The sequence below is a fragment of the Ambystoma mexicanum genome, chromosome 8 (assembly GCF_040938575.1).
Source record: "Ambystoma mexicanum isolate Mex_15411 chromosome 8, UKY_AmexF1_1, whole genome shotgun sequence".
In the NCBI taxonomy this organism is placed as follows: domain Eukaryota; kingdom Metazoa; phylum Chordata; class Amphibia; order Caudata; family Ambystomatidae; genus Ambystoma; species Ambystoma mexicanum.
The window spans coordinates 1205848886-1205920974 of NC_090929.1; positions in this window are offsets into that span (position 1 = coordinate 1205848886).

Here is a 72089-nt window from a genome sequence, read left to right on the forward strand (position 1 = left end):
CCCCAGCACCCCCACCCCCAGCATTGCAGGGCACCTGCCAGCAGGCCCCCACTCATGCCCCACACATGTCCCCCAGCACCCCCACCCCCCAGCAGTGCAGTGTTCCTGCCAGCAGGCCCCCACTCATGTCCCCTTGCACCCCCACGCCCCATCAGTGCAGGGCACCTGCCAGCAGGCCCCCACTCATGTCCCCCAGCACCCCCACCCCCAGCAGTGCAGGGCACCTGCCAGTAGGCCCCCACTCATATCCCCCAGCACCCCCACCCCCATCAGTCAGGGGTACCTGCCAGCAGGCCCCCACTAATGTCCCCCAGCATCCCCATCCCCCAGCAGTGCAGGGCACCTGCCAGCAGGCCCCCACTCATATCCCCCAGCACCCCCTACCCCCAGGCACCCACTCATGTCCCCTTGCACCCCCACCCACCAGCAGTGCAGGGCACCTGCCAGCAGGCCACCACACATGTCCCACTCATGTCCCCCAGCACCCCCACCCCCCAACAGTCAGGGCACCTGCCAGCAGGCCCCCACTCATGTCCCACACATGTGCCCCAGCACCCCCACCCCCCAGCAGTGCAGGACACCTGACATCAGGCCCCCACTCATGTCCCACTCATGTCCCCTTGCACCCCCACACCCCAGCAGTGCAGGGCACCTGCCAGCAGGCCCCACTCATGTCCCACTCATGTCCCCCAGCACCCCCACCCCCCAGCAGTGCAGGGCACCTGCCAGCAGGCCCCCACTCATGTCCCACTCATGTCCCCCAGCACCCCCACCCCCCAGCAGTGCAGGGCACCTGCCAGCAGGCCCCCACTCATGTCCCCCAGCACCCCCACCCCCCGGCAGTGAGGGGCACCTGCCAGAAGGCCCCCACTCATGTCCCCCAGCACCCCCACCCCCCAGCAGTGCAGGGCACCTGCCAGCAGGCCCCCACTCATGTCCCCCAGCACCCCCACCCCCTATCAGCCAGGGGTGCAATGCTCTGACCACCCCTGCTGGAACTGAAGACTCCCGACTGGGATACCATCGCTCCACAGCCCAGCCCCAGGACCCAGTTGCCCACCCACACCTGCCTCTGGGGTTGCCATGTCGGGAACACCACCATCTGAGACCACTGGCAACCCCCAGACAGAGAGGCAGAGGGCCACCAGCTTCACTGTCACCGAAGTTGGTGTCCTGGTGGAGCAAGTCCTGGGGCAGAATGATGCCCTCTTCGGAGGTTCGCGCGCCAACAAGGAAGGACGGACCAGGATCTGGATGGACATTGTGACTGCCATCAAAGCGAGGGGGTGGCAGTCTGCAAATTCCAACATGTCAAGAAGCGCTGGGAGGACTTCAGGTCCAGGACCCTCAACAAGGCCCGGCGCCTCTTGAAGGCAGCGGATGCTAAGGGGCGCCGGGGCCACCTGTTGGAACACCAGATGAGGGTCCTGGAATGCATATGCCCAGCGCTCCACGTCCAGGTCCTTGAGAGGCAGACCCGTCTGGAGTTGAGCGGTAAGTGTACATGCATACTGATTGGAAGCTGTGCGTGTGGAGGTGAGCCAGTAGTGTGCAGGTTGCACATGTGGTTTTGTAGGGCCATGTATGGATGTGTATGTATAGGGCCATGAGGCTAACACATGTGAGTCCTCTCATGTGTGAGACACATGGATGGTGTACGTGTGGGTAAGCATGCAGGCCAAATGCATATGTGTGAGCACATATGTTTGAATGACTGTGTATGTAAGTTGGCATGGTAGTGGTGTCACACATGGATGTTGGTTCCAGCTTCAGGTATCTGCACTGTGTACATGTGCATGTGTGTGTATTTGACAAGGGTGCAACAGTGATGCAACATGGATGCATGTGAAACTGATATGTAGAAGGCTGATTGCCAGATGTGACATGGATGCCGATCTCATCACTGTGACAGTTGGTGGAGGTGTACACCTGCATGTAAGTGTGGTGGCGTGTGTGCATGTCTAGTGCACTCCCTTTGTTTCATGTGATGTCTGGCTCATCTTTGGCTGCTCATGCTGTTGTATGTGTATGGATGGTGCTGGCCGTTGTGATATGGCTGTGGAATAGCTCATGTGTGTGATTTCAAATGACATGTGTGTTGGGGATTGTGATGCCATGTCTGAAGTTTGACACTGCCACTCATGTGGAACTGTCATGTGTGTATCAGTCCATTGTACAGTGCCCTGATGCCTGTCTCCTATCTCTCTCTGTCTGCAGCATCAACTGATGAAGAGGGCGGAGAGGGTGCTGTGGAGCCCAGCGGCAGGGATCGCACCGCCAGCCGGAGACGCAAGGCACGGCGTCCTTCCCAGGTTGTGATCTCGTCGGGGAGTGAGGAGTCTGGTGCTGCGTCCCAGGCTGCAGCTGCCGAGGGTAGGTCCAAGAGGCGGAGGTCGGAGTTGGACTCCTCAGCAGCAGATGGGGCAGCTGAGACCCCACAGGGTCCGACAGAGGAAGATGGCATGGAGTCATCCAGGTTGGTGGGGGGTTTGGTGGAGGAGGAGGCCATGCAAGGGACAGAGACGGGGTCTGGAGGTGGGGTTTCCACTGGTGCTAGTGGTGCAGTGCAGGGGCAGGGACAGGAGGCAGCACAGGCCGCCACGGAGGTGCCTGTGTGTAATCTTGTCCCCGATCCTGTCACTGCATCATCCCCCACCAGCAGGGATGCCTATGTCCAGACCCGTTCTCAGGGAGGGGATCGTCTTACACCACCTGGCCTTCCTCTCCCTACCGATGTGGCTATCCGGCACCGGGTTGAGCCTGTCCTGGGTGGGGTGGCGTTGCGTCAACGTGCCATGCGAGCTGACCTGCAGTCTTTTCATGAGGAGACTGCACGTCTTCTCGCATGGCTCATTGACCACGTTGACCCACTGGGACAGCTCACCAGGGCCGGATTCCTCTGTTTTCTGGACCTTGTTCCGACCCCTCCTCAACTGAACCCCCTATGTGCCAGTCGTCCTCTGTGCCATCTTCCCACCCTTGTGTCACCTGGGTGCCTTGTGGAGCTGCCTCTGACCCTGCGGCCAGGCTGGTGGATGGCACATCCCTGCCACAGTCGGGAGTCAGACGTCCAGCAGGGGTGGTCACCTCAACAGCTGCACCCCAGCCGGAGGAGGATGTGCAGGCAGCAGGAGCCAGGGCACAGGCAGAGGCACAGCAGCAGCAGCAACAAGGTGGGAGCCATGATGGCTCGAGGCCTTCAACATCGGAGGGGCAGGCATCAGCCAGAGGGCAGGAGGACCCAGGACGGGAAGTGTCTTCGGTGTGGCAGCGGTTGAGCCATGCTATAGATGTGGAGCGGCAGTGGGCGGAAGAGGCACGGCTCACGATGGTCAGGGCGGAGAACTCCATTCGTAGGGCCCTGAGGCGGGCCGAGTGCCTCGAGGCCATTCGCAGGGACATGGAGGTCCAGATGTCATCGCCCCTGCGAACCCTCGGGCCATGGAAGAGGACCGCCTCCGGGACATCGAGCAGGAGTTCGATGATGCCCTGGCCCGGGAAATCAGAAAGTGAGCCGTTAGACTAGCCCGCTGCCATTGTAAATAGTTATATAGTATTAGGTTTCCTTTTGTTTCTTTTTCATTTGGGGCGCTTGGACAATGCCCCACCTTTTTGTATATAGTTGTTCATTATGTAGGGTTTTTGTAGGTTTCCTTTTAATGGTTGGGCTCATGGACCCTGGATTTGTACTTTGTATATAGTTCCACAATGGATTTCACCTCATTTGCCTTTTTTTTTAACCATGGATCAATGGATTGTTCTTTTTTTTCACTTTGGATTTGATTTGACGGACAGACTCTTTGGACCCATTTGCTTTCGGATTGATTTTTATTCTGGTTTTACACATCTTCTTTTTCATATTTTGGACATGCAGCTTTTTATTTATTATTTACATTATTGTGTGATTTCATTTCATTCCCTTGCTTTTGTGTATAATACATTTTTATTTGATACTTCACTGTGTGGTATGCTTTCCTTGGTTTCCTGCATGTAACGATGCATGTTTTCTTATTCACTTGCACCCATTGTGTGTGTGTGATGGACATGTATTGATGCGCATACTTGCCATTTGGGATGTGTCATGTGATGGGGATTTCAATGTGGGGTGTATGTAATACTTGGTTGTGTGTTTCAACTGGGGTGGCCTGGGGTGGGATTTGGGTGGCCATTAGGCCCATGATTGTGGATTATGATGACATTTTGGGGGGTGGGGGTGCAGGGGGACATGAGTGGGACATGAGTGGGGGCATGCTGGCAGGTGCCCCGCACTGCTGGGGGTGGCAGTGCAGGGGGACATGAGTGGGACATGAGTGGGGGCATGCTGGCAGGTGCCCCGCACTGCTGGGGGTGGCAGTGCAGGGGGACATGTGTGGGACATGAGTGGGGGCCTGCTGGCAGGTGCCCTGCACTGCTGGGGTGTGGGGGTGCAGGGGGACATGAGTGGGACATGAGTGGGGGCCTGCTGGCAGGTGCACCGCACTGCTGGGGGTGTGGGTGCAGGGGGACATGAGTGGGACATGAGTGGGGGCCTGCTGGCAGGTGCCCCGCACTGCTGGGGAGTGGGGGTGCAGGGGGACATGAGTGGGGGCCTGCTGGCACGTTCCCGCACTGCTGAGGGATGGGTGTGCAAGGGGACATGAGTTGGTGATCAGTGGTGCAAGCGGACAGGTGGCTTGGCTGGGGTGCATGCCCATGGTGGATGGGCTGCCTGCGGGACATGACCAGGGGTGCGGGGTAGTCCTCTGTGGTGTGGTCTGCCTGCAGGGGCCGTGGAGGATGTAGAGGGAACACCTGGGAGGACCCACACTGCCAATTCACGTGTAGGACTCCCCGCGTCCCCCCGAAATTCACGTACCCCGCTCTGACAGCAAAATCGCGTGTGAAACTTCCCCAGTAATACACGTACACCACTCGCACAGGGCCTATCGCGTGTGAAACTTCACACAAACCCTAGTAATACACGTACCCCACTCGCACAGGGCCTATTGCATGTAAAACTTGCCGCGAACCCCAGTAATACACGTACCCCACTCGCACAGGGCCTATCGCGTGTGAAACTTTACGCGAACCCCAGTAATACATGTGCCCCACTCGCACAGGGCCTATCGCGTGTGAAACTTCACGCAAACCCCAGAAATATTGGACCTGTACGAGCGAGCGGGGTACGTGTAGTTCTGGGGTACAGCGTGAAGTTTTACATGCGAAAGGACCCTGTTGAGTGGAGTACATGTATTCCTGGGGGTCGCGGGAAGTTTCACCCACGATTTCAGCAGGGTACGTGTATTACAGGGTTCGCGTGAAGTTTCACACGTGAAAGGGCCCTGTTCGAGCTGAGTATGTGTATTTCAGGGGTGCGCAGCAAGTTTTACACGCGAAAGGGCAACGCCCGTGCACGATACGTCACAGACGCGCTTACGCGCTAAGGGCCTTTGGTCCAATGATATTGCGTACGTTTGCTGACGCGCTTACGCGCTAAGGGCCTTTCCTCGAATGACACGCTGACGTGCAAAATTTTCACGTGCCAAATCACTTCGGCCCTGCACTGCTGGGGGTTGGGGGTGCTGGGAGACATGAGTTGGTGACCATATTGCAACGTGACATGTGGCTTGTTTGGGGGGCATGCCCATGGTGGATGGGCTGCCTGTGGGGCATGACCAGGGGTGCGGGGTAGACCCCTGTGGTGTGGGATGCCTACAGGGGCCGTGGAGGGGGTAGAGGGACACCTGGGAGGACCCACACTGCCAATTCACATGTAGGACTCCCCGCGCACCCCTGAAATACGCGTTCCCCTCGCGTGTGAAACTTCATGCGCAGCCCGGTAATACACGTACCCTACTCCAATCGCATGTGAAACTTCCCGTGCACCCCTGAAATACACGTACCCAGGCCAATGGCGTGTGAAAGTTCCCGCGCACCCCTGAAATACACGTACCCAGGCCAATCGCGTGTGAAACTTCCTGCGCACCCCTGAAATACACGTACCCAGCCCAATCGCGTGTGAAACTTCCCGCGCACCCCTGAAATACACTACCAAGCACAATCGCGTGTGACACTTCCCGCGCACCCCCGAAATACACGTACCCAGGGCAATCGTGTGTGAAACTTCCCGCGCAGCCCTGAAATACACGTACCAAGCCCAATTGCATTTGAAACTTCCCGCGCACCCCTGAAATACACGTACCCAGGCCCAATCACGTGCAAAACTTCCTGCGCACCCCCGAAATACACGTACCCAGGCCAATCGCATGTGAAACTTCCCGCGCACCCCTGAAATACACGTACACAGGCCAATCGCGTGTGAAACTTCCCACGCACCCCTGAAATACACGTACCCATGCCAATCGCGTGTGAAACTTCCCACGCACCCGTGAAATACACGTACCCAGCCCAATCGCGTGTGAAACTTCCTGTGCACCCCTGAAATACACTACCAAGCCCAATCGCGTGTGAAACTTCCTGCGCACCCCCAAAATACACGTACCCAGGCCAATCGTGTGTGAAACTTCCCGTGCACCCCTGAAATACATGTACCAAGCCCAATCGCGTGTGAAACTTCCCGCGCACCCCTGAAATACACGTACCCAGGACCAATCGCGTGTGAAACTTCCCGCGCACCCCCGAAATACACGTACCCAGGCCAATCGCATGTGAAACTTCCTGCGCACCTCTGAAATACACATACACAGGCCTATTGCGTGTGAAACTTCCCGCGCACCCCTGAAATACACGTACCCAGGCCAATCGCGTGTGAAACTTCCCACGCACCCCCGTAATACACGTACCGAGGCCAATCGCGTGTGAAACTTCCCGCGCACCCCTGAAATACACGTACACCGCCCAATCGCGTGTGAAACTTACCGCGCACCCCTGAAATACACGTACCCAGGCCAATCGCGTGTGAAACGTCCCGCGCACCCCTGAAATACACGTACCCAGCCCAATCACGTGTGAAACTTCCCGCGCACCCATGAAATACACTACCAAGCCCAATCGCGTGTGAAACTTCCTGCGCACCCCCGAGATACACGTACCCAGGCCAATCGTGTGCGAAACTTCCCGTGCACCATTGAAATACACGTACCAAGCCCAATCGCGTGTGAAACTTCCCGCGCACCCCTGAAATACACATACCCAGGCCCAATCGCGTGTGAAACTTCCTGCGCACCCCCGAAATACACGTACCCAGGCCAATCGCATGTGAAACTTCCTGCGCACCCCTGAAATACACGTACACAGGCCTATTGCGTGTGAAACTTCCCGCGCACCCCTGAAATACACGTACCCAGGCCAATCGCGTGTGAAACTTCCCGCAAACCCCAGTAAGACACGTACCCCACTCGCACAGGCCCTTTCGCGTGTGAAACTTCAAGCGCACCCCAGTAATACACGTTCCCCGCTTGGCGTTTGCTTTTTGGCAGCCCTGTAAACTGGTCCAGGGTTAGCGCAGCCCTTTGCGCTGAATTGGGAATTTTGATGGCTTTTCCTTGCGCGAGGGCGTTCTTGGGGCGTAACTGGCGCTGCTGCAGGGTCGCTGCGCCACTCTGCACCACGGCTGGTTTTGGAGGCTAAAATCTATGAATACGCTATGCGCGGAAATCGATTTTAGCGCACGCGGCTGGCGCAGACATTCACACGTGCACACTGAACGCCAGCCGCGTGCGCCACTTTTCTGCGAAATTCTCTGAATTACCCTGATTGTCTACTCCTAAAACTGAAGTTACATCCAAAGAGTCATATTATGTGGCATCTGCAGCAGAGGACAAGGATGAGCTTATCATTTGATCACATCGTTCACAAACTATGCATTCACAGGTATGCTAAAGTATAGCAACAGATAATGACAATGTCAATACGGCTTTGTTAGACATGTTTCCCCCAAAGATACTATGTTTGATAATATAGATGTGCATAATAGTCGTTTTTATTTGTTAAATAAGATCATACTACGCAGAGGTGTTGCTGCGGGGTTAAGGGAGCTATAGCCCCCGGTCTTTTGGTTGTAGCCCCAGATAGAATCTCAGGGGCTACAACCAAAAGGCTAGCTAGCCCCGAGTCCCAACAGGCCCGACATTAACATAGCCCCGGATCTTTTCCAGACCTAGCAACACCCCTAATTACTACGTACTTTGCAGATGCCCCTGATAAATGTTACAATACCTAAGGGGCTGGTAGCTGCAAGGATGTGGGGGCTTACACTGGGCTATGGCATCTTGAAGAAGAAACAAGTGCTAACATGAATAATGTACCACTAAATGCAAATCAAGAAGCAGTGATCAATTCTATAGACCTACTATATTCGTATAATGAGGATGCCAATTTAACACCTAATATTACCCAACTCAGCTGCGGGCACTGGCTAATGGACATCTTTAGTGAAATGGTGCGATTCCGTTCATAATGAAACGATGCTGCATTCCAGGCTTTTAGAAGCCTACATGTCTGGTCAATTATCTCGGCCAAAGGCGCTGGAAAGCAGGAAACAAAGTGTATTTGTGTCGCAACAAAATGTGGAGGTAATATCTGTTGTGATGGATGACCCAGAGACACAAAAGGAGCAGGTGCTCCTCACAATAGCAATAATGATCGGCTCATCGATACCCATAGCAATGGGAACACAGATAAATATCGCATAGTACAGATAACTGCTTCTAAAGGGCGAACCAGTAATATGACAAGGAAAAAATAAATAACAACGCTGGAAAGAGTGGTTCTAGCGGTGTCTGTCTTTCACATAAACGAAAACATAATAGAGCCCTAATATAGATAATAATATAGATAATATAATTGATTGTACTCACTGTCAGTAGCTTTAGTAACAAGTAAAGATGGGACATTTGATATTTCCTCTGAGTCCACACTGAAATGAAAAAGGAAAAAAACATGCACATATACAGAACAGTGATACCCAACAGCAAGACATTAGTATTTATATGTGTACTACTGAGTGTAACGAAAGGGGAGAGGCTAGCATTGTAGTGACATAGCTTACTGCAATCACAGTGATAAGGAGCTATTGGTCGATCTAGCCACTGACTATATGGGGAACCAAGAGATACCTGATGCACCTCAAGTATTAGACTGATCTGGCAGAGTTAAGAAGAAAAGAAAGAGAATAGTATACAGGTCACACGAGGTTAATCCTAATCTAATATGTGCACAAGTGCCACATAATAGGAGGAGTAACCTTTATATGTAGAATGCATAAAATTCATACAAAAATACATTAAATAATGTAATATATCAGCATAATACTGTAATACTAGCATAAAGGTACTTAATACAGAGTTGATATGTCACTCCCAGGTGTCATTTTTAGGGGAGAGAGTCTAGATATAAGCATACACAGAAAGGTGTTGAGACCACCGCCCCAAAATGGTTCTTATTTGGCCCACCCAACATACTGACCAATTCTAATATTATCATCTGTTATTAGTGATTGGAGTGGTATTGGTAATAACTGTGCAGTCATTGACCATTCCCTGCTTATTACACAAAGTCGCGACACTGGTTATGCCAATTGCAGCAAGCATGTGGAAGCTTTGAACAACTCAAATACTGTGGTTAATCCGCATAGTGTTAAGACTTAGCTGTGTTTATTGTCTCCACTCTCTCCCACTCCTAAAACTCGTATTCTAAAACATTGACGATGCAGAGTTTATTCTGTGCTCCTACAGAACTCATTATGAACAGTTCATTTGTGATACATTTACTACACCACACACCACATTTAAGTGCTATAAGGTCTGAGGATATTTTTATAGTTGAGCAAAGGGAAAAAGTAGATTACAGTGCCTCATTAGTACATTTTACCTCTGATACTATTGTTGTGAGGGTATAGGCCCAGCGTTGTCAAGGGAGGCGCACGTACCAGCTACGTAAGTGATGTGGCGACGTCCACAGTGATGTCATAGGTGGCATTGGGAATAGTGATGTCACTGCACTTGGGCGCAGGTGTTATAGATATAGTTGCTATAGTTGCTAAACATAGGTGCTGGCGCAGCGCAGGAAGGCACGTGAGGGGAGCTTGGAAATTTGTGTGCAGCTTGTTTGGAAAAGGGGTAACTGGTGTAGTGTGGGCATAGGGATAGGAGTGTAAGGGTATTTTATGGGGTATCGTGGAGGAGGGATCTGGTGCTGGGTGAGCAACATGCAAACAATAGAGAAGCCATTTTGTGTAGGCCCATGTTGTAAACAGCTCATAATAACATGTGGCAGGCTTAGGTAATAGCAGTGATCAATTCCTGAACGTGCAGAAGAAAAAGTGCACAGTAATGTTACAAGACTGACATTTCCCAGGAGAATGCAGTTTCATCGGAATATTTTAGAAGATACTTTCGAGGCCACTGAGATAGGCTCCTGGATCTCCAAGGAGAATTGTCAGAGAACTTGAAATCAAATACAGTTCATTAAAATCGAGCCACGGTGTGGTACCGTTTTTTTAGAGCACATTTGGTAGTAAGGCATGAGAAGGGTACTGGGGGGCCAGAGTAATGGGGCAGAGGTTGTGGGGCCCGTGACAGGGAGCCAATCAGCAGAGAAAGATTTTGGTTTCTTTAGGGTGCAATATTGTATAGTGTCCTTCTGATGTCCGCGGGGCACATCATTGGTCGAAGTCAGTGACAATGTCTCAGCCCTAACCATCTCAAGATGCCATGTCCAATCAGTACACAGCAGGTTATCCAGTTGTATATTGAACAATGCCAACCAATGACAAATGGGTGTTTTTGACTGATCAGCACAATCAAGGAATTGTGGGGTGGTGTGGGAAGGGATGTAATAGCACGAGGGGGGGCAATGTTGCTTATTATAGGGTATAGCTTATAGCTATAATAATTTATAGCTTATTATCGGGTCTGACATAGTTCCACCAATCAGCTCATGTGACCTGTCCCAGAAATGTAAATAAAATGATGTATGGTAATTTGGCATTTTATGTATAAAAGCTACATCAAGCTCATTTAATTCAGTTCAGTTCCACGTGGCTGTCTGAACTGTAGGTCCAAGCTGTGTGGGCCCAGCAAAATCTGCATTACTTCTTGCCTGGTTTACGCTGCTTTTTTGGATTACTTTTTCTGTATTGGAATAACTTTTTGGCAGAGCTCCCTTCATACACTATAATGAAATATGTCTTGGAATGTTCTGAGGAACTGTACTGGCTAGGGTATGCATATGAGGTATTACCTCCTGAAGAACATATATTGACAAAGAAAGTGTCCTGTTAGAACATCAATTCCCTTCTAATTAATGTTTCTGCAACACGATACAGGAAAGTACATATAGAGTCTAACAATACTCGTGAAAGGAACACTGATCAAAATGGATTGGACTGTCCCTGGTTACCAGCTGTACGTGATAGGCTCTTTCATCTTCTGTCATGGCCGACAGTGTTTTCTCCAACTTTTGGACATTACGCTTTTGTCTCTATTTCACCATCATTCTTGGCCTTCGTGTTTGTCTTCAGAAAATAAGAAGTTACAAGCAGTGTCCACACTCTTATTTGTTGGCCTCAAATGAACTGAAGGAGCACATTGAGGGACACATTGAGGGACACATTGAGGGTCAGTATGAGCACCAGTGCTAGAAAGATTGATTTCAATATATTGGGTGCCTGAGGGTTTTGCATTACTGTTTTGTGGTCTTTCACAACCTGTTTCTTATGGTGAAAGTTACAAGTCGTAGACTTTCCCATACCATTTTTTGTCTTAGGGACTCATTACCCTTTCATCAGGAAATCTTTCCATTTAAAATTCAAAACTGCTCACCTTGAAATCTTCCTTAAGTGTACAGGGGTCAAGGAAAGGGAGTCACATTTCGCTCACACAACTGCAGGTAACTGCAGGAATCCCGTGGGCAGACATCCCTTGGACTAACACAGACAAACCTTTGCAAACAGTCTGTGGGCACTTCTCTCCAATAATGAGTTTTTATGTTAGGGCACTGGCACTTCGTGTAAGCAGGTTGATGTGCTGATGCACTGGCTCGCCTCAAAGAGCTCCTACTCACATAGCGTTGAGACGATGGCAAATTGCAGCAAGTTACAGTGGATTAGAGTTCTTACCACTACCACAGACAAACTACCCCTTGCAGACCCTGCGGGCACTTCACGCATTTGGGCAGTTTTTATGTTAGGGCACTGTCTCTTCTCGTAGGCATATTGACGCGCTGATGAGCCTCCTAGATCATTTCGCAGCATATTGAGTCACAGCAAATCACAGCACATTACAGGGTAATAGAGCTGTAGCCACTATCGGAAACTGCTCTTTGCAGTCCCCTTTTCCATCCTTCAGGCCATAGAACAGTTCTTATGTTAGGGCACCCTTTGTTTTTGTATTGCTATTTAAGGAAACTTATATAGCTCTTTTACCAAAGACCTTAAAAAAAAAACTTTAGTAGAAAGGTACAATAACAAATGTAAATGATAAAGTCAACACGTAAGAATGAGTTTATGAGGACAAAAGAACCTCAAGAAAATATGACTTGAGCCTGGAGCTAAAGATAACAATGAATAAATAGAAGAAGTGACTTGCAGTGCTTATGAGCAAGGTGAGAGAAGGAGCGGATGCGGGATTGAGCACAAGGATGTTTACAAATGGAGATTAGATGTTGTCATTGCGAGCAGAGAGGGCAGGAGGAAAACATAAGCAAATACGTACAGAAGATAGTGATGCAAGACCATGGATGCATTTAGAGAGAATGCAAAGAACATGAAATCAAATGCGAGAATCAAAAGGAAGATGAACAATAGAATGAGGAGAATGAGTAATAGAGGAGAGGAATGGGAGAGAGAAAGAAGACATAGGAGTGAGTTAAGAGTGAAGAGGGATACGATAGGAGGCAAGGAGGCCAACTGGATGAGCAGTACAATAGTTAAGATGGAAAATATAATGCAAGAGACAAGATCGATCAGGGTTTGACATGTGTAGAGAGATGAATCATGGCGTCAAGATCATGCACCAAGTGAGAAAAGGAGAGCAGAGGAGGGAGGAAATAAGAGAGTTGAAGGGAGACATGTGTGGAGGAATTAATGTTGGGAGAAAAAATAGTACATCGGTTTTAGTAATCCAGCATTGGATGGAAGAAAAACAGTTGCATGGAGTAGAGAGGAGAGTATCTGTAAAGGATGAAAAAGAGATAATTCTGTGAATCATCCACATAGAAGAAAGAAGAGTAAATGAACTAATAAGAGCAGAAAGGGGAATAGTCTATAGAGAAAAGAGCAGAGGGCCTAATGCAGAGACTTCTGGGACACTATACTAAAGGCGTAGCGGAGAGGAGATGAAGCCTTCCCAAGACACAGAGTAAGTTTGTCCTGAAACATATGACTGCAACCATTAGAGTACAGAGTAAGGAATCCCAAGAGAGGTAAGTGTAGAGAGAAGAGTAGGGTGATCAACAATATCAAAGGGAGCGGATAAGTCAAGAGGAACAAGAATCAAAGACATGTTAGCATGATTATCTGAAAGTAAGGCATCAGAGAAAAGAAAGGGGGCAGTGGGGTGGAGTAATCTGAAAGCCAGAGTTAAAGGGTGGAAAAAGGGAATGTTGGTTCAGGAAGGAAGGAACCTGTGTGTATATCACACCTTCAAGGTGTTTAGAAACAAAAGGAAGGAGTTATATCGATAGTATGCAAATTAGCATGCAGAGTTGGATATTGGGAATTTGTTTTTAGAATAGAAAAATAACTACATGCTTAAAGGGGTAGAAAAGGAAGAGATAGTGAGACGATTTAAGCAGAGGTAAGGTAGGAAAGAAGCAGAGAGTTGATTCCAGGGATCAAGGAAGCAGAAATGGAATCAAGAGGAGAGTCTCTTGCGTGAGCAGATGACAAAAAAGATGCAGTGTCAGAAAGGAGAAAGAGGATAAGAAAAAGTGGGCAGGAGGGGAGGATGGAATATCATGCACAGAGAAAGGAGAAAAAGAAGAGCCAAATGAAGAAAATTTAAAAGTAAAGTAATTAGTGAATTCAGAAGATCAAAGATGGGATGAAAGAGAGGGATCAGTAGAAGTTTAAAGCATATGATTAAGGAGTTGGAATAGATGTTGTGAATGGGAGGAGAGGGAAAGAGTATGATCAGAAAAATAGTGCTTTTAGCTGACAGAAGGGAAGAATCATAAAAGGAATGGTGAGAAGAAAAGGGTTGACCTGCAGTGTAATGAGTTTTTTCCACATGATTTCACATGCTGGAGGTAAGTCCGAAGAGCAAGAAGAGAGGGAGATAACCATGGTTGAGGACATTGGTGGGAGAGGGCAAGATGGGCAAAGTGCATCGAGGTAAGAAAGAAGGCCAGAGTGAAAAGGGGAGGCAGCTTGGTGAATAGATATCTTAGAAAAATCATCAAGTGAAGTAAGAGAGCAATGTAAAGAAGAAAGAAGTAAATAAGGGTCAAACAAGCATAAGTCACGATGAAAGAAAACTGTTGAGACTTGAATGTCGTGTAGGCAGAAGAGTCCTCTGACCCCAAATGCCATACAGAGAGAACTCAAAGTTACTCCCTGTGCGACCGTTGAGGCCACAGGTGGAGATGGTCAACTCCGGAACCGTGAACCTCTGGGACCCCAATCCGCTGCAAGAAAATACTGATTAAGTACTAAGCAAATGACAGTAAATGACAGTACCAAATAATGTGAAACGGTCTTACCAGAGGGATCAGGAGAAAGGTAATGAACCTATGAGGTAGGGGTCCGGGACTCACGTGGGCAGATAGACTGTAGTCCCAAAAATGGCGTGAGCACCACCTGATGACAAGAACGTGATTTGATACTGTGAAGCTTGAAGCAAGGCGTCTTTCATGGGATTACTGAGATCTCTATAGAATACCACTGCCTTCTTGCTTTCAGGCCAAGATGTTTCAGCGGACAGTTGTTTAAACCGAGTTAGATACTCAATAAGGGAACCCTTACCCTGATTCAGATCCAGGAGCTCCAAGTCTCTCGACTGAACTTTATGTCTGGTGTTGAAGACCCTGGACATTTCCGTAATAAGAAGGTCAAAATCACAGAGGGCGGGGCTACCACTTTCCAAAAGAGGGTTGGCCCATGCAGCAGCAGTACCTGCAAGATGAGAAAGGACGAATGCCGCCTTGGTAGTGGAATCTGGAAAGGCAAGGGGTCGACACAGAAAATGCAACTTACACTGATTTAGAAAGATTCTAAATTTCCTGGGATCTCCATGGTATCTTTCAGGAGCGGCTAAAGGGAACGGGGAAGGCAATACAACAGGGACAGGATTTTGGGGCGCTGGAGCTGGAGGTGGCGTGGGTTGGAAGACAGAGGGTGTATCCCCAAATTCCATGTCTGGAGGCAATGGGTGTCTAATACTTTGCATGTGGTCAAACCGCTGGTGGATGATGGTATTAGTGGCAGCCAGGTCTGCCCGTAGTAATGTGATGGCTTGGACTATAGCGGACATGGGATCTTCAGCGTTTCCCTCCATTGCCTATACAACAATAAGGCTTCACAGTCTGTTGAGACTTGAATGTTGTGTAGGCAGAAGAGTCCTCTGTCCCCAAATGCCACACAGAGAGAACTCAAAGTCAATCCCTGTGCGACCGTTGAGGCCACAGGTGGAGATGGCCAACTCTGGAACCGCAAACCTCTGGGACCCCAATCCGCTGCAAGAAAATACTGATTAAGTACCAAGCAAATGACAAAACCAAATAATGTGAAAAGGTCTTACCAGAGGGATCAGGAGAAAGGTAATGAACCTATGAGGTAGGGGTCTGGGACTCACGTGGGCAGATAGACTGTAGTCCCAAAAATGGCGTGAGCACCACCTGATGACAAGAACGTGATTTGATACTGTGAAGCTTGAAGCAAGAAGTTCCAAGGAAGGCCAAATGCAAAAAGGGAAATCCGTTTTGCAGTCCAATGAACAGTCCAAGTTCGATGCACAGGATGATCCAAAGTAACAAAGCCAGCAAGATAATCCAAGTGAAGTCCAAGTAAACAGGCCGAGGTCAAAAATCCAGAAACGTCAAGAAATCCAAAGGAACACGTAACGCCAAACAGGTTGCAAAGAACAGCTGTGAAGCAACGAGTCCACGGAAAGCTGCGTTTAAATACTCACGCCATTACTTCCCGTCACATGACGTGCTGGCGCATCACGTGATTGGCTTTCTGGGTCACGTGAGTATACAGCGCTGGTCACGCGACGCGAAAGCATAGTAGCGTTCCACCGGTAACCTAGGCGCCAAGGAAGCTGCCAATGCAAGAAAGGACGCAACCTGGAGAGCGTTCTGTTGCGGCTGAGGCGTGCAAGTGCACGCGAGTCATCAGGGGGCCCACGTGAGTGCCGAGATGTGAAGGGGAAATGAGATGGGAAAGAGGGAGCGGGGCGAGCTATAGTGATTCTAGAGTTTTGGGCATGGTGAGCATGGGCAGGAGTGGCAGTATTGGGTGTGTTTACAAGAGTGTGTGTGACAAAAACAGAGCTAGACGGAGAAGGGGTGGGAGGATCTATGAGGAGAAAGAGAATAAGGAGTGGTCAGAAGAATAGACCAGAAAAGAGTAGAAAAAAAAGAAAAGATAAGATCAAGAGAGGAAAAGACACATGTGCAGGAGGAGACAGGATTGGATAAGGTGCTGGGGGATGAAAATAGAAAGGAAATCAGCAAAGGAATAAACAGTGTCGAGGTCAGTATTAAAGTTGCCAAGATGAAAGACGGGAGTACTAAGGGGTAGGAGGAATGAAAGAAGAGAATCAAGGTCATCACAAAGAGCGAAGAAAGGGCTTGTGGTTCGGTAAATAATGGGAAAAGGAAGAGATAAAGGTTTAGAGAAAGAAGAAAAGTGATACTCAGAATAGAAGTGCTGCCAAGGATTAGGTTAGGAGGAAAGGGGAAGAAGGAACAGAGAGAAAGAAACAAAATAGTTACTGGCACCACATGTTTACCAGCTAGATGGCGATTATGAGAGAAATACATATTAGAAGAGGACAGAAAAACAGGAGCAGTAGTGTTAGAGGGGGAGAAATCCGACTCATTAAGATAGAGAAAGTGTATTGTGGCAGGTTCAGGAAGCTGACCATGTTAGGAGAGGATGGGGACCCCTCTCAACCTGGGGAAGGAGGCCCACCGTAGTGTTTACCAAAGCCATTCCGGATTCAGAGGCGGGGTGTGGGAGGGCCCAAGTCTCCGCCCCTTCTACCTGTGCCAAGAGGCAAAGGCAGTTGAGGTATTTACAGAATATTTGTGTGTAGTAGTGAGAGATGCGTATAGATATATGTGCATATCTTGAATTATAAGGAGAGTTATGCATCAAGGGATAGAAGCCAGGATTTAGTGTTCTTCCTGAAACTGTAGTATGAAGGTTCTGCTCTGAGTTTAAGAGGAAGTGAGTTCCAGAGTTCAGCAGCCATCACTGGAAAGCTGCTTACACCAGATTTCTGCAGTTTGTTCCTGGGTATGTTCTGACAGTGTGAGTGTGTAGTTCTCTGTGGACGTTCAGAATGTTTCTTTGTGATTTTATCAGCTACGTATTTAGGGGAGGAGTTGGCTAGACATTTGTGAGTGGGAGTAAGGGATTTGGAGTGGATTCTGTCTTTGACTGCGAGCCAGTTAGTGCTAGTCTTAGAGCTGTAATGTGTTGTCTTCTGGGGATGTTGAACACCGATCTTAGTGCATTATTCTGTATGGTTTGGAGTTTGGTAATGTTGTAGTTACTGGAACATAGATATAAGGTGTTACAGTAGTCTAGCTTTGATAAAATTAAGGCTCTGGCCAATGTGGCGCAGCTAGTTGTGGATAGGAAGGGTTTGCAAGCGTTAATTAACTTGCAGGTGTAAGCTGTAGCCGAGGAGACAGCATTAACCTGTCTCTTCAAGTTTAGTGCCGAGTCGAGGTAGAAGCCAAAGGTTTTCACCTCACTGGAGACTTTGATGATGGTCAAAGGCTGCCGAGAGATCAAGCAGGAGCAAGATTCCTGTTGTCTTTGAGGTTGTCCATTTGGTTCTTTAAATCAATTAAGTCTGATTCGGTTCTATGTTTCGGTCTGAAACCCGATTGTCGCAGACCAAGGAGATTGTTGTTTTCAAGATATGACTGAATCTGGAGGTAAGCAGGTAAGCAGCTCTCTATGATATTTCAAGTAGGAAGGGGACAGTGGTTTGTAGTTGGTAGGTGTATTGGGATTGATAACTTGTTATCTTCCCTGACCAAAACTGGGTCCACATTTTCCTAGCCAAAGTGTATCCCATTCATGTAATCCTCTATAGCCAATCCCTCCCTTAGCGATACCCTTATTAATCTATATGTCTAATAGTACTAATATTATTCTAGCAATTACTGTGCCTTTGTGCTGTGCAAAACATTATTCATTAGCAAATAGTTTTTGCTGCATGAAATCCAACACATTCACACACATAGACACACTCATAAGCATTCACCTGACATGAAAATGTCATATACCGTGTAATAAACCAGAACCTTTGTGATACTGGTTTTCAATATATGGGTCATGTGACAAAATAACTTCTGCTTTGCAGGAGCAAACGATCAGTAGTGGCTAAATCGCCTAAGCCCACACTCTTCTATAAACCAATAGTGATCCCAATCATAAAGGTAAATCAGGCACAATCAAGAGATATACTTCCTTCGTCTTTTGTGCTAAAGTGGGGCGAGAGAAGGCCATTTGCTTAGAAGTGGTGTGTATGTAAGACAGTATCAGCCCAAACAGCAATAGTACAACAGTTATAAAATAAAATAATGTCCAATCAAGGTTCTGTAGACATTTACACTTTAATTTAAAAAATCTATTGAACAACTAACTATTAAAAGCACTATAAAAGCACCCCTCTGGAAAAGAAGGCAGAAAATGCAGAACAGTGATTTACAAGCACTCTGAATACTTTGTCATTGAGGAAAATGACAAGAAACGAACCATGTTCTTCAGAAGGATATGGCCTTAGTGGAAAAAGGTGCATAAGGGATTTACTCAGTCTCTAGGGCCCGAAAGGTGGAGCCTGGGGACAGGGTCAATTGGAAGTAGCCAATTCCAATCTTAGGTCATTTGACAGTGTTGAACAAGTCTTTGAGGTGAGGCAGATGTGGCATGAACAGGGTTTGAGTACAGAAAGTCGCATTGATCAGAGGCAAAGAGTCAGTGTCAAATCGATTTGAGTGTTGCTCCATTTGGTTCAAAGGTGGCGTTGAGAGATGCAGGTGGATGGATCACCAGGAGCCGTTTGAAGATAGAGGTTGGTTTGAAAGAATGTTTACTGCGTGTTCAGGGTGATGAGCGATGCAATGATCCAGTGGTTCAACTCGAGGTATAATGCAAAGTCCCAGTGGTTCGATGGTTAGTTGTTTGAAGTCGGCTGCAGAGTGCACTAGTGCTCAAGCTGGACAAGTGACTAGACTTTGCTGCAGTGATGTAGCATCGAGCCAAGTACATGATGCAGCAACAGCACTTCAAAATTCTTAGATGAGTGCCAAAGGCATCACCACGGGTCCTGGATGCTTGAAAATGGTATACATGGTTTGAATGAAGTCAAGCTGGTTTGAGCAATGAAAGACAGGAGACCTGGCTGTTTTGGCCCTCTACATGCTGTGAGTCCCACTGCAGGGTGCTTTAGGGCAAGGTGAGTCATTTTCAGCCTCTGCTCTCCTAGCTTAGGGAGGTTTGCAAGCACGTAGGCCTGGGTCCTCAGCAAGAGTCACCCTAATATGCCCTGGTAATATCAGCTGATGTTACAAATGTTGATGTCTGACTCTGACAAATCTCTGATGACAAAAAATTCCAACATTCACAGTTATGCTGTATACCATGGCTGACAGTAGAAAGGCTCAGTTGCTAATCCATATAAATCATCCCCAACACTAACAAAAAGCAAAGACACAAAGATGAAGGGTTTGCGGAAGTGGAAAGAGCTCTCTTCCCCAGTAACGTGGTAAATTCAGTGCTTTCTCCGAGCTCTTGCTGTTTCCTGCCATGGTGAAGGTGAAGGAGGAGCCAGGCACCGCGCCGCAGCCACGGAGCTATCAAGAGCTAATCGCCAGCCTTAACCCTTTAGCGAGCCCTCTGGTCCCACGGAAACTGTGCAAGCAAGTCTACAAATTTGTCAAGAAAGGTAAGTGGCGGACCTGAGATGGGGACTATGGCAAAGGGACAGACAGATTGGAAATTCCACATGCCCTACAGAGTGCTGTGCAGGGGTGCGAGCCCGGGCATGGATTACGCCAGCGCATAAGTCCTAAAAATAAAAACATGCATTTGCAATGCCAACTGTGTGGGCTTTTGTACCTGGGAAATCTAATGGCGCTGCTTGTCAAATGCCTAATACTTATACACAAGCCAAAACTGTTGTCTTTGCCAATCCGTGTTATACCATGAGTCTTACCCCTTCTGTCTCCAGTGCTTACATCATCTGCTCTTCGTATCATGTGCTTTCTCTGTAATTGTACTTCCCTCAAAAACCCTGTGCTAGCTTTTGACTAAAATGTAATCTAGCAACAATACATTCCTTTAAGCCTCTAACCCCGGAAGTCTTAGATTAATTCTCCTTCTTCCCTCCGCTTGTTTCATTCAGAACAAAAAATCAAGCTCCTTTGCCATGGAAGTGACTTTTCCTATGTAGAGTGTAAAATCGACAGTAATGCTTCTAAATGCTCGATTGTTCATCACTCCACATTCTCATGAGTCCTGTAATGTTGTTCCTCAGACTGCTGCTCGTACTTCACTGCAGCTTGAATTGCACTAAACCTTGTATGTTCATACACCTATGTGTAAACATCCATGTAGGTAGTTCAAATGGCTTATAGCCCTGACTGCAACACTCTACCTCTAATTATAATTTTTACTTTAGGGTCAATGCACCTGTGGTGTCATGGAAAGGGAAGAACTATGTAAAAGCCAAGGACAGTGAAAGGTACAACGAATGCTAAGAAGGATCCAAGGGACTGCCATTTGCCACACTAGTCTTGAGAAAGGGCAGGTAGGAGTGAAATGCAGACACCACATGAAAGTCAGCCCCCAAAGCAAAGAATCTGGCAGTCCAAGTCCAGTTGGATCCTATGCCCACCTCTCCTTTGGCATCTGTCTCTCAACGGGAAGGAGCTGTTTATCGAGATACAGCAGAATGAGGGCTAATACCCGAAAGCTAGAATAAGCCCCAGAGGACCCAACAAATAAGTAGGGGTCAACATAATTATTTTGCTATCCCTCGTTCCAGAAAGCAGCTGTGCCCTTTAGTGTTTATCTGTGCATTTGTATAGCACTAATGGCCTAAAAAGGTATCTGTGTGCTTTGTGCTGACCAACATGACGAGAAAAGCATCTACAACCAAGAGACAGTCATTAGTAAAGCTTACTATTGTATTAACGTAAAGGGCCTTTGAGAGAGAGGAGTACAAATCCAGCGATTTTACCTACTTTTGAGTGGCTATGTTTGTGTGTGAAATGATGCCTTGCAATTGTGTTCATTGGAATGATTATTTTACTCATAAGCAATAGTACACATACTGATTTAGTGTAGTTCAGGCTTAACCAATTTTGCTGCATCCTGGCCTGAATCCCCTCCAAAAAGGTGTGGTTGTCTTGTGATATACACAAAGACTGAGGTGATTTTTGTGTCATTTGCAAAGTTGAGGAAGGTAACTCCATCTTCCCTGAGCAGGTCACTTAGCAGTAATGGATGGAGGAGGAACGATTCATGTGGAATGATGGAGTTGGACCTTAACATCCCCCCTCTATCAACAGTGGTACCTTGCAGTAGTGGAATAGGCATGGGTGAATTGCTTTTGACACAAATGGCAAACATTTGAAACCCCCAAAATCACAGAGAGCCACCTGCTCTTTATTTCTTATTTATTATACATACTTATTTGCATTTATTAAGCGCACAAAGCACAGAGGCATCTAGGCGCTCTTCTATTGTCCCTCAGCCCAGTACCACCAATGTCAATGCAGACACTGAAAGCATCTCCACACATCTCTCGCTGACTTCTGACATCAAGTCTCTGGCAGAGGTCTTGCTTGCATTAGCAGCAAATGTGCTCTTTTGCTAATTTGGCTGCAGTCACTGACTTTGGCTACTGGATAATGTGTCAAAAATGTGTGGAACCCCACAAATGTTCCCGTGAATATGTAACCAAGTCGACTGATTTATTCCTTTATCCTTCAAAAGTCTATGAATTGGGTACTTTTAACTGTGACATAATAAAAACTAATTTGGCAGAATGTAGCATGAAACACCAAATAAAAACACACCATTACTATTTCGCTCTTTCTAATCGACTGACTCTACCTCGTCTCCCCAATGATAACATGTCAGCACTGTTTGACGCTGAGGCACTGAGCACACGTCAGATCCCTCTGCCTGTCCCTGATCAATGTGAACTTCCCAGACCATACGTGGTACCTGCCAGCTGAGGTACAAGTGTATCAGCTGCCTGTATCCATATGTATACCCTCTCTCCGTATCATTTTAACAGTACCCATAATACTCTCTCCCAATTGCATTCATGTCATCGCTGCCTAGTACTGTGCACACATATGTAGCTACATGCATACATAGAAGATCATACAATGTCAATGACCTCTCCCTTTAATGCCCTTGCACATGATGGTTTAGTGTCAAAATGTGTCATGCTTAAGTAAAGAATATTACATTATTGAGCAAATAATAAATGGTACATACAAATAAAGCTGCCCAATGTGGTTCCTGAAAACCAAAAATATCAACCGCACATCCTTATAATTGGAAATAAATGTAAAATATTGACGTTTTCAAATGTCACAATCTTCTTTCTTAAAAAATGCAGAAAGAGAAGACTAGTGACAGTGGGCCTTCAAAGACCCTCTTCGCCTTGAGCCCCTCTTCTACCTGAGCCTCAATGTTTCCTTGTTATGGATGTTGCCGTTTCCATAGAAGGTTCATGACACTGAATTAGTTCCAAAGCTTTCCAAAGAAATCAGATATGTAGCCAACCATGTGTTGTTTTGACAGTGCAACTTTTTGGTGAATGCAGAAGGCGAGTACATCTTGTGGTCGTCCAATGTAGTCTATGCATTGTTATATTTGCACATGTCTACTTCATCACCCCTCTCCCACATCCTAAAGAACATACTGGAGGAAACTGCCCTGAACCAACGAAACCTACAATAGCTATACACACTCCACAGCACAGGATGCATGTCTCGCACATATGCACTTTTTTTCACATTTAAAAAGTATGTGCTCTCAATCGTCAATTGGCTCTTCTCACTTGGACAACTTAGTTGAAATTACATGGATGGATACACTACCCCACACCACACGGAAATCTGTCCACGCTTTCAAACAACGTCAAGTTCCACTTTTCGGATGCAAAACATTAATTCATGCTTGTAAAGTATATTTAGTCAAAAATACAAACTGCATGCTAAATACGAATTTGCCAAATGGCCCAAAGAAAGGAAAGCAGTGGGCTGCAACACTGTACTACAACGGTACAACTGAAAATTAAATGTACGCATCAAATCACGAAATGCCCACAAAAAGAGGATTCTGTCTAAAGCAAGCACATATCTGGAGTCAATACAAAAACGCTCAGAAGGTGGCGTCAACCTAAAAAAGCAAAAGGTGCTGCACCCCCATTCTTGATAAGATTCCCCTCCTGTCAACAAAAAGGAAGAATTGTAAGGCCCATAGCCACTTAATCAAGCATGCATTGCCTATTCTGTTGTCAGCGCGTTAATCAATATATGCTTTAATTCTTATGCATGGACTATATTTGTACCAGGTGATTGGGAGCAGCTGTTTCGGCAAGGCATTGAGGTTCAATAGTTTCACAGTTCTCTTCCTCTGTTGTAATTCCTATCACTAGGAGCCTTCAGTATTCTACTTTATTTTCAAAACTTGTGACATATAACTGTAGTGATCTGGAAGCCTTTGTATCACACTTACCTCTGGATGTAGCAGATAGGAATTATGATTTTTAAAATGTTTAATTTATAACGCGCTTAATACCAGGGAGGGGTTTCTAAGCGCATCGTCGAACCTGTGTTGCGCCGCATTGTCTTGCTTCCAAGACAAATGCGTTGAACCTGAGCTATGCTTCCGACCCAGTATGCTCAGGTAGGTGATCATTAGATTTACAAGGCTCAGTTTGTTTTGGTCAAGCATTGGTTTTTGATCCTGTGTGCCTGGTGTAACTGGCCCACCAGTAACTGGTTTTTAGCTCTGGGTTATTGATTTTTCGGAATTTCGACTTTGATGTGATCTGTGTTATGTCCTACATTGCTCCCCATGGGAGTTGGACTTCTCTGGGACCTCAAATAACTGGATCCTATCTTTAGTTTCAGCAGGGTGTCTTTCTCCGCCCAGGCCCAGAGTGAAGGACCTCTCCAGGCTTCTGAGAGGCAGAGGGGCCTATACAATGCAGAGAGCGGCTCCGCCTCTAATAACACATGCTATTAGTAGGTTGTGCTCGCCGCGTGGGACTCGCCGCCTTTGCGCATGGAATTCCTCTTATATTAGCTTGGTGGCAACTTTGATAAATTGGACAGATTTAACATTCAAAAGGGGATATCTTGCTGCTCAAATACACAGTTCTAAAAAAGATGCTTTAATTAAAACATTTGAGAAGGCCCAAAAATGTATTTGTAAATATTTGTCAATCCCTGAAGTGCATAAGGATATTTGTATTTATTTAAGAACAGGTTGTCTTTTCAAACAGAAATATAGATGGTTTGTCTTAAGTAGGCAATAGCAGGGAGCAGAAGAAGTTGTATGGTGCCTTTACATTCATTTATACAGCGCACCTGACCCAGAGGTATTTGGGGTATTGAGGTATATAAGATCATTGCTGGATTGAATAACCTATATCATATGGTGAAGGGGTAAGAATAGGAACATAAACAGGAGACAGGGAATTCGGGACCTTTCAACATTTTTTACATTGGGAGCCTGTTCCAAGAATTTACATATTTACAAATTACTTGGAGTAGCCCTGAGGCCAGAGATGTGGGTTGGGTGTTTCGCTTGTATAGGTGGGTGGAGGCAGAGGCTTTGAAGAGCTCCACTTTAGAAATGGATTTGATGGTCAGAGAGAAAACATTCAATTTGATTTGGAGGCGTGGCCAGCAACACAGAAAATGGCTGCCTGACGTGGGAGCTCCCACCATCAACATCCTCGTTTCCGAAGATACAGCCACCCTAGACTCCCACGATAAAGGAATCAATGGTGCAAGAGAGAGTGACGCCGAGCTGAAGCCTGACACAGTGATACATTGAGTGAGAAAACCTTAAAAAGAGGAAAGCAAAAGCATAAACACAGCAGACGATGAACAAAACATGGCAGACATGCTGAGATGAGAGAGAGCCAGTGGCCATCCACGCATACCTACCTGGAATGAGGGGCATCCCAATGGAGCCAAACAATGGAAGAAGAACAACTCCAGATGGGTTGTGGTGAGGCACATTAGGACGACTTGAATGTAACATCGTCTGTAGTGTCGTCGCTGAAGACACGGGGCAAACACTATGTGGAATAGGAAGAGTTTGAAAGAGGAGTCTCGCAAAATACTTAAAAAATGTGTTCCCATTGGAAAATATTTAAGAGAAATGTTTAACAATATCTGCAAAATTAATACACAAACCTTCAATAATGAGTATAGAAGATAAAGGCATTGTTAATCAAAAATAGATAGTGATGAAGATATGGAAAACATTATATAACTTTCAGTGTAGTAATCCTATAATTCTATTTTCATAAAGAACACAAGATGACAAAATTAAGTTAATTCAAAACAAATTGTATTATTGATGAATAGCAAAAACAACAAAAAACTTGATGATAAAACAAAACAATACCTCAAACCAATTATAAAGCAATCATGTCTTTAGACAGATTAATGAATCAAAGGAAATTGGAACTTATTAAAAAAGCACAAATTGTAAAAGAAAATGAGAAAATCCATATAATTCAATCATTTCATTAATCAGATGCTCTGACACATCAATGAATCAGAATAATTTGAAAATTATGAATAAAGAATGAACAAATCCATATTAAACAGTGACATCATTATTATAATGTGTTTTAGTGGTCAATATGTTAACACGTTTCGGCATTTTGAGTTCAGTGCCTTCTTCTTGACCAACAAGGTATGTTTTATTATTAGTGTGGCTGCGGACTCTCGAGTGGGTACCTTCCCAAAGAACAGGTTAATGGACCGTGTCAGCTCTCACAGTGGGGCACCTATGGACTGTTTTTGAATGTTTTATTATTATTAATTTATTTATATCCAGGTGGAACAATGTCCCTTTGATCACAAAAGAACATAAATAGATAAGAATTCAGATTTGACCGGAAGCAGTGAGCTTGTTACAATGGGGTGAGTTTGAGGGACATCCTGACCAGGTTGTGGAGGACAGTAAATGGAACAGTCACCGGGGACAATACATAAGTGGACATACATAGATTATGGACAACCAATATTGGATATTTTTAAGTGCAGGTAGGTGGAACGGCCAGCTCTGCTCAGGATGTGACATTGATGGGTGAAGTGCTAGAGTGGAGGCATAGAAATTGAGAGACAGATGCAGGTAGAGGCAAGGGAAACATGTTAGCTAGAAGGCAGATGAGAGGTAGGTTAAGAAGGTAACTCAGAGACAAGGAATTAGCAGTGGTCGAAGTGAGCGGGAGCAGTCGGGAGCGGTGCTCCTGTACTTTTTTAAATTACCTTTTACAGCTCCTATACTTTTATTTTAAAAAGAAACCATTCCGGAATGGTTTCATTTTAAAATAAAAGTGTAGGAAGAAGTTGAAACTTGCACTTTCAATGCACTGCATTGAACGTTCCCATAAACAGCAGGTGCAAGTGTTTGGGGGTGTGTATTGTGTGTGGGAGGGGACGTGGTGATGGGGTTTGTGGGGAGTGCGTGCAGGCCAACAGGGAACATAGTTCCACTACTTCTTTTCGTACACTTCGACCACTGGGAATAAGTTATTAATTTGGTTTTGAACAAATCTGTGTTGGCTGTTTCTCAGATGCCTGGGCTAAAGCGAAATTCCATGCAAGTGGAGCAAGAAGGGAAAAAGAGCAGAAGCGAGAGGCAGCACAGAGGGCGAGGTGCAAAAAGGATAGTTAAGGAGGCAGAGAAGAGATTACGAGAAGGCTTATAGAGTTGAATAGAGGAGGATAGATACAGTGGTGCCTTATTGTGCATACATTTGAAAACCAGGAGAAGACATTTAAATCTGGCCCTGTTTTGCATTGTCCGCCATCCAGCCTATGATGGTACAAAGGAAGCAGGTTTGATGTGAGGAAGTTTAAAGAGAGTACTGGTAGAAAAGTTAATGATCTTGTTGAGAGGACATAATGCATAGTTGGGGAGACCAAAGAGGATGCTGTCACAGTAGTCCAGTTTCCAGAAGACACAAGTGTTTAAGAGATGTGTGGAGGTGTTCAAAGGAAGGAGGTGCCAGATTTTCCTAATATTTAGGAGGTTGAAGTGAGCTTCTGTTCCAGTTTTGGAGATGCAAGTAGAGAAGGTGTCAGAAAGGTCATAGATGATGCCAGGGTTTCTAACTGAAGAAGAGTAGGGGAGACTGTCAGGTGGGAACTGGATAGGCAGAGGAAGAGATGAAAAAGTGCTTTTGGCAGGGAATAAGAGTACCTCTGTTTAACATCAGAGAGTGCAAGGCCATCCAATATTTAATGGTAGAGAGATAGTTGGACATTTTGATAGAGAGATCAGAGGAGAATTTCAGAAAAAGAGAAGAAGATTTGGTTGTCATCTGCTATAAGCTGCTAGAAGAACCCATAGGAGGAGATCAGATCCCAAGAGCAGAGGTGTGGTGTGTAAAGAGGAGCTGTCCCAAGACAGAGCCTTGTGTAACACCAACAATTAGAGAATTGAGTTCAGAGGTGTTGTTGCTCCAGGAGACAGAATTGGTGAGATGCCAGGTAGGATTCAATCGGGCAAGGGCTTAATGCTGATCCTCAAGAAGAGAGTATTAAGGAGATCAGAGTGATTGACAGTGTCAAATGCAGCAGACAGGTCAAGGGGAATTAGGACAGAGGATAGGTGGGAGTGCTTAGCAGAGACAATGAAGTTGGACTCATTCAGAAACATGCCTGTAGGGGGTCTTGAAGTTCATCAATATCTACGAATTTGGTAACATGGTTGAACACAACACTTTCAAGCACTGTAGAGTAGTGCAGAAGGAGAGACATAAGGCACAACTTTGCCTGTAGGTTCGGGTTACCCCCTTGCTTTTTTAGTAGAGGGATGACCATGACTGTTTTGAAAGCAGAGGGGAAAGCAAGCAGAGTGGAAGGACAGGATGAAGAGTTCAGTGAGGTGAGAGGCCCCTAAAGGGGTATTAGGCTTGCCTAGCTGAGGAGCAAGAGGGTCTGATGGGGCGCACAAGGGGTTAGCATTCATTAGTAGAGATGGGACTGCTTCAGTATTAGTGTGACAAAAGTGGGAGATAGAGCCAAAGGATGAAGGTATAGTAGGTGGAGTGTAAGAAAATCTAATTTTGGAAAGGTTTGCAGCAAAGTATTCAGCTGGGTCATTAGTTGTGAGAGTGGAGTTGATAGTCATGGACTTAGGGGGCATGAGGTGCTCTGAAGCCTACAAGGATGGTTGGAGTGAGAATCAATGAGGGTTAGGTAGAATTCCCTTGTCACTCTATAAAGAGTGGACTTGAGAGAGTTCAGGGCAGAGAGGTAGAGTTGCAGGTCCTCATGCAAGTGTGTACACCTCTATTTTCTCAGCAGCTGACACATGTCTGTGCGGAGAGAGCGTATGAATGGAGTGACCCATGGTTGAGGATGCTGAGACATAGGGATGAAAGTAAGCAGTGAGAAGGGAGAGGAGAATGAGTCATATAGTAGGGATTGGAAGCTGGAAAAGTCAGTGTTGGTGGAAGAGTCATGTGTGGAGAAGGATAGTGAGAACTGTAGGTCAGAGAGAACGGGAGGAATGGCAGAAGGTTTAACTTCCCTTTAAGAAATAGGTGAAGCAAGTGGTGAGGAAAGGTCAGAGGCTGGAAAGGAGATGCTGTGGAAACAATTGAGTGATCAGATATGGGTGGTGTGACAGTAGTATTATTTGCTGAGAGAGAGGTGGAGATGAATAAGAGATCCAAAGAGTTTCCCCCTGTGTGGGTAAGTAGGTTATGGATAGAGTGGATGATGTGGTCAGTAAGAAAATACTGAAGTTCAGATTTCTGAAAAGTGGTTGGAGAGGGAAGGTTAAAGTCACATAAGAGAATGAGATGATGTTCAATAGAAAGGAAATGAAGGAGCTGCCCAAATTCATCAAATAATGGTTCAGTGGGACCAGGAGGGTGATAGATGGAGATGATGTGAACCAAGTGAGGCAGAGCAATAGTAGAGATGGTGAATTAAAAAGAGGTGGGAGAGGACATGGCATTTGAGATTTGTGTGGCATTGAGGCGGTAAGAGAGTAGGTATCTGATGCCTCCTCCTCTGCCACTCAGTCAAGGACAGTCAATGAAGGATAATTTGGAGTCGTGAAGAGCCGCCAGAGAAGCAGAGTCAAATGGAGAAATCCAGGTTACAGTGATAGCAAAAAGGTCTAGGGGAGGGGAGCTGGAGTGAAAGTAGTCTCTGATAAGGAAGGTTTTGTTGCATACAGACTGAGCATTCCATGATGAAATGTTCAGCTGATGTGGTAAGGAAGAGTAGGAAAGAAGAGTCTTAGAGAAAGAGAGGTGAGATGGATAGGTGCTAGAGGAGGTATGGTTAGCTTGTCGGCTTTGTTTGTTGGAAGGAGGTGGAAGAGAGATGGAATAGTGGGAATTTAGAGTTGTGAATTTTATAATTGCAGTAGGAAAGGAGGAAATTGTAGTGTGATTGGAGAAAGCATAGGGAGGGGTGAGTAGGAGGAGCCGCAGGAGGAGCAGGTGTGAATGCATTATAGGTGAGTAGCACAGTGTGAACAGACAGCACAGTAATTGAGGGGTACTCACAGGTGAAACATTGAGCAAGGCGAAAGCAAAGACTCATAAGCTAAGAGGCAAAGAGGCTGGTCAATGACTGGTCTTCACCTTTGACTGTTCCGTCCTACACTGGGACACCCCTGGTTGAACCCCGCTAGGGAGTTCAGAAGGGATGACACACGATCTTGTCACCTGATAAGCTAGTCCAACAGTGGACTCTCTGAAAGTGTCCCTGTCACGATTCCTGCCCCCAGCCCCCTGGCATATCAGGCTGGAGCCAGGTCACGGCCACCTAGTCAGCCCCTAAGGGCCTCTCCATCCCCCCAGAAATCTACTTGGACTCAGACTTGGCTCCTTTGGCACCAAGCTCACACACAGTCCTGAGATCCACTTAGTATTTGTGGGATGTATTTACCCAGGCATCCGAGCCCTACCTCAAAACTGTGCAGTACTGACATGGAAAACATAATGATGGCCAGAGCTTCCCAGAAAATGCACAGGGAAATGCATGAAGAATAGGCTGCCACTCATTTTTGCCGATGTTATGGGCACAGAAGGACACTGCCTAAAACCACCATTGGACTACCCACACAGTAGTCTGAAACCATTGGGAATGGCAATGCTGATTGCCAAAAGCAAACCCATAACTGTTGGGAATTCATTTTCTTAAATCCCAAAAAGGGGTGCAGTACCAGTACTCACCACTATCCAAAAGCCGGCGTTTTAAAACAACACCAGATTTTACTTTTGTAGAAAACTGAATCAATGAACCCAAAACATGCCAAAGAAAGACATTTTAAGAGGTGGATCCAATGTAAAGTTATATTCTGAAGTGACTTGAAGGTTTATAACAAGACTGGCTGAGCTGTGGATTTCAGCAGTTTAAGTAAATTTGGACTGAAAGACACTACAAATCTAAATGTTTAAAAGAAATGAGTGACCTACTTTGAGTGTCACATAGGTTGCAATTGTTTAAATGTCATAGTTTTAAACTTAGAATCAGCATTCTAGCTGCATATGTAAAAATGTTTAGTTTTATTTGAATGCAGTAAACTGGGGAACAACAAGTGACATTTTATCTGAAAACTGGCTTAAAGAGATTCCAATTTTGTCTGGCAACTACCCCCCATCAGGAGTGAAACTTGAGTCACAGCTGTGTTCCCAGGCCTATCTGCCTTTTGCTGGCCACACTAAGGATATGCCATCTCTCTGATAATTGAATTAAGGGGAGCCCCCACAGAATACAGGAGCTCTGAACAAAGCCCTGTCCTGACCCAGGCAGATGGTTTATTGCAGATGTCGTAAATGTAGCTTCCTCCTGGAAGGACAAAGGAGGGGCACTGCCTGTGAGAGCAAGCTGGCTTGGCAGAACTGGAAAAAACAGAAATTCAACCTTGTGCTGGAGGAAAACCACACCCCTTTGGGGCCAGAACATAACTCTAAAAAGATGGATCATTCATAGAGCGGACATATGAACATTTTATAAATGATACCATAATTCTTGTGATTTTTCTGCCCACATTTTAAGAGGTTTTTAGAACCGGTGGTATGTTCAGGGGAGTTTTAGCGGAAAAGAGGATATTACTCAAAATGTGTGCATGTGAAAAATCTGACACTTCATCAACTAATGTCCATACTCCTTGCGCACATGTGTGTAAATTTGGGGTAATGTCCGGTATAGCAAACCAGTTAAAAAGTGCAAAATATTGCCATTTCTGAATGCAAGCTCCCAGGAAGAGCAGAGTTTGAACAGGGTATACCTCCTGTAATGCATGATGGGTGCATGTAATTTTAAAACAATATGTACCTCTGCAAATATGTATTTGGTTCAAATCTAGATTTGTGTGTAAGTTGACAGGAGGAGTGGACTTTCTGCAGGCTGTAAAATGACATCACTCTGACACAACCTAGCTCCCCCAATCAGGGGAGAAATGAAAGCTTGGCCAATGATAAGTGGAGAGGGGCTGGCTAGTGATGCGGCTCACACACACCCATTTTCAAAACACATAAAAGCAGAGAGACAGGACAGATAGGGACCTTCAAATCCATTTGCAGCTGGAAGCTCTGTCGGGAAAATCCATACTTTACCTCCATCAACTTCAGAGACCCAGACCAGACCAGCAGAGTAGAGCTGACCTGTTAGCAGAACAAGAGAGAGCTGAACCGGAGTGCAGTCCAAAACCTGACCAGATCCGTGGCAAGGCATATTTCTAAATATATTGTGAGTACATAGCAGAACTGTGCAGAACCAATCTCCTAGTTAAAATAATATAATTCAATCTATTTTAATCTAAGTAGAACTGCCTCCTAACTGTTACCTATCATTTGTAAAGCTGTCACTTGTCATTTTCTATTTGCAAGCTGCACTTGTCTTTTTGAACTTTAACATTTCAAATCTGAAAAACGACCTTTATTTAATCGCTCATATCTCCGTGACCGTTTGTGCTAGAGACTTGCAGTAACTTTCCTCAGAAAGCTTAGAATCGTGGCTTTCCTACGAACCTAGAATCGTGGCTTTCCTACAAACGCATTCCTACCCCTTATAGTTTTGCCGTAATCGTGAAAAACGCACTCGCGAATTTTGCCGCGATTTGCAAATTTCTCCACGTGTGAAAACAGAAGCTTCTTGCTTTCATTTGCCAGAAATTCGTTTAACCTGCTAATTATCCCTGAATCATTGCTAGTGTGAGCCTGGACTAATATTAACTAGATACCACTCACCCTGAACCTCTAGAGGGAATTAAAAGCATTTTAACATATTTTCACTCCATTGCCAGCACATATCAAAGCATTTTGCCTGTGTTGTAAACTTCTGTAGTCTAAGTTGCTGGGGTGAACTGAATCACATTTAATTGCATTTCTGAGAACTGTGTGCCTTCCTTCCATTTCCCTGCATTGCATAAAAGGGGGGGTGAATTGTCCAAGAAAGTGATTACATTGTCTTTTGCTGAAATCCTATCAAGTTATTTTCTGTACTGCATTTCATTCCACATTGCATCCATTGGAAACCATAAAAGTATTGTTGCTATCTTATCCATTTCATGTCAGCTCCTTAGTGATTATAAAGAAGTGTGCTAGTGCCAGATTCTCCATTGTTAATCTTTATCATATCAGATTAAGTGTGATATTCAATTATTAATTTATTATAAAGCGTGATATATATATATATATATATATAAATATTGTTTAAATTATCAATTAAACCTTTTAACTTGCAAAACAGAACTACTTCTTGGCTCAGTGGGGTCAGGAGGATTCCAAGAGAGGGGTGTTATATAGGGGTAGTCATCCAGAACGCATGAACTGGACATAAAGATATATCAATAAGGGTTTTCATTCAGTATTCTAGACTAGGCGTTGACTTGGCTGTAGTGCTGAATTGAATCCTCTTACAAATTGGGGGCTTGTGCCGGACGTTTGGGTTAGATCTACCATTTGTGCAGATTAATACAGAGTGCCAGCTGACCAGATACACATATCCGGTCGGATCACCACGCTGTGTTACGCTGTAAAGCACTTCTCATAGGAACGCTGTAAGAAAAAGGTCTGTTTTGCAAAAATAAAATACTAATTTCTGTAAGTCAGGACAGAGACCAATCTCTAGAATGACGACCTTAGTAGACATGAAAATAGCCAGAGAGCACCTCTTACATAAACTATTTGTGAGAGGTGAATGGACTGAACAGGGCCAGGATGCCTGGTTGCAGGCCATCACGCGACAGGTCACTGAAACAGGGTCAGACCTATGGAGAGATCAGGGTCCATTACATGTGGCCCTGAGTGAACTATATATGGCTCCTAAAGCCAAGGATGAGCACAACAAGATTGCCAGGGTAGCGGCATATTTATATTTACATATGGGAGCCATGCAGGACAAATGTGCTGAAGGCCAAGATCTGGCGAGTAGGCAACTGCTGGCATTACAGAAGGCCCAATCTGAGCTGGACTCTTCTGAGCAGAGGCTGCTCAGGAGCCAGGAGTCAGAAAATGACAGTAGGCAATATATCATTAAAATAAAAGAGGATATGGGCATCCTACAACAGGAAAGGACAGACCAGGATACCAGATTTCTGGCCCTGCAGAAGGAGCACCAAGACAGTTTGGACTCCTTACTGCAGAACCAGAAAAAGTTGGAGCAACAGATCAATTTCAACAGGGCATGCGTGGAGCAGGTAGTCACCCTGCAAAGCCAGCTAGATAGAGAGAAAGTGGAGAGCAATAAACTGATTCTGAAAGACCTGGATACCCAGGCAGAGTTTGATGAGGAGCGCCAAAAAGCTGGTGCCTTTCAACGACAGAGGGACGACCTGGCAGCACAGATGCAGGATCTCAGTCAGGAAAGAGACACTTTAGGCCAGGAAGTCTGCCACTTAAAAAAGGAAATTGAAGAAAATCACCTGGCCCTCCAGGGGCTGGGTGACCTCCAAAAAGAAAACCAGAACTTGGTAGAGCACACCAGAAGGGTGGAAGATGCTCTGGCAAGAAAGGAGCAGGCCAATAGGGACACAGCTCAGGAGGTAACCCTCCTGCAGCAAAGACTGGCCCAGTTCTTCAGGACCAACCAGGAAGCACAGAAGGAAAATGAGGCCCTCTGTCAACACAATGATAGGCTCCAACAACAGGTAGCGATGCAGGAGAGACTGATAGAGTCCAGTAAGGCCTTAACTGAGGAACTGAAGGCACAAATGCAGGCTCTTGCATTGCAACAGGGAGCAGGGGCGGATAGAGATGAGGTTCGCTGGGAAAGGGAAACTCCGGAGCATAACCTCAGGAGCCCTAGTACCAGAGGCCCTCATACCTCTCAGTCCCTGGACTCTGCCACCCCCATGTTCCCCGGCGCACATGAGCACCGGGCCACCGGGGTGGCAGACTACTATCCAGACAAAAGTATGGGGCTCATAGGCCAGTACCACCCAGGTATGGAGGGGCGGGCATCCGGGTATGGGCACCCAAGCGCAGTGCAATTTAGTGGGGAACCCCAGGAGAGTAGGCCCATTAAGGGCATCCTGAAAACCTCTGCCCAGTTAGGTCAGTGGAGGGGGTACCCATCAAATCCTGGCAGCAAGGAGGAATCTGAAGACTCCTCTGAACTGCGCAGGACACAGGAGACCAGGTCCCCACATTCTGCCACCCATTCCCAGGCTCGCAGAATCCGGGAAAACCTGGAAGAGCAGACAGGAACCTCTGGGAGCAGTGCCTCTGAGTCAGAGGATGAATGGACAAGGGTTACCCGAACCAAAAGGGCCAATAAGGCAAAAAGGGCCTTGCTTAAGGACCCCGTAAAGCAGATTAAGGCGATCAGGAGCGTCATCACGCCTTACCATAAGAACGCTAAGTATTCTGTTTGGGAGCACTTAGAGTTGTTTGAGCAAATGATGGAGACTTTCCATTTGAAGGACAGCCAAAGCTGTATTCAATATGTAAAGTGGACCTTCTCCCCGGAATACTCCAGTTTCTTTGCGGGGCTGGAGGACCAAAATCATTTAAGATGGTCCACCTAAAAGGCGGCCATCTTGAAACATTTTTCCATTCATAGAAATCCTCAAGAGGCTCGCAAGGCAGCCTACAATTTGCAATGTGGGGAGGATCAGGCCCCACAAGAATTTGTGCAAGAACTGAAACGTGCTTTTGCGCAGACCACCAGAAGGGTGCGCACGGATAGCAGAGAATTTATTAATACGTTTTTCCATGCCTTGCCCAAATACATAATGACCCAGCTCGTGAGGGATTTTCACGAGAAAAGATCTTTAGACTGGGTCATTGAACAGGCTACTCGGATCTATGAGGTGCAGAAACCGGTAGATAGCAAAAGTAATGCCCAGAAAAACCCCAAAGCCAACAGCACCCCTGCTGCTGCCAAGGTGGCAGAGGTAAAAGTCACCCCCGTTTTGGATTTGGAGATGGGGGGGCCTAAAAACCTACCTGCACCTAATAATGCTAGGCCCAGAAGGTCCTCGGGCCAGTCACAGACAGGGAGCCAAGGAGGCAGCCCCACAAAGGGGGTCTCTCGCTCTCCTGATTATGTAAGTCCCCGTTACAAGGGAAATCGACCCATCCTGGGTTATGTGTGGACTCCTCCAGCCCAAGGGGGGGGATCCAGCCAAGCACCTAACCCAGGGAACTTCCCTCCTAACTTCCCACAGGAGGGCAGAAATTCTCCAAACCCTGGGCAGAACTTTTTCCCCAGATATCCACCCGACTTTCAGCCCCAAAACCATCCATCCTTCTATCCCCAATTCCCTGAGCCCAGACAACCGAATCCGGGAGAGGGGAGGCCAAGGGTGGAGGGGTACCCAAATCTTCCCAACCCGGGGTATTACCAGAGGAGGGACAGCTACCCTTCCTGGGATCAGCCCAGGGGAGAAAACAGGGCCCCGTATCAGCCTGAGCGGGTTTCCCAGTTAGAGCGCCAGGTTCAAAACATGGCGCGGGATCTGGGTCACATACTGAGGGCTCAGCAGAACCCTCAGATCGGCATGCCGGCGCAGAACGCATCCAACTCTGGACCTGGTGCTCCAGAACAATGACGGGGGCAGCACCCCGATAACTCACCGGTTCCCAGGGAGGAGGCACAAAGGGAAGGGGGGTGTAAAGCCTTGGAGGAAGCTTCCTTCCTCACTTGTAAACAGCCCCTGGAAACCCAGGAACCGGAAACAAAATCTCTGGCCCCTGAAAGTCTGCCTCCTAAGGAGCAGAGGGGAGGTAGGAGAAACAAAAGACCCAAACAGACTCAGTTTGAGGAGGAGGTACAGATCTTCCAATTTGAGGGAGAGGGATCCTCAGAGGATCCTGGGAAGAGGATCTTCTCCTTCAGAGAGGGGGGAACCCCTCCCAAAGAAAAATGGGTCCCTAGGGATGCAAGTCCAGACTGGGGAGATGTGGAGACTGAGCTACCGCCGCCCACCATCTCATCCCAGAACCAACAGCAAGAAAATCCCCTGTTTCAAACCCATCCTGGTGACTGCCTCCAAAAAGGGGGGGGCGGCCCGGAACCGGAGCCAGGGGAACCCACAATGGCTCTGATCTCCAGTTGCCAACTTTTTCTTTCAGATTCCCAAGGCTCTCCACAGAATTCTGCCCAAATCTCTTCTCTTGCAATGTCTAAAACCAGAAAATTAGCCCACCAGTTGTCCAAAAATGTACATTATCTGTGCCCCCTTGAGGAGAAGGAGGGAAGATATTATGCCCCAGTACAAGTACAGGGGCAGGGTACAATCTCAGCGCTGGTGGACACTGGATCTCAAGCTACCCTTCTGTCCAGAAGGGCCTTTGACGAACTGAATGCAGGAAGGGGAGAGAATTACCAAATTCCTCTCACCTCACTTCCTGGACAACTCCAGAACTTTGACGGGAAGGAAATTCCCGTCGAGGGGACGGCAGACTTGGACATTAAAATTGGGCGACACAAGTTGAAACACCCAGTCATAGTTGTGACTCCAGAGGGCACCCCTTGTTTACTGGGGAATGACCTCCTGAGAAGGTTGTCACCCCTAATAGATTGTGTAAACAAGGTCCTCTGGACCCAGACTAGCCGACCAATAAAATTAAAACAGAGTGTCAACCATGTTAGTTTAAACGGCACATGCCACATGGTTGAACAAAAATCTGACCAAGTAGAATTTCACTTCCAGAATAGCCAAATTCCAGACGTGACAGTAATAGCAGTAGGACAACAGACTGGTGATGGAGGGTCCTCTCTATTTCTGAAAATCAACCTTCCTTCCAGTTTAAGGTGGTATTCCACACTGGAAGGAAACACTCTAAGATTCTATACTAATCCACAATCAGAAACTCCCACTCCTATAGTCCAGAAAGATGTGAAATCAGCTCAGAGCCTGGCTGATATTCAGCAAATTGGAGAGCAGTTGTTCATCCCTGTCCAATTAAATGATGGGAAGGACTCTGTTCTCGCTCGAGTGTGTGTGAACAACGGTAAGAGCTTCATCAGCGAAGCCATGTTCCGCCAACTCCCAAAAGATCCAGCCATTCCCACATTCAAACTGATAGACAAATGGGAAATGGACCTGGAAGCACCCAATTCCAAACATCTCCTGCCAAGCAGGGGTATGCTCAAAATCTCCATTGGCAACAAGAGCATAGTCCACAATTGTTGGGTCGTGCGAGACGTCCCTGCCGCCTTTTATTTAGGCAGTGACATTCTCAATCGCTTTGCCATTAGTTTGGACCTAATAAACTTCAAAGCTTGGTCCCGATTAGCGGATAATCCCATGGGCTTTGATGATCCAGAAAAAGCATTTAGGTCAGCTCAATTGCTACCTTATGCAGTTGAAATTCAGATTAAAAAGGAAGTCACCATCCCAGAAAGGACCCGACAATTCTCCCTGGAAGTGAAAGCTAAAAGAGGACAATATTTGCAAAACCCTGATGCTTACATACATCTAAATGCTTCTCTCCAACAGCAAGGGTTGGGGGTAAACCCAACTCCATTAGTCAACATAGAACATGACACCATTCCAATAGAGGTGGATAACAGCGACTTAAAGAGTATTACTCTAGCCGCAGGCACCATTATTGGAATGGCGGTTGATGACCGACATTTTTCCATCGACTTAGTAAATGAACTGTTAGGACCAATCCCCAAGGACTGTTTTGACAGTGACAGTGAGGACAATACAACACCAGACAAGATTTTTACCCGGCATGGGGGGAACTTCCTGGTGTACACTTCCTGCCCCTATGGTAAGGAAGATGTGACTTGTGACTTCAGGAGGGATGAGGTGATTTTCCAGGTCCTTGAGGGCTGCCTTTCCCACCTGAAGCCTCCGGTCCCATTCAGCACTCTGACCAGGGACTTCTCCACCCAGCTGGAGGAGGCCGCGGAGATAGCCAAACCAGAAGTCTTTCCAGGCTTCAGGCAGATGGTGGAAGAGAGAGTCAACCTAGCTGATGCCTGTGTGACTCTGGAACAGAAGCAAAAGTTGAAACAAGTTTTCTTGGATTTCCAAGATCTCTTTGCGGTAGACTCATATGACTGTGGTCGCACCGACATCCACACAACAACAATCCCCACGGACCCTGGCATGACTCCAGTGTTTGTGAAGCAATATAGTTTTTCCTCGCATCCATGGAGTCCCTTACTGAAATAATTAAGAACCTTGAGTCCCGGGGAATAATCCGTCCAGTCCACAGCACCTTCAATAATCCGGTGCTGGGAATATTGAAGCCAAACGGCCAGTGGAGACTCTGCGCCGACCTCAGGGAGCTCAACAAACGGGTCCATACTTCCCGATGGCCTCTTCCCTACATTGACCAAGGGCTGGCCCAGATTCAGGGGTCACAGGTATTCACTGCAATAGACCTGACCAATGGATACTGGACCGTGCCTGTCAGCAGGGAGGACCAATACAAACTGGCTTTTACCTTTGGGGGCCAGCAGTACACATGGACCCGGACTCCCTTCGGATACCTCAACTCCGGCAATGAATTCAACATTTTCCTACATAAGGCCATGCCCGACCTGGGTGCGAGGGGTAACCTGGCTTATGTAGATGATGTCCTCATCAAAAGTTCATCTGTGGAGGAACACATAGCGGAGATCCGTTATGTTCTGACGCAGTTGAGGGCCGCCGGAGCAAAACTTTCCTTTCAGAAAGCTCAGTGGTGTAGAACCCGTGTTAATTTCTTGGGGCATGAGATTACTCCTCAGGGTCTCTGTCCCCAGGAAAAGAAAGTGGAAGCACTTCAGAAACTGAAAGACCCCACAACTCTGCGGGAACTAAGGAGCCTCCTTGGACTGACCAATTACAGCAGAAAGTTAATCGAGGGCTACGCAGAGATCACTAGACCCCTGATTCATCTCCTGAAGGGGGGGGTCAAGTGGGAATGGGGTTCAGAACAAGCCGAGGCAGTAAGACAACTCAAAAGAAGCCTCTCACAAGCGCCCTGCCTAGCTTACCCTGTCAGAAACAAGGAGTTCTTCCTGGAGACGGGGTTCTCTAATACGTGCTTGACGGCAGTATTATACCAAAAGCATGACAAGGTCAATAAAGTAATATCCTATGCGAGCAAAACTTTATCCTCTGTGGAGGAAAAATTCAACGATTGTGAGAAGGCACTCCTGGCAACGGTGTGGGCATTGAAGAATTACCGCCCGTTTATCCAGGGGGAACACATCATAGTGGAGACTCCACACCAGCCTCTGCAATATCTCCAAAGTGATAGAATCCGGGCCGGAAATGTGAGTAATTACCGAATTACTTCCTGGATTCTGTCAATGCAAGGCTTTCCTGTGGAGGTCAGATATGGCCAAAACAAGAAGAGTCCCCTCGCGCAAGGTCTGGCTGACTTGCATGATTGTGCCAGAGAAAACTGTCTCGAGGACGAAAGTCTAAAAATCAAGGACAACACGGAGGCATACCTTAATTCCCCCCACAAAGTCTTTGAAGAAGACAAGTGTGAGGGAATGCCCACTGTCTATGTGGATGGATGCTCTTACCATTTTGACAACAACGGGGAGAAAGAACTGGTGGCTGGCGTAGGGAATGCATGGGTGAATGAGTCCCCAGAACCCTCCGCTGGATACAAAATTGGTCCCCGAAGTAGTCAGGTGGCAGAATTGATGGCTGTGCATCAGGCCATCCTCACTGCTGTCCAGCATCAACTCCACGAACTGGTCATAATCACAGATTCGGATTATGTACGGAACGGGTTCGTGGAGCACCTGGTTAATTGGAAAACCAGAGGCATGTTATGTGCTAACAACAAACCCTAGAAACATGGGAAGTTGATCCAAAACATTGATGATCTGGTCACCTCAAATGAGATGACCATCTATTGGAAAAAGATCAAGGGTCATTCCAAAGTAGAGGGACCAGACAAAACTGGAAATGACTTAGCTGATCAGCTGGCCAAAACCGGGGCCATCCAAGGGGATCTAATTGAGATTGAGTCCCTGTTGGGGGAAATCCAGGTCACTGCTATCACTAGGTCCCAGACAAATGCTCACAACGACCTTTCAATTGCACAATGGAGTAAGGAGACCCCTGATGCTGATTTGATTACCGCTCAGAAGGGGGATCCAATTATTGGTAAGTTTTACCAGCACCTTGAGGACCCTGAGAACTTTCCCCTGACGGATACCGATTACATTGGGAAAGAGGACCTAAGGGTGTTGATGAAATGTCCAAAAATGTTCCGGATCCAAGACGGTTTGCTGGTAAGGAAATCCAAAGCTGGCCACGATCAGTGGGTGGTTCCTACCTCATTCCAAAGCCTGATGTTAAGTCACGCCCATGATGCGGCCACCGCCGGTCATAGGGGGTTTCACACAACATTGGAAATCTTAAGAGAGGTTGCATACTGGCCACACATGGGGCAGGACCTCGACCAATACTTGAAGGGGTGTCTTGTGTGTGCACAATTTCAGCCATCATCCCTCACGCACCGCGCGCCTCTCCAAAAGCGGGGGATGACACTGCCATGGTCAGATTTACAAATCGACTTTGTAGGCCCTGTGATTCGCTCTGCTAGGGGGAATAAGTACATGTTGACTGTGACATGCTTGTTTACCAAGTGGGTGGAATGTCTCCCAGCCCCAAATTGCAAGGCATAAACGGCAGCTGCCTTGATGATTAACCACATCTTTTCCCGATTTGGTCTACCTCAAAGGATTGAGTCAGACAGAGGTAGCCACTTCACCAGTGAAGTAATGACAAAGATGTGGGAGATACTGGGGGTCAAAAGGAAGTTGCATATTGCTTACAGGCCAGCTTCTTCTGGGGCAGTGGAGAGATATAACCGAACCATTGTGAGCATCTTAAAAAAGTTTGTGGCAGATTCTGGGCCAAGTTGGGATATCCGATTACCTCTGGTCCTAATGGCCATCAGATCTACCCCTTCATCTGCAACCAAAATGTCACCATTTGAGTTGATGACTGGACGCAAGATGGTGCTTCCGCAGCATTTGCTCTATAGGACTCAAGAGCAGACACTAATAAATGCCTCCACAACTCATGAGTATGTGGAGAATTTAAGGAAACACCTTCAACATGCTTTTGCTTACGCTCAGCGGAATCTAGAAAGATCGGCTGATAGCATGAAGACCCACTATGACCTGAAGACTTCCAGGAGGGAATATCAGGTGGGGGACCGGGTCTATCTATACAACTTCCAAAGAAACCAGGCAAAACAGCGGAAATTCTTGCCTACATGGAAGGGACCCTTTGAGATTATAGACAAAATCTCCCCTGTGGCCTACAAAATCCACATCCCCAAAGGTCCTTTGGCAGCAGGGGAAGACAAGTGGGTCCACATAAACCAGTTGAAATGTTGCCATCCCAGGCACACTCTGCAACAACTGGAGGAATCCTCTGGAATCCTAGCGGGTACTGTCTCAGACTAATTCAGTCCAACCATAAAACATACCACATCTAGTCTCTAAAATATTGTGATTTGCATGAAACTGTCTCTTAGTTATACTGTTTTTTTTTTCAAAATAAGAATGTAATGTTTCGTTATGATGAAATGCATATGCTGCCCCACTATCTCAACAGTGGTGGAAAAATGTCTATGAATAGGTATTGCCGCTCTTCCTTTGTCGTCCTAGGAGAAAGAAAACCGGGAGATGGGCCAAGGACGACGATCCGGAGACCGGGAGCAGAGACGCAACGGGCCCAGGGTACCGCCCAATATTCCCATCAGGACCGGCGAGGAGAACCGATCGATCCGACCGGATGGAGGAAAAGATGCTGAACTGTGCCATCTATTGGAAGAAGATGAGGAAACATCCCAGATCTTGCGAGTCCCATCAGTGAAACCGAATGGCCATCGCAAGAGGGGGGCTTGTGGGATGTATTTACCCAGGCATCCGAGCCCTACCTCTGCCAACATAATGATGGCCAGAGCTTCCCAGAAAATGCACAGGGAAATGCATGAAGAATAGGCTGCCACTCATTTTTGCCGATGTTATGGGCACAGAAGGACACTGCCTAAAACCACCATTGGACTACCCACACAGTAGTCTGAAACCATTGGGAATGGCAATGCTGATTGCCAAAAGCAAACCCATAACTGTTGGGAATTCATTTTCTTAAATCCCAAAAAGGGGTGCAGTACCAGTACTCATCACTATCCTAAAGCCGGCGTTTTAAAACAACACCAGATTTTACTTTTGTAGAAAACTGAATCAATGAACCCAAAACATGCCAAAGAAAGACATTTTAAGAGGTGGATCCAATGTAAAGTTATATTCTGAAGTGACTTGAAGGTTTATAACAAGACTGGCTGAGCTGTGGATTTCAGCAGTTTAAGTAAATTTGGACTGAAAGACACTACAAATCTAAATGTTTAAAAGAAATGAGTGACCTACTTTGAGTGTCACATAGGTTGCAATTGTTTAAATGTCATAGTTTTAAACTTAGAATCAGCATTCTAGCTGCATATGTAAAAATGTTTAGTTTTATTTGAATGAAGTAAACTGGGGAACAACAAGTGACATTTTATCTGAAAACTGGCTTAAAGAGATTCCAATTTTGTCTGGCAACTACCCCCCATCAGGAGTGAAACTTGAGTCACAGCTGTGTTCCCAGGCCTATCTGCCTTTTGCTGGCCACACTAAGGATATGCCATCTCTCTGATAATTGAATTAAGGGGAGCCCCCACAGAATACAGGAGCTCTGAACAAAGCCCTGTCCTGACCCAGGCAGATGGTTTATTGCAGATGTCGTGAATGTAGCTTCCTCCTGGAAGGACAAAGGAGGGGCACTGCCTGTGAGAGCAAGCTGGCTTGGCAGAACTGGAAAAACCAGAAATTCAACCTTGTGCTGGAGGAAAACCACACCCCTTTGGGGCCAGAACATAACTCTAAAAAGATGGATCATTCATAGAGCGGACATGTGAAAATTTTATAAATGATACCATAATTCTTGTGATTTTTCTGCCCACATTTGAAGAGGTTTTTAGAACCGGTGGTATGTTCAGGGGAGTTTTAGCGGAAAAGAGGATATTACTCAAAATGTGTGCATGTGAAAAATCTGACACTTCATCAACTAATGTCCATACTCCTTGCACACATGTGTGTAAATTTGGGGTAATGTCCGGTATTGCAAACCAGTTAAAAAGTGCAAAATATTGCCATTTCTGAATGCAAGCTCCCAGGAAGAGCAGAGTTTGAACAGGGTATACCTCCTGTAATGCATGATGGGTGCATGTAATTTTAAAACAATATGTACCTCTGCAAATATGTATTTGGTTCAAATCTAGATTTGTGTGTAAGTTGACAGGAGGAGTGGACTTTCTGCAGGCTGTAAAATGACATCACTCTGACACAACCTAGCTCCCCCAATCAGGGGAGAAATGAAAGCTTGGCCAATGATAAGTGGAGAGGGGCTGGCTAGTGATGCGGCTCACACACACCCATTTTCAAAACACATAAAAGCAGAGAGACAGGACAGATAGGGACCTTCAAATCCATTTGCAGCTGGAAGCTCTGTCGGGAAAATCCATACTTTACCTCCATCAACTTCAGAGACCCAGACCAGACCAGCAGAGTAGAGCTGACCTGTTAGCAGAACCAGAGAGAGCTGAACCGGAGTGCAGTCCAAAACCTGACCAGATCCGTGGCAAGGCATATTTCTAAATATATTGTGAGTACATAGCAGAACTGTGCAGAACCAATCTCCTAGTTAAAATAATATAATTCAATCTATTTTAATCTAAGTAGAACTGCCTCCTAACTGTTACCTGTCATTTGTAAAGCTGTCACTTGTCATTTTCTATTTGCAAGCTGCACTTGTCTTTTTGAACTTTAACATTTCAAATCTGAAAAACGACCTTTATTTAATCGCTCATATCTCCGTGACCGTTTGTGCTAGAGACTTGCAGTAACTTTCCTCAGAAAGCTTAGAATCGTGGCTTTCCTACGAACCTAGAACCGCATTCCTACCCCCTATAGTTTTGCCGTAATCGTGAAAAACGCACTCGCGAATTTTGCCGCGATTTGCAAATTTCTCCACGTGTGAAAACAGAAGCTTCTTGCTTTCATTTGCCAGAAATTCGTTTAACCTGCTAATTATCCCTGAATCATTGCTAGTGTGAGCCTGGACTAATATTAACTAGTTACCACTCACCCTGAACCTCTAGAGGGAATTAAAAGCATTTTAACATATTTTCACTCCATTGCCAGCACATATCAAAGCATTTTGCCTGTGTTGTAAACTTCTGTAGTCTAAGTTGCTGGGGTGAACTGAATCACATTTAATTGCATTTCTGAGAACTGTGTGCCTTCCTTCCATTTCCCTGCATTGCATAAAAGGGGGGTGAATTGTCCAAGAAAGTGATTACATTGTCTTTTGCTGAAATCCTATCAAGTTATTTTCTGTACTGCATTTCATTCCACATTGCATCCATTTGAAACCATAAAAGTATTGTTGCTATCTTATCCATTTCATGTCAACTCCTTAGTGATTATAAAGAAGTGTGCTAGTGCCAGATTCTCCGTTGTTAATCTTTATCATATCAGATTAAGTGTGATATTCAATTATTAATTTATTATAAAGCGTGATATATATATATATATATATATATATATATATATATTGTTTAAATTATCAATTAAACCTTTTAACTTGCAAAACAGAACTACTTCTTGGCTCAGTGGGGTCAGGAGGATTCCAAGAGAGGGGTGTTATATAGGGGTAGTCATCCAGAACGCATGAACTGGACATAAAGATATATCAATAAGGGTTTTCATTCAGTATTCTAGACTAGGCGTTGACTTGGCTGTAGTGCTGAATTGAATCCTCTTACATATTGGACTTGCAATGTATTAGGGGGCAATGGATGCCTCCATGTAATTCAGTTCCTTGAACTGGATGAGCGGTCTAGTCTTTCGGGTGTGGCTCAGCCCAGGGATACCTGGGAAACCTACAGACTATTTAAACTACACCCGGCCTGAGAAACATGCTTTGTGTTTCTCTGCACCTGCAGCGTGACACTCACTGTGCTCGGATCGCCTGAAGAGGCCCACTTCTTTCTTCAGCGCCAGCGCACCTGCAAGAATAAGAACTTTGTTGCCAATACTCACCTCGAAGAGCATCCAACGTCTGTCTAGCTCTTCCCAGTCTTGCAGATTCCTACTGCAGAGTCATCTCCATCTCGGCACGCCGCGCCCTACCAAAGGGGAGAAGAATAGAAGAAAAGACGTTAGTAAGCATTCTGCAATACTTAGCTCTCTTGAATTTGCAAATAGAGTTTAATCCTTACCTGAACTCCCGTCGATCGGACAACTTCTGCTCCAGAGCATGCCGCCGATCTGAAAAAGGGGAAAAGACACATCAGGTTAGCACAAAACATTTAAGAGGCGCTGCACCTCGCGCTTTCTCACCGCAGCTCATCTCCTCGGCTCGCTTCCATGCTTGGTTACTGCGGCACCTAAAAGGACACGGCAAAGACGAACATTGGTTAGTGCTAAGGAAACCAATAAGCATCATGCTCCACATTCCTACTTACTTCAGAAGCGCATCACCATCCTCAAGACCTTCATCACTTAAGGAAAGAAAGACACAGTATTAAAGGGACTAGAGCCATCAGAACTTTTGTAAGACTCATTCCAAATACCGGTCGGGCTTAAGCCGCAGCAAGCCCCATCCGCCGGGCCCGTGCCAGTGAAGCAACTAAGCACCCTCCAGCACGCATCACCCAATGCACCCCTGCCTTGAAGGCAAGGCGGAGAGCGCCCCACATCGAAAAACAAGGTGAGGAGAGGTCCAGGGGAAGGTTGGGACCCAGGGAAGAAAAGGGGGGCCAGACAAGCAAGACCAATAGGGAATTGACCTCTGATAATACTGTGTTTCAGGCCCAGTGCTTGGTTGAGCAAGTCCAGGGAAGGGTTTGAAGTGATCGGAAGTCCGGACAGGCTGAGTTCAATTAGAACCACCATGCCATAATGCAAACAGCTATGCTCTCCAAAGGGAGACCCATTGGCTCAGAGGCAAGAACTTGTGTAAAATTTCAAGTTTAACTACCCTAATTGTCAAGAAAATATTCAAGCTTGTAGGTTGACCTGCATGTTCTGGAGGAAATAGGTAACATTGATAATATTTGTTATTGGTATAGTAATATTGTTATCTTTATTTCAAATACAAATGGCTCAGAGACTAGTTCCTTTGTTTGCAACCAACATTGATAGTTCACAGATGTATCTGCATCTATTACACCTTTGAACGTCATGTTATAATGCAAAAGGTTCTGCTTTATGAGTAATACATGGTGGTTCAGGGGTTAGTTCATGGGTTTGCAATGGTAAGATTGCTGTTTGAAGTCCATTCATTGGCATGAAAGCATTCAAGATGGTAAGTTAAGCTATGTAGTGGGAGGAAGAAAAATGTTACATTTTGTATGTATTTTTCCTTTCATAGAAATATTGGTTTTCCTTTATTTCCATTAGAAATGGCTCAGACATTGAGATCAGCAAATGGATTTATAGCAGACTACAATGCTAGTTCCTAGATGTATCTTCATCCATTACAATTTTGACCGCGATGTCATAAAGCAAACCCATATGCTTTCTGCTGGCAGATCCAGTGGCTAAGTAGTTAGAGCATAGGTTATTAATGGTAAGGCTGTTGGTTAAAGTTCCCTCAGTGGCAGTAAACAACTCAAACTGGTAAATTGAGTTGTGTATTGGGAGGACATTTGCCTTATTTTCAATACAAGTGGCTCAGAGAGAGATCTGCATTTTTGTTTATCCCAAATGGCATTGCTAGTACGCAGCTGTATCGTCATCCATTACGCAATTCACTGCATGCCATTATGCAAAAAGCTAAACTTTCTGGGAGCATTTCCTTTGGCTTAGAGGTTAGGGAAAGGGTTTACTAATGGCAAGGTTGCTGGCTCAAGTTCTCATTGGCATGGAAATACTCAAACTGATAAGTTTAGCTGTAAGAAAAAAGGTAACAATTGTAATGAGTATTTTCTGATACATACATTTTGTTTTATCTTAATTCACAAATGGCTTAGACATAAGAGACCATCAAATATGTTCATTCCAACGGACATTGCTAGGTCTCAGATGCATCTTTATCCATTACACCTTGACCACCATGCCAAAATGAAAAAAGGTACAAATTCCACAGAGAGACCAAGTGGCACAGATATTAGAACTTAGCTTTACAAATGGCAAGTTTGCCAGTGTATACCCCCTCAGTGAGATAACACTCAAACTGGTAAGATGAGTTGTGAAGTAGGTAAAGTACATCTTTCTTTTTTTTTCAAATTCAATTTTATTGATTTTTAACATCATAGGTGAACAGCCGGGTGAATGCATAGCTGAGCATACATAGCTACTTCACAAGATTACTGTGATCCACCTATATAATATTCTAACAATAACATACACATTCACCTTTAATGGACGAACAATAGAACCCCCTGTCCCCCCCTCCCTCTCTTTGTCCTTTCTCGTAAAACTTCCATGTCTCGGCGTTTGCTGTAGTGAGCTATAGTGGGCGGTGTGACGTTGAATGTTGTTGGTGTTGTGAGTTACAGGCGAAGTTTGTGACAGGCATGGTTATTAGGCTGTATGGTATTCGGTGTTCAGTGTTCAGTTCCTGGTGGGGCACAGTGAATGGTATTTTCATTGGCGCGGTGAGTCGCTCACGACCGTACCTGTGATATAATGTCCCGTAATGTCACTCCAAGCTTCCTCGTGTCGCGCGGTCTTGTCATGGAGGGCTGCAGTTATTTTCTCCATTGTATATATGTTCATGGCAATTTGTAGCCAGTCCTTTTCGTCTGGTAGGCATGGGGACTTCCATTTGATGACTAGGGCTGCTCTTGCTGCCAGTAGCAGGGGGGATAAAAGTCCTTTTATGCGCACCAATTTGTCGTCTTCTTCTTCAAGGCCAAATAGGATCAGAAGAGGGGATGGTTCCCTTTCTATGCCGTCCAATTGCCTTATCCATCCCAGGACCTCTTGCCAATAAATGCATACCTTGGGGGCACTTCCACCACATGTGCCTGTAATCAGCGTCCATGCCACATTGTTGCCAGCATTTCGGACTGGAGGTTTGGAACATTTTAGACAGTCTTTGTGGATCATACTGCCACCGGTGGAGTAATTTTACGGCGTGCAATTTGTACTGGGTGGCAATTGACGTTTTGGCTGGCGTTTCGCCAATTCTGTCCCAGGCTTGTTGGTCGAATTCTCTGTTGAAATCTTTTTCCCATCGCTCTTTGAGGCGGAGACTCTGAGTCTGGTCTTTAGCGATTAAGGCCTTGTACATGCGGGCTATTAAACCTTTAGTTGAGTTGGTCGTGTCCAAGATAGTTTCAAAGGGCATAAGCTCTCTTTGTGTGGTGTCCTTCCATTCTCTCCTCGATATGAGCCCTTTCAGTCGCAGGTACAAGAAAATCGGAATCGGGTGAATTTGGAGGGCTTCTTCTAGTTCTGAAATCGAAATGAATTTCCCATTTCTCCACAGTTGGCCAACTCTCTCTAGTCCGGCATCAAACCAGGCCTGATACCTGGCATGTTCGGGGATTTCTTCTCGGATCCCGGGGGACCAGAGATGGCTTAGAGGGGAAGGCCACGTCGTGATTCCAGTCATCCCTTTCCCTTTCTTCCAGATGTTCCACATAGTGCCTAGTATTGGGTGGTCGCGCAGGCGTTTTGTGAGCTTTGATCTGGGGACCCATAGCCACTCTGCGAGTGATACGTGGACCAGATTATCATTATCTAGTTGGACCCATTGGAGGTCCTTTCTATCGCGCAGGTGTGGGATCAGGATTTTGAGTTGGGTTGCCTGGTAGTATCGCTCTATGTCTGGGAGGCCCACTCCCCCCAGTTCCTTCTGAAGTATCAGGATATCGTATGGTATCGGGGTTTCTTTCCGTCCCACAAGAATTCCAGTATGACTTTCTTGACCTGCCTGAAAAAGTGATCCGGTATCGAGATGGGCAGGACCTGGAAGGGATATAGGAAACGCGGGAGGCTCATCATCTTGATTGCGTTTAGACGCCCCATCCAGGAGATTGTGAGCGACTTCCATTTCACAAGATCAGTTTTGAGAGCATTTAGGAGTTGTGGGAAGTTTGCTTCGTAGAGCTGTGCTAGATCTCTTGTTAGGTTGATCCCCAGGTATCTCTATGGGGCCCCCGATGATCAGGCCAAGGCGTTCAAGCTCGATCTGCTGCTCTGGGGAGGGTTTGTGGAGTGGAAAGAGGATGATTTGGTTTTATTTATTTTGAAACCAGAGAGTGTCCCATATTCCTTTATGAGGTGTATCGCCCTTTGATGACAGTGGGTTTAATACATGGAGCAGGATGTCGTCTGCATACAAAGCCAGTTTATATTCTCTGCCATTTACTTGCATTCCTTCGATGGCGGTGTCTGCTCGGAGGGCTCGGGCGAGTGGTTCTAAGGAGAGTGCGAAAAGTATTGCCGAAAGGGGGCAGCCTTGTCTCGTTCCTCTACTAAGAGGAAACCAGCGGGAGAACTGGGCGTTCACTACTACAGAGGCTTTTGGGGCTATATAGACAGCTTTGATCGCTCGTCGAAGAGTGGGGCCCAGTCCTATTTGCTTCAACGTGGCCTCCAAGAAATGCCATTCAACTCTATCAAACGCCTTCTCAGCATCAATCGAAAACAGTGCTGGCATGTTCGGCGATGTTCTGGCTAGGTGGAGGGTCTTGCGGGTGGAGTCTGGGCCTTGCCTGCCCAGGATGAAGCCTACTTGTGGATTATTGCGGGCATGTGTGACTCTAGACGGGAACCCTTGTGTAGATCTTGGCGTCGATATTCAGGAGCGATATTGGGCGGTAGGAGACAAATTGCTTGGGGTCCTTCCCTTCTTTGGGGATCACTGTTATTAGCACTTCAGAGAAGGATTCGGGTGCCACACTGGAGTGGAGGACGTTGTTAAAGAGGTCAACCATGAATGGGAGCAGGGCATTCTGGAAAGTCTTGTAAAACCCTGCCGTGTATCCATCATTACCCGGAGCCTTCCCCGCTGGGAGTCTTTTGATTGCATCCTCAATTTCTTCCCCCGTGATGGGAGCATCCATAGATTGTGTAGTTTCCAACGGGAGGGTCGGCATGGATACTTTGGTTAAATAGTCTGTAATCGCCTCTGAGTGCGGTGCAGCCTGCGAGGTGTATAATCTCTCGTAGAAATTGACAAACGTTTCGGGAATATTGGGGGGACGATGGTGGTGGGGTGTGTCTGTATCATGCACCGTGGGCGCCCATCGCTCGCGGCGTTGGCAGCGGAGTCTTGCAGCGAGTAAGGCACCAGCTTTGTCCCCATGCTCATAGTGCTTTTGCTTTAGACATTGGAGTTTGTGCACAATGCTACTTGTTTCTAGTTGCCGTAGTGCTTCCCTCTTGGCGTTGGCCTGTTTGATCTTGTGTAGTCTGTCAGAGTCCACCGATTGGGCCATGAGATCGAGTTGGGAAATTTTATTTCGAAGTCTATTTTGTATGAGTAGGTGTTCTCTTTTCTTCGCTGCTCCCTCCCTGATAAGAATTCAAAGACTATGTTAATGGGGGTTTCACCTATATTGTTTTGCTCAAAGTATTGGGTGATGTCCTGTTCAAGCTGCTCCCGAAAAATTGGGTCCTTGAAGAGTGTCTCATTGCATCGCCATTAGGAGCTCCTCGGAGGGAGAGCCATCCGATCAAGAGTGACCATTACCATGTCATGGTCCGACCATATAACAGGCGCCGAGGTTACGTATACATAGTCAATTCTAGAGTATGTGGCATGTGGTGTAGAGTACAAGGTGAAGCCTGTACGGTTCGGATTCATGCGCCTCCATGCATCTGTGAGATTGTAGGCATCCATCATATCTGTAACCCGCGAGCGTCCAGCGCCTGGTGAGAAGGTTGTGGACGGGTTACCTGCTTGTCTGTCCATATCGGGTCCATCCACGTGTTGAGGTCGCCTCCTAGTATCACTTCCCCCTCTGCCTTGGTCATGACCTTGGGGATTGGTTGTTGAAGGAACTGGGACTGTCCAGTGTTGGGTGCATATACAGATGCGAGTGTGATGATGGTGTCCTGTATCCTGCCAAACCAACACAAGTGCTCTACCACTCACATCTGACCAGGACCTCAAAAGCTCAAATCGGATTGTTTTGTTGACTAGAATACCAACTCCAGCTTTCTTCAGTGGGCCGGAGCCCCGGTATTCTGTGCCTAGTTTGGCATAGAGTACCTTCCTTTCGTCTCCTTTGCTGTATCAGGTTTCTTGTAAGAAAAGTACGTCTAGATTCGCTCTCTTGAATTCTCGGGAAACTAGCGATCTTTTGGTGGGGGATTTAAGCCCCTTGAAGTTGAGCGTGCCAATTTTAGGAGTGCCATGCCTGTCACCTGATTCGTCACAACTGTCGGTCAGTGGTAAGTCCTGTGGATTCGCTAATCACGTCACATCGGCCTTCGCCGAGAGTCGCTGCCGTGGAAGTATTCTGATAGCTGTCCAGAGCCAAATGGGACTTCGAAGTTTTGTGTATCCCACCCCCCCCCACCCCCTTTCAGGGTATTGAACATAATACCCGTTGTCCTCAGTTCTAGCTTTTCGCACATAATTTTCCTTACGAGGATCTGAGTCCCAGTTTGATGGCGTCCGAGTTGAACCAGGTGCATGCAGCCGGTCTACTGTCAGACCGCCCGTGAGGGGTGTAACCATGCGACCCCCATCACAAGTATTATCATATTAACGTTTTGAGCCCCCTCTCCCCCACATCTTTGAAAAATCAACTTAAGTTACAACTTAACAAGCAACAGCAACTGTTATTGTGAAGTAGCAAATGTAATGATACATGCGGTATCTAGATTCACTGGCCGCCAGCCGGTCATCTGTTATAGCTCTGATGGGAAGTTCGTTGTGGGCCGGACCTGGTGGCTGTAGTGTGCCGGTCTCCAGCGTGTTGAAGAGTCTCCGAACCATGATTCCTGAGTAGACCTAGCCAGGTCGATAAATTTGTGTGTACCGCATCATTTGGCACTGTCCGGCGTATCATTAGGTCGTCTGTATTTTCTGGCTCCCTTGACTTTCGTCCTTTTCGGGCCTTGAGGTCCCCATCATGCTCTATCCTGTGCTGGTTCATCTTGTGATCCTTCTTTGGGGCCAGTGCCAAGGAGATCCGCGATACAGTCTTGAATTTCCTCTTCGGAGCAGAGTGTTATCTTCCTGCTTCCGTGTTCAAATGTGAGGGAGAAGGGGTATCCCCACCTATATCTTGTGCCTTGGTCCTTGAGCCATTTAGTTAGAGGGCTGAAGAGGCGTCGCAGGGCCAGGGTGAGCGAAGATAGGTCCTGGAAGATGGTTATTTGGGCTCCCCTGAGGGTGAGGGCGCCACCTGACCTGGCTTACGCGAGTATCCTTGTTCTATCTTGGTATCTATGAAATCTGGCCAGGACCAACCTCGGGCCCCCTGAAGGGCCAACAGCTCTATGTATTCTTTCTATTGCTGGTTTGTCAATATTCTCATCTGCGGTTAGGATTCTGATGATGTCATGCATGGTATGCTTGAGGTCCTCTTCTGTTTCTCCTTCCCGTTCCGGAATTCCGAAGACTCGCAGGTTGTTTCGCCTTTCCCTATTTTCTAAATCATCTATCTTCAGACGGATGTCTTCCTCTCTTTTCTCTATATTGCGCATTCGGAGGTCCAGTTGGGCTTCTAGTGTGTCGATCGAGGCTTGGTTGTTCTGGACGCCCTCTAGCCTCTCCTCGATGTTATCCACCCTCTGGGTCATCTTGTCAATTTTGCCACCCAAATTGGCACCCATATTTCTGATTTTGCTCAGGAGGGCGGCTATGTCTCTCTTGGTGGCTGTTGTTCCCGTCTCCAAGGGTTTTGCCGACATTGTGCAGTTCATTTCTGGATCACGATGTGGCGGAGTGTAGGCGTATCTGGCTAGCTTACTTTTGGTGCTCATACGATGTATGAGTGCGAGGAGGCACACGCCCCTAAAGCGGGGGCACTACCCTCTGCAGTGATGCAGTAGACCGGTCCTGGGGTGTGTTGTGGAGCAGTGTCCGGTGTGTCCTGGCGAGCAAGGGTGTTATGGTGGGAGGAGGCACACGCCCTGAGACCAGGGGCCCTACCCTCTAACTGCGTCACCCTCTGTTCATGTTGGCTCCAGTCCTCGGCTATGATGCGGTGTCCGAGGTGTTCCAGCGGTATTGCGGGTCGACTTGTAGGCCCTGTTAGGATTGCGTAGAACGGGGCTCTGGGGCGGGAAGCCTAGGTCCTATCAGAGGATCAGGAAGAGCGTACAGAGGAGGGCACATGCCCCACGAGTGGGGGCCCAACCCTCTGTGTTGGCTTCGGTGTGGAGGCGAGTTCTTTGTCCTGACGTTGGAGTCTTGGTGGAGGAATTCGATACAGGTGACATGAATAGTGTCCGAGGCACAAGTAGTGTGTCCAAAGCTGCCGGGCACGTTGCACTTCGTTGGGGTCTGTGCACGTGCCCCGCCCCGGCCGGCGAGATGAGGCTTTCTAACACTGTTTAGTGCCTCGAGGAGGGTCAACAGGTCTTCCTCAGGAGGTAGTGGGGTCAACCCCCTTGAAAAGATGGATGGCGTTGCGCTATACGGTGTATCAGAGGCTTGTACTTAACAGGTGCGTATGAGTCATAGGGCTCTGTGATGCCAGGGCGTAGACCTGCAGTGCTGAAATGCAGCCCTATGGCGGGAGTCCGTGCCCGCTGCAACGTGGTGATACGTCTGGTCTGTGGGTCACTGGGCTATGGTCGTGGAGGCCCGCAGGGGTCTTCCGGGTGAAGGAGACGGCAAGGGCTGGGGTGCGCGGGAGGCCACTGGGTGCCGCTTTGTCAATCTGCTGGGGCGGACAGGGGGGGCAGGTCCGCCCTCGTGGATGGAGCAGCGCTGGTCGCGTGTGGAGTCAGGGCCAGGCGCGCCTCCAGGGGAGAGGGCACAATGTTCGCGGGACAGGCCCGTGCGTCGCGGGGTGGGAGGAGGGCACTCACCCGTATGATCGTCAGGCTTCGGTCTGTGTAGCGTCCGGGGCTGCCACCGCGTAGGCCACAGTGCGGAGAGGGCGGGCCCCTCCTCACACACCCAGGGTCCCCCCACTGCACGGGGGCCTGAGGACAGAGCAGAGAGGCAGCAGCCGTCGAGGGGAACCGCAGTGTGGCTCAATGGCTCCGTGAGGGGTCGGTGGGCAGAGCTGATAATCCCGGGCCTCCGCAGGTCGCGGGGCACGATGAGGGTGTTGCGCATAAGGCCTGCAGGGGGAGGCACGGGCCGGGTGACTTTTCGCGGGGCAGACCGTTCCGATTTCTTCCGGATTTTCGCCCAGTGTGTGGGGGTCCGGTTCCTACCGCCTGGGCAGCCATTGTTGCGTGGGTGGGGGGGACAAAAGTGGGGGCTGAAGCCACTTTTGAGGCCCGTGGGTCGGAGCTCACACGGAGGAGATCCACATCCGTGCGCCCCCTTGTGGCCGATTATAAGTACATCTTTTTAAACATGTTTCACTGTTATATAAATATGGTGTTCACTTTATTTACATTAGAAACGGCTCCGAAAAATAGACCAGACCATTTGTTTATCACAAACTACATTGCTAGTTCCAGGTGTATTTTATTTCATCCATTTTGTATTTCACTGTTATGTCATATTGGAAAAAGCTCACCTTTCTAAAAGGCCACCAATTCGCTCAGGGGTTAGGGAATGCTTTTTCTCCTGGAAAGGTTGCCGGTTCAAGTCTCTTTGTTGGGATGATAATACTTAAACTGGTGCTATTGGCTTGCATAGGGAGGAATTTTGAAACAATTTAAATGTTGCTTACTTTTATAAAAATATTGTTTTACCTTTATTTCCATTAGACACGGCTCAGAGTTAGAAAGCAGGAAATGTGTTTATCCCAATCGTAATTGCTAGTTCCCATATGATTCTTCATCCATTACAACATTGACTGCCACGCAATAATGCAAACACATATAAGTTCTGTAGTAAAATCCAGTGCCTAAGGGGTTAGAACATGGGTTTACTAATGGCAAGCTTTTGGGTTCATGTCCCCTCACTAGCAGTAGCTTAGAGGTTACAAAGTAAGTTTGCCAATGTCATGATTGCAGCTTTAAATGCTCTCAATGGCGTGAAAATATTCGAGGTGGTAGGCTGACCCGTGTGTTGAGAGGAAATAGCAAAACCTTTTTGCTAATATAAAAATATAGTTTTATCTTTATTTCCATTTTTTCTTTTTATTGTGTTATTTTGGTGATACAAAACCAACCTTCAACACTATATTAAAGATAATTAGATACATAAACATCTTAAAATACAGCAAAAGAATCATTAGAAATACAATTAATTACAAATGCATTCATCATCATCAAATACATACAAATTATAAGCAAATTCATATACCTTCCATCACTTCACACCAGTCTAAAGTTCAAAAAGGTCATTATTGAGCAGATTAAAATCTCTCCTTAAAATGAACAATATATCACAATTGGTCCCCACATGCTTTAGTCATCTCTTTCCAAATGTGAAAAGCTGCTATTGTCATGACTAATGATTCTCCACCTAGCACCGTGATCCACAATCGATCTGAATCAAAGATCTGAAATCTATGTATGAATCTTCCATAACTTAACCTATATTTTGTATTTAAAGAGCTGCATTGTGTCAAAAGATGTTGAATAGTCTTTGCTGTCTGACCATAAAGGTGGCAGAGCATTTGTTACTGTCTTTAGTCTTCCAGGCACCAGTGTAGTTCAACGTTGGGAGAATGTTAAAGCGTAGATAGCTAATAAAATTACTCTCTTCATTCGTACAAGTCTTTATTAAATAGGAGCAAGGCATGCATGGCCTAAAGCCCTGGTGAGTATATTGTATATACCTTTTCTTTAGGGCCAATTTACTCAAATTCTGTGCACAATCCCAAGTGAGAGTTTTCTTCTTTAATTCATTGGAGAATATAGGATAGGTGATTTAATTAGGAAGAGTAAGACCAATAAAACCCAAGAATATCCTCACTGAGTTCCTTAGTTCTATATAAAGTATTCTGTACTTCACCAATTACTTTTTTTGAGAAAATATCGATTAATCCACTGGGGTTACTTTCAGCTCTGCACAGAGTCATGAAGAATTCCACTTATGTACTAGCCAACTGGCCTTGAGTGACAAGAGACCTAATCTTCACCATAAGACTTCGACTGGGACCGCTTGAGGGACACCCAGGATCGAACGTAGCAGCTTTCCCTCCAAGCTGTCCCACCAAATGACCACATTTGAGGGTAAAGATTCCAATCCATAGAGGATACATGGGACAATTCTGATCTTGTATATCTCCCTAAATCCTTTGATATTCTGTCCTCCCTTTCTAGCAACAAAGTGATGGATAACTGTCAATTTCTTCATTACATTCTGGCAGACATAGTTACCTACAAAAGTTCCAGTTTAACCTTATCGAAGGTCCAGCTGAAATTAGATGTACTATGTTTTTTACCAAATACCATTACCTTGGTTTTCGAGATGTTAATCCTCATGTTATTGATGGTCGGGTAGTTGGCAAGTCCATTGATGGGGTGTTGCAAACCTTTAGGGTTTGATCCAACATGATGGTGTCATCAGCATATGCCAACCACGTTACCAGAAATCCATTAACACGAGGAGGAAAATTATGAGCTGTTCTCACTGCCCTATCTATGTCCACCATATACAGATTGAAATGCAAGGGTGAGAGTACTTGCTTCAATCCTAAATTAACTTTAATTGGAGCTGAAACATGACCTTTTGAATCAAGGCGGAACGATACCGTATTGTCCGCATACAGAGATGTGATAAAGTGAAGCAGGTTCAAGCCAATGCCCTATGACTGCATTTTGAACCATAGCCTGGGGCAGTAGACCCTATTAAATGCACAAGAATAGTCAATATTGTATGGATACAATCTCCTTCCCCAGTGGCGGATGGTTTCTGCCATTATGTCATTTTTTTACGGTCAAAATATTATAGGAGGTGTTAAACCCCCTTCTAAAGCCCATTTGGAAAGGGGACAAAAGATCACAGTTATTCACCCAAAGATTAACCGCCATCAAAGATTTTACTACATGGGTTAGTCATGGGCAAAGGTCTATAGGCTACAGGATCAGTCCTGCATCCCTTTTCGAGCAGAAAGATGATGATAGACACTTTCCAACTGACTGGTATTTCCCCAGTGACCAAAATCCTGGCAAAAACCACCACCAGTATCTTGGCCCAGTATTCAAGACTACCTTTGATAACAATATTGGCGAGTCTGTCCGCTCCACGGGCACAAGATCACTTAAGTTGGGAAAGCCAGACTAAGTTTCTTTATAGCCATTAGTATATCCCTTTCCTCAAACCCCTCGAGACTTAGTTTACCAATACTAACAGGACATACAGCTAGCTCAGTTTCTTGATTGGCTAAGTGATTTTTAGTGAGATAAGAGACCCAATTCTCTTAAGGGATGGAGTACAAAACCAGCAGGGTATCACCTGACAAATATTTTCTCTAATAATGCCAACATTTACGGCTGGACTTAACCAAAGAGAAAACAAATCCACAATTTGCATTACTCAAATTAGACCTATGGTGGTGCATCCAATTTTTATATTGCATTCTGAAATTAGTGATGCGTCTCAGTTTATCCGAAATGCCATTTGGTGATGTTTTTGAACAGCTTTTATTTTACTACACAATTATTTTCTCCTATTTACATTAAGGATATCACAGAAGCCCAAACCCTGATCTTTACGATGGACTATAGGAGGGGTTACTTGAATACGAGCAATAATATAATTGATTAGGCTACTGGGATTCCACATGTCTGTTTCCAATAATGCCAAACTGGTGTCTACGCTGTGAGCTAGATAGGAATTGAATTTGTTCACATTCTGAGAATGCCAAATCAGCCTGGTTCCCTGCAAGTTCTCCTCTATATTCATCAAAGGCTTATGTGTTATCCTTACAGAGTTGCACTCCATGGTCCAGGTAAGCATTGCATTGTCACTTAATTCATTATGCGATATGCCTATGACCGCGGATATTCTTCTAATTGGAGGATTAGTGAAGATATAATCTAAGTGTAAACAAACTTTCCCATTAGACCAAGTGGATATTTCGCTATAACCTTTATAATCAATAATTTCCATGCAGCTCAAATCAAAAGAGGCCAGAAACTCTACCCATTCCTCTTAGTCCAGCTTCCCCAACTGGCATCAGTAAAAACCACTTGATTATTCAAAGGTATCTCTTTGGAAGATTTTACATTCATCTCAAGATCATTAACTTGTTTTATGATGTTACGATCATTAAAATCTCCCATTATGATGATATTATGTACATTAGATACCGAGTGCCACACTTTAATGATTGCCTTAACTTTTAGTTGGATTTGCGCAGTCCGAGCCTTCTCTGGGCGATTGTATATTTGTATTATCAAGATCTTCGTTAGAGGGGGAGAAACCCCTCCACTTCTGCGCTCATAACAAAAACACGGGGAATACCCACCACAAACTCTAAGTTCAAATGTATCTCCTTGCCCCAATAAAAAGAACCGCCACAGGTCTGCCTCTTTAATGACATATAGCAGCATGTGAATGATTTTGTACCCATCAATCATAAAATCTCTAATGGAGAAAGTTTCTTGGAATGCAAATATGTCTTTGTCCAAAAGTACTTTCTAGCCTGATTTATTATATGAAAAGGAGAGGTAACCCCATGTATTCCAAGAAAGTAGCCTACATTTCGGACTGACTACAGATCACAGGTTTTCTTTTGCCAACATTTTTTTATTTTTTTTTTATTTTTTATACTTTCTTTTAACCTAAAAGGTTTTTAAAAGGTTTTGAGCTCGATTTTGCAGTTTTGCAGTTTACTCTACACGTCTTCTTTGGTTGTAGTCGTGAGTATTGTGTCCAAGATTTTGGCGGTTGCAGTAACCCATGTAGTACGCCCGCCTCCGATTAGCCTGGCCCACCAGATCTCTTCGTCAAAGATATGAGCCGCTGCTAGCGTCGTCTTCAGGTAAGAATTTCTTATAGACTCTACGCCTGGACAAGTTAGGAGTAAGTGTCTTGTGGTTTCTGTCACCACTGGATCTGTGCAGAATCTGCATTTGTTTGTTGTTGCTAGGCCTCTTATCTTGAGAATTTCATTAGTATGAAGTAAATTCAGACGAGCTCTTAGAAAAGTGTTCCTTAATTTACGATCAGGGTATCTTTTCACAAAGGGTTGAAGTTCGTGTAGTTTGAAGGTCATGAGTGGTAAGTCGGCCACCAGTTTGTAAGAACCTGCTTGCTCCAAGGTGTTGACCCAGTCAAGTTCGTTTAATTTCTTTTGAATTTTCATTGGGTTTTCCACCAGATCTTTTTTTGAGCAATTAATTTCGTCTAGTTTTGCTTCTTGATCCTTATACCACTGGGTCAGGACGGCGGAGTAACCACTTTCAGCTTCTGCATCTATCGCTTCTAGTAGTTTCGAGCGTTTTTCAAGGAGTAATTTTCTGAAAAGCATCATGGTGTTCCTTTCTACTACTGCTGTCAACGAAAGCTGGCTCATTTCGCGTCTTATCAATACCAGAGGAGTAGAACTCGGTAGGTTTAAGACTTCTCTCCAATATTGGCTTTCCAACATGGGCCAGATTTTTTTTGGGAGGCCAGGCATAGCTTCAACTCCATACACAAGTGTGGGTGTGACCTTCATTTTGTAGAATTCTATGACTGGTATAAGCGAAAAACGCCCAAATTTCTTATCTATTGCTTTTGCTTGAGATATTAAACTCTTTGTTTTCCTCAAAAGATGTTTTTGCATGGCGTTTTCCTTTGGCGTGTTATCCACCATGATACCCAGGTACTTGAATTCTGTCACCTTCTCGATGGATTCTCCTTCCACAGTCCATGTGAAAAGATCACTTTTTGTTTTTCCTTTGCCAAAGAACAGAATCTTGGTCTTTGGCTTATTTATCTCCAAGCCATTTGCGGCGATATATGCAGCAAAGTTTGTCAGTTGTCTTTGCAGCCCTATTGCTGTCTGGTCTGCTATTATGATATCGTCCGCATATAAGATTCTTGAGATTTTCGTGTTTCCAATTTGTGGAGGGAAGGAACGAACCGTGAGCTCCGCTTCTTTATAGTCCCCTATAAAGGTCAAGAAGAGTGCCGGGGCCAACGGGCATCCTTGTTTGACTCCTCGGTTTGTAGGGATCTCATCAGAGAGTTTTCCTTGGTGGTCAAGCCTCACTTGGATTCTAGTGGCTGTGTGGAGGGCTATGAGTGGTTGTAGTATGCTTTCTGGACACTTCCAGGTCCTTAGCTTTTCCCAAAGCCTTGATCTATTTACCTGGTCGAACGCTTGGCTAAGATCGACGAAAGCCATGTAAGTTCGTGGGCCTCCGGCAAGCGACTTACTTTTTAAGATGTTAACCGTGAGAATGTTGATGGTTGTTCCTACATTCTTTTTGAACCCAGATTGGAACGGGTCGTTGCAAGGCGCGTTCTCGGCCCATTTTTGGAAGTGTTTAAGGAGTAGAGATCCATAGACCTTGCCGATCACATTTAGCAAAGCGATAGGTCGAAAATTTCTGGGGTCGTCTCTCACCCCCTTCTTGAAGATGGGGACGATCACTGCATTAGTCCAGGATTTTGGTAGAGCTTTCACTGTGGTCACTCTTCGAATGACTGCACTTATAAACTTTGACCAGACCTCCGGATGTTCTTTTAGGTGCACGTTGGTCAGGCCGTCCGGCCCAGGCGCTCTTGAGTTTTTCAACCTTTTCAAGATGTATAGGATATCTTCTACATCATGGAGCTCCACCCACGAAGATTGATTTTGTTCCTGGATAATGATGTTGTTTGCAGCGACGTCAAAGGGTATCGAACGTTCAATTTGGTCCAACCTCTGGCGTGGCAATGCTGTTTCTGTCTCACAAGATAGAAGGCATAATCTCTCTGTTGTATGGCCTTGTTTTTTCAAAATGTCCATACTTAATTTGGGGCAGATAATTTCCATAGTCAGGGGGATACCTGATGTTTACGACTAACTATCATATTGAATGCCATTTTATGTACAGGTGCAAACTTCATGCAAAGTAGTTCCTCTCCCAGAGGAGAAACAAACTCCACCAACGCTCAGTTTTCCAGACAATCAGATTCAGGCAGCTCTACATGTTCAATATCTGCAGTAACTATTTTAAAGATGTCATTTGTTTCAATAGACGCAATAGAAAGCTACGAATGACAAATTGACTTTCCGTAGTAGGATTAATTTCTATAAATTGCACCCATTTGCCCACTTGTAGCTTCACTGAATCTGGAGTAAGATTGATGGAGTTATTAATTGGCACCTTTTATGGCTTTGTAAATTGCTAGCCCACTGGGGTATCTGAAATGGGATGATGTGTCATCTTGTATTGAAGTTTCGACTTCCTTTTCAAAACCTGCTGCCTTTCCATTATCTTCCTTAAAATGGGCCCATTTGATATGATTTTTTATTTGTATCGCACTCATTCAGAAGTGTTTCAGAGCGCGACGAGGCAATGGAGGGGAACTAGGGAGAACAAAACAACCATCTTACTGGACCCAGTGACATTGAGAACGTGCAAGTGCATGGGAGAGCAACGGGGGAAAAGTGCAGGGGGAAGGGAGAAGTGCAAAGTGCTGAGCAAAGGATAAAAAACAACAACAATTGGTAGGGCAGCCATCAAATGGCAAGTGCTAGGTTTAGGCACAGACAGGTGGTGTCGTATAAGTACAGAAGGGGGGGACTGTAGGGTTACAGATACAGGGCCAAGTGCAGGGGTTGCCACGAGGCAGTGCGGGTGCATGGCAGATTGGGCAAGTACCTAGGCCCAAAATCAGAGGGTAACCAGGTGCACATTGCTGAAGCAGAACAGATCAGCAGGGGAGAGGAAGATGAAAGGCAGAAGCAAAGAGGAAGGTCTTGAGGTGATTCCAGAACCAGAGATGGCTCGCCTCAAGTTTCAGAGTGGCAGGGAGGCTGTTCCAGAGGGTGGCCCCAGATAATCTGCCTTTTTTGTCTATGACTGAGTAGCCTATGCACTTGTATGAGTAGCCTGTGCCATAACTACGTGCAAGTAGGAGTTGTCTAAGCAACCATATCTATCTCCCTCGCCTGAACAGCCTAATCAGCCTATGTCTATGTTAAATTTTGAATTTAGCACCTGCAACCAATATGCCCATGTTGTTTTAGCATTTGCAGCCTAATGTGCCTATTGTGAATTTAGCATCTGCAGCCCAATGTGCCCATGTTGTTTTTAGCATTTGCAGCCTAATGCGCCTATTGTGAATTTAGCATCTGCAGCCCAATGTGCCCATGTTGTTTTTAGCATTTGCAACCTAATGTGCCTATTGTGAATTTAGCATCTGCAGCCCAATGTGCCCATGTTGTTTTTAGCATTTGCAGCCTAATGCGCCTATTGTGAATTTAGCATCTGCAGCCCAATGTGCCCATGTTGTTTTGAGCATTTGCAGCCTAATGTGCACTGTTGTCTCCACATCTGCAGCCCAACCCAGCTTGCTACTCGCTATGCATCAGCACCTCCTCTTGCTTAACACCACCTGGCTACTTCCTCTCTCATCAGCATTGCTTGCACCAGCCTATACGGCCCCACAACCCAACATAAGCTCTGCGTGACATCTAAGCTCACCATGTCACACTCAGCCAGTACTCCGACTCACCTCCTGCCCGAAGATCACAGGACACCCGCCCATGTTCATGCCACCCTGATCCCACACAATCCTTATTTGAACTCACCAGCACTGTGGCTGGAACACTTCGCCACTAAACCAACACCCAATCAACCCTGCTCCATGACCTCTAGGAAAGCAGGGCTAGGTTCAAGATTCCTCCGCCATATCCACATACCCCAGAGGCTCTCCAACCCACCAGAGAGCCCATCATCTACACAATCTCCCTGCATTAACGCTATACACTCACCACTTAATGACTCCCCCAAAGCAACTCTGATCAAAGGTGTCCTGATTAATGCCAGGTCACTCCCTGCGCATGCCTTAGCTATTGCTGATCTGATTACAACATAAGACCTTGACTTCTTGAGACCTGGCTACATGGCGCCTCAGGACCACTACTCTCGCTATTCCCGCCGGTTACACTATTATTAGATGTGACCGCAATACCACCCAATCTAAAGGCGGCGGTGTCGCTTTCATCCACAAAATCTCCATTGGCATCAGAAGCATCAACAATCAACAAATCCCATCTGCAGAACTACTTACGGTCAAACTCCCCATCTCCCCTAATCAAATGGCCACACTCCACCTCATATACCGACCACCTGGACCCATCTCCACCTTTTCAGATGACATCATGTCCATCATAGCTGACAAAGCCAAAACCAAATCACAAATTATCTTACTTGGTGACTTCAATCTTGGATTCCAAGACCCTAGCGACCCTGCAGCGCTAGATCTGGCGAACACTATCTGGCTAGATCTGTGTCTAACAGCCTGTAATTTCTGAAAATCATTTCTATATATTTAATTACCTAGACCCTAAAAGACTTGCTTCCATCTTGCATGATGATTTTCTTGAAAAGAATGGATTTGTTAGAATTTTGTCCTTGAACAGTTTGCAAAACTGTTAATAAATGTACATTTTATTAAAACAATTAAAAGAAATCTGCCTAACACATTAAATGACCGGGGATACACCCACCATATTATGGAACCCACTCACTCCAAAGGGAAAACCCTTGACTGGCTAGCTGAATCTAACTGCTGCATCAACCTCCATGATAACATACCTTGTGCATGGTCAGACCATCACACAATCCTCTTTAATATTAAAGCCACCGACCAATGCCCCAAACAAGAACACGCCACTGCCACCCAGGACAGAAACAAAAGAGACATTACTAAGGCAAAACTGCTCCCTCTTATCCTCCCGCTATTAAACAACATTGCGTCCTCATGCACGGATCCCACAGCATTAGTTGACACCTTCAACCAGTCCATGCATAAAGCACTAAACGTCATTGCCCCAATGAAACTTAGGAAACCCAAACCCTGAACTCACCTCAACTCGTTGTTCACATCACACCTAAGAGAACTCCGTAAAGTAAAACGCTCTGCCGAATCCCGATGAAAAAGCCACCACTCCGACGCCAACAAAGACTACTTAACCATTGCCTCCCTTAACTACAAAGAAGCCATCTTCCAGACAAAAAAAGACACTTACAACGGCTGCATCATGGAAGCCAAATCCAACACCAAAGAGCTCTTCAAGATCCTTAAAGAATTTGAATCTCCCGCAACCCCCTCGGACACATGTAATAAGAACAGCTTGTAGTGCACAAACATACAAGCTGCCCTCCTGGGTAAAATGAATGCCAAACAATCCTGTCTCTGGACTGACAACCAGCCTCCTCCTCCCACTCGCACCACCTCCTCTGGCTCTACTCACAAGCCCCTCAGCTTCACAGCCCTCAGTACCACTGAGGTTGAAAACATCATCAACAAGCTTAAACCAACCAACTGCCCAGGCGACCATTGTCCCGCCCTAACTATTAAGTAAGTGGCACATGAACTAGCCCCTTTCATCACCAGCCTCTTCAACACATCCTTCAAAACAGGCATTGTCCCTAACAATCTAAAAGATGCATGGGTCATCCCCTTACTCAAAAAGCCCACTCTTGACCTGAGCATACCTACCAACTACAGTCCTATTACCACGGTTCCTTTCCTGCTTAAAAACCTTGATCGCGCGGTTTACCTCCAGATTCAGGATTACCTCGAATCCAACAAACTCCTTGGCCTTAGGCAATCAGGCTTCAGGCCTAGGCACATGATAGAAACTGCCCTTATCGATTTGAAAACACAAATCGAGGACCTTAAAGACAAAGGGAAACTGGAACTGTTGCTCCTACTAGACCTATCCGCAGCCTTCGACCTTGTTAACCACTGCATCCTTTGTCAACACCTCTCGTCAGCCACCAATTTTTCAGACTCTGCCACTTCCTGGATTAGATCATTCCTCGACAATAGATCTATGCAAGTTTTCTCCCCCTCCGCGGCCGCTGAACCCTCACCTGTTCCTTGCGGTGTGCCTCAGGGCTCCTGTGTATCTCCCACACTATACAATGTGTTCACCAAACCTCTCTTTGATATTTTTGACTATCTGGGTGTCACATACACAAATTATGCTGATGACACCCAGATACTCATCCCTATCACTGGAGACTATTTGGTGGACACCAAATCACTGAATGACGTCTACCTGGTCATACAGGCCTGGATGGCTCAACATGAGCTATGTCTTAATGATGATAAGACTGAGCTCCTCATCATTGGTTCACAATATCACCTCAGCAAACTTGATCCTGCTTTCAAGTCTTTCATCATTGACGGCAACACCATCAAGGTCTCTAATGACACCAAAACCCTTGGTATCTACCTTGACTCCACCCTGTCTCTTCCAGACAAACCAACTCCGTTACATCTGCCTCTGCCTACATGTGCAAACTGATTACCGCTTGACGCCCCTTTCTCTCCACGACTAACTGATTATCTTAGCCAGAACTCTTGTCATGTCCAAGATCGACTAATGCAACGCTCTTTATCTGGGAACCAGTCAACGGAACCTAAACAAGCTGCAGGTCACCCAGAGCAACGCCATCAGAGCAGCCCTTAATATACTGCCCAAGCCAACTGTCTCACCCTCCCCAGGTTCAAGCGACAGAAAGCAGCTTTCCGGTGCTAGCAACCAAATTATGGAACTCACTGCCCTCCACACTCAGGTCTGAACCCTCCCCTCATGCCTTCAAATGTAAAACTAAACTGTGACTTCAGGATAGTGACAATTAAGCAGTGGCCCTACTCACTATCTGACCACATCTTACCATACTCTGATTCATCTCGGTATTTACCTGCTAATGTAAACCTAGTATGCATACGACCTGTATATACCCTCTATTGTACAGTTTGTAAATTGTGACTATAAATGTCTAACGTTCTTTGCTGTACGACATGCTGTATTATATATCTTTGTAACCTAACCTAAGATATGCTCCCAGATGCCCGTGGGCCAGGCGCGCTTTACAAATAAAGAAATTCAAATTCAAATTCAAATTGAAGACCGAGATCTACCCCCAGCTCGTTTCTTTGAGAAATGACTGACCCTGAGGGAATTGGAGGTGGAGGAGCGAAGAGCTCAAGTGGGAAGATATTTACGCAGGGAGAGTTGAAGGTATTTTGGACCCAGGCCGCGGAAAGCCTTGTGGACAATGCAAAGGGTCTTGAATTTAAGCCTTGCAGCCACTGGAAGCCAATGAAGAGATTTCAGGGCTGGAGAGATACGATCCCATGGCTTGAGGCCAAGGACAAGTCTTGCAATCCTGTTCTTGATGAGTTGCAAAGGGCAGAGAGTAGAAGCCGGTAGATTTGGAAAGAGGCTGTTGCAGTAATCCAACCTAGAGAGTACAAGGGGTAGAGAGACTGAGCTTCTGTGGGAAGGAGAGGAAAGCTAGAATATCTCTGAGGAGGTGCAGTTGGAAGTTTGATTTTTTAGAATCATCAGAGATGTGGGCAGAGAAGGAAAGCGTGGAGTCGAAGATGACCCAGAGGTTCTTAGCCTTGCAGGTTGGGGTAGGAGGCGGGCCAAGGGGAGGCAGGTCATAGAGTTACAGGAAAGGATGGTGAAGGTGGGCCAATGAGGAGAATCTCTGTCTTGCTGGAATTAAGGCAGAGATCGTTGGCAGCACACCACTCCTTAATAACAGAAAGACAATCCGAGATGAGAGAAGGAGAGGAGGTGGCCGAGGGAAGCCTGGAAATGAGTTGAGTGTCATCAGCATAGCACTGAAAATTGGAGCAGAGAGCGGCAATGCAGTGGACGAGAGTTGACAAGTATTGGTTGAAAAGCCACAGTGAGAGGTTAGACCCATGGGGAACACTGCAGGTAGAGAGGAGATATAGGAAAGGAAGGACCCAAGTTTGATCTTGGAGGGTCGATCAGAGAGGAAAGAAGTCAGCCAGGTCAGAGCCTGATCAGTGATACCCAAGTTGTCACAGAGACGGTTGAACAGGATGGTATGGTTGACCGTGTCGAAAGCAGAAAAGAGATTGAGTAGGATTAGGACAGAAGGGATGTTAGAGTCAAGTTTGGAGAGCAGGTCTTCACAGATGTTCAGGAGAGCAGTTTCTGTGTTTCTGGCAGCTCTAAAGCCAGACTGATGGTCATGGAGACAACCAACAGATTCAGCATGAAGATTAAGCTGTGAGATGGCCAGCTTTTCCAGGAGTTTGCTCCGGAAGGGAGTGATAGAAATCGGGTGATAGTTAGCCGGGCAAGAAGGAGTAGCTGTGGGTTTCTTGTGAAGACAGTGCACAAGAGAGTGCTTCAGAGGGGAGGGGAAGATTCCTGAGGCAAAGGAGAGGTTTCAGAAATTGGCCAGGGCAAGAGCAAGGGCATCAATGTGGTTCTTGATGGTTTTGGAAGAACAGGGAAGAACCTGTTTTGATGAGACTTTCATATTTCAGACCTGTCTAGAAACCTTGTCAGGGGTATATATTGATGATTCTTAAAAGTTTATCATAACCAATGTATTTTAGAATTTTGAGTTGGAGTAGCTATCTAGACTATTCTTATCTAATAGAGATGAGGTATTGTCCTAAGGTAATGGTGAATATAAAATTGTATTTTAAATCAGTTTCAATATGTTGATAAATTATGTATGGTTTTAAAAAATGGAAATGTATAATGTTGAAGTGTATGTATGTCATAGATGGTGAATATACAAAGCCTTTGGCTATATGTATATTATCAATAAATGAAAAAAAAAGATCGTTAATGGGCTAAATCACTACATCAAATGTAAAACTGTCCTCAGATATATAGCCTCCAAATAGGCTGACGTGGCACTAATTCAGGAAATGCATCTGTGAAAGCAAGACGCTGATAAGCTAATCAGGGATTGGGTTGAGTTGGTAGAGTATACCATAAATGTACATGTAACACAGAATAAGAAAGGTGTAGGTGTGATCCTAGTTCGTAAGGCTCTATCAGCCAGAGTACCTAAAACCTGCTCATACAGAGAGAGAAGACTAGTTGTGTGGGGGGAAACAGTAAACCACGGGACATTAAAAACTTCCAATAAAAACAAACAACCCTTCTTCTCACCCATGAATAGAGTATTATATCGGATCGGCAGAACACAGGTCATTGTAGGAGGGGACTGGAAACTGCCACTAGATCCATTCCTTGATAGGTCCCACAGGCCTAGGGATAATAATCAAAAGGACAATGAGTTTCTGAAACAAATTATGAAAGATCATGGCCTTGCTGTCCTCTGGCATCTTAGCCATCCTGTGGACATAGATTACACTTTCCCTTCCTGTGCATTTGGGACTCAATCAAGAATTGACTATTACCTAATTTCCCTAAGATCATTATGTTTATTGAGTTTATATAGCGCTTTACAGTATAACAACAAGGTACAATAATGAAAGAAGCATATTTACAAACATGAAACAAACCAGTGATACAGTATGCAGAACAATTTACTTAAAAGGAGGGGAAGAGAGGGGGGGGTAAGGGGAGAGGAGGTAGGTAAGGAAGGTTTCAGTGTCATTATTTTAGAAAACAAACTACGGTGTTTCAGTGCAGGCATTGTTGCATTTGAGCAGCTAATTAGAAAATATAGATTTCTACTTTGTCAGAATGTTTTATTTATTTTAATTGGTTTTAAAAGATTTTACTCAGTGAGATAGATTAACTTTGACTAACTCTGACATATGTATACTATTGATTATTGAAAGTAAAAGTAAGGTGCTGCATTGAAGTTCTCCTTTGCCACAGAGTATTTCTAATACTAAACGATCACTGCCTTGCTTACTTCTTAACTCAGGAACTCGCCGTGTTTATATTCTCTTTCTTACACGGACGAGTAGCCTGAGGACCACAATCCCCAGCAAGCCTTCTGTGTCGCGCACCCGTGACATCTTCGGGCCGCTGAGGTGAAGCCTGTTTTAGCCTGTTTCTGCCTGGTCTTTAGTCGGCAGGAATCGCTGCCGGTTAAAGCATATACCAGATATTCTCCTCTTTTTTATTTATAAATTAAGTGTAAATCAGGACTGAGTTACAAAATGACTCATTTTGTATACAGCACAATCGAATTGAAAGCTCTTGACAATTCTTTCGGCAGTATTATTTTAAGGGCACTAAATAAATTAAAAGTGCACACATTTTTAAACCTCCAATGAAACCTCTCCCAACTAACAATAAGACAATGAATGATTTTAAAGTAGCATTAGTGAATGCCAGGTCTGCGGTGGATCATACCACAGAAATTGCGGAACTTATTCATTCTCATGATTTAGATATAATATTAATTACAGAAACATGGTTTTCTGAGTCTTCCCCTAGTATATTCCATGAGCTTGTTCCAGATGGATACTTAATTAAACATATTAACAGGATATCGCGTAGAGGTGGAGGAATTGCAATCATTCATAGAGCCATACTTGATATTTCACACTTAAACACCCTTGATTGGGGCGATGAATCTCAGGTGGGACAATTGACTTTTAAAATGTCACCCAAATCTACTATTCACCTAGTATTAGCATACAGACTCCCTGGTCCATGTAAACAATTCCTAGAAAACTTAGATGCCTTTCTTAGTGGTGAAGGGAGTAAATAAAAGAGCTGCTCTTGGTGGGCGATTGGAAAATATGGTTGGATGATCAAACAAAACCAGATTCTAAAGAACTCTGGGATCTACTTAATGCTCATGACCTTTATCCTTTAACTTTAACTCCTCACATGTCCAGGGCCACTGTCTAGATGTGGTCATTATACGTGGTGGAAACACGACTATGAAGGATATTGGTCGGATCATTTTGTAAAAGTTTTTGTATTGAATGTGTCCAATCAGGCCAAACCTAACACTAAGACTAGACAAGCCTCCTGTTCCCGGAAAGCCAGAGACCTAGATAAAATCACCGGCATTGAAACCTCTGGGTCTCTTGACTCCATTGATCCGACAGTTTCATGTGAGGAGTTTTTTTCTATGGGATTCTCGGCTTTGAGCGCCATATGTAACAAAATAGCTCAGCAAAAACCAAAAGCCAAGAAAGTTTCTCAACCTTGGTTCTCAGTTAATTTGCAAGAATTACATAAGCTAGTTGGTAGGACTAGCCAGACTTGGTTTAAAAAGCCTACCTTAGAAAATCAAATCAAAGCTAAAAATGCCCTTTTGTGATATAAGCAGGCCATTTTCTCGGCCAAGAAAGACTTTTTGGGGGAAAAATTGCAGTCTGCTAGTTATCAACCGAGAGAATTGTTTTCTATCATATCTAGGTTTTGTAATCTGGACTGTAAAAATTCAGTGCTTGACTTCACAGAAGCACGAGCCAATCTGTTCAACTCTTTTTTTATAGACAAGATCGAGCGAATAAGGATAGATATTGAACAGACAATCTGTGTAAGCCCACCGATGAGTACAATAAATTCTGCGGTACCCAAACTTGGTAGTCTTCAAAATCAGATTCCTATATCTGTTTTTGACTTTCACTCAGTCACCGAAAAAGATACTGTTCCGGAGAGCCTAAAGCTATCCATAGTCTCACCGTTATTGAAAAAAACATCATTGGACGGAGAGGTTCTGCAAAATGATCGCCCTATTGCAGGACTGCCATGGCCAGCAGAAATTCTTGAGAAGGTGGTTACTAATCAGCTCCAGGAGTTTGTTGAACACAAATTATTACTGAACAAATTCCAATCAGGATTCTGACCAAAATTCGGAACTTAGACGGCCCTCCTAGTAGTACAGGATAAATTGCTGAAGGCCGCGGATTGGGGGGAGCTTACACTTTTGGTGATGCTGGACCTGTCCGCGGCTTTTGATACAGTTAATCATGAAATCCTTCTAGAACGACTACAGGAGGTAGGAAGAGTCTCAGACTCAGCATTGAAATGGTTTAAGTCTTTTCTGACTAACCTTCAGCAGCGTGTGAGACTGGGGGAGTTTCTGTCGAACCTCATCTGTTTAAGTTGTGGCGTCCCACAGGGATCCTCTTTGTCCCCACTACTGTTTAATTTATATATTCAACCTCTCTTGGAAATCCTAAGACGCTATGGGTTGGATTTCCATTCATACGCTGATGATACCCAGCTATTTGTACGAATTACCAATTTCAAGGAAGCAGTCAGCAAACTGGAGCAATTTTTGACAGAGGTAAGCAGCTGGATGTCAAAGAACTACTT